The sequence below is a fragment of the Pteronotus mesoamericanus genome, unplaced genomic scaffold (genome assembly GCF_021234165.1).
Source record: "Pteronotus mesoamericanus isolate MK-2021 breed Mesoamerican mustached bat unplaced genomic scaffold, CSHL_Meso_final contig_22, whole genome shotgun sequence".
Classification (NCBI taxonomy): Eukaryota; Metazoa; Chordata; class Mammalia; order Chiroptera; family Mormoopidae; genus Pteronotus; species Pteronotus mesoamericanus.
Window position 1 is genome coordinate 1,678,627 of NW_026555090.1, and position 68,428 is coordinate 1,747,054.

The window sequence follows — 68,428 nt, forward strand, 5'->3', positions numbered from 1 at the left end:
CCTTGTCTGCTCCCCCCCCCCCACACGGAGGGTCTGAGGCTCCCCTCCAAGGCAAGCTGGTGGGCTTTCGACATCCCACTCCGGCTTGGGAGCTGGAGCTCCACTCTCGCCTGGCGCAGAGGTGCTGGGCAGCTCGGGGCAGGTGGCTTCCCCTCCCTGGAGCTCCATGGCTTCCCCTGGGAAGTGGCAGTGACACGAGCACTCACTTCAGCGGCTGGGCCAGCTGGGGCACAGGGTGCTCTTTCCAGTGGGCCGGCTCGGTGGTCCCCGGCACGGCTCTAGGGCCAGGATGGCCTCCCCCGCGCAGGCCTCGCCGGGCTTCCCCTTCTCCCGGGTAAGCGACACCTCCGCACTCTCCACCACAGCTTGAGGGTGAAACCCAAGGCGGCCTCTTGAGCAGATGAATTATGGATCCGCCCTCTTGGAAACCTGGTCCTGACCAGAAGCAGCTCAGCTGTCCCTCCCCAGGCCACCCGGGCCAGTCCCAGCTGCTCAGAACCGGAGGCCACTTGTGCAGCCACAGGCAAGAGACCCAGCAGGATCCCTTGTCTCCAGGTCCCTGAGCTTGTGACACCAGCCCCAGCCCAGTGGGGAGCAGGCAGCCACCATGGCAAAGGAGGACGAAGATGAGAAGAAAACGAAGAAGAAGAAGAAGAAGGGGCAGGAGCCGGAGAAGCCCAAGCGGAGCCTGAAGGGGACGTCGCGGCTGTTCATGGGCTTCCGTGACCGCACCCCCAAGATCTCCAAGAAGGGCCAGTTCCGCAGCGCGTCAGCCTTCTTCTGGGGCCTCCACACCGGCCCACAGAAGACCAAACGCAAGAAGAAGGCACGCACCGTGCTCAAGTCGACGTCGAAGCTCATGACACAGATGCGCATGGGCAAGAAGAAGCGCGCCATGAAGGGCAAAAAGCCGTCCTTCATGGTCATCCGCTTCCCCGGCCGACGGGGCTACGGCCGCCTGCGGCCGCGCGCCCAGTCACTCAGCAAGGCGTCCACGGCCATCAACTGGCTCACCAAGAAGTTCCTCATCAAGAAGGCCGAGGAGTCAGGCAGCGAGCGGGCCACAGTGGACGCCTGGCTCAACCGCTCGGGCTCTCACATAGGCTCCCGCAAGCTGCCCTTCCCGTCGGGTGCCGAGATCCTGCGGCCGGGGGGCCGCCTGCGGAGGTTCCCGCGAAGTCACAGCATCTATGAGTCCGGAGAGCCCGTGGGCTTCCTGCCCTTTGAGGACGAGGCCCCGTTCCGGCACGCGGGTTCCCGCAGGTCGCTGTACGGGCTCGAGGGCTTCCAAGACCTGGGCGAGTACTATGACTACCACCGCGAGGGTGACAGCTACTATGACCAGCAGTCCCTCTACCAGTACGAGGAGCAGGAGCCCCACCTGGCCGCCTATGGCGCCTATGGCGCCTACGGCCCCTACGGCCCGTACGGCCCCTACAACCCAGCCTGGCCGCCCTACGGAGACAACCCCCACGGGTACCCGCTGGAGGACCCCTACGACTACTACCACCTGGACTACTACGGGGGCTCTTACTACCCCACATCTACCTACGGCTACAGCTACGGCTACGATGATTATGAGCCCCCCTACGCTCCGCCAAGGGGGTACGTGTCTCCCTACAACTACTATGATGCTTACGAGAGCGAGCCATACGCCCCCGGCTACTACCTGGACCCCTTCGCACCTTACGAGGGGTCGTTCCTGCCCTACGACCTCCCGTACGACATGCCTGCCTTTGATCCGTACAGCGTGCCCTACGGCGCTCTCTACAGCGACCCCTACACCGAAGGCGTCTATGGCGGCGGGGCACAGGCCATTTACCCTCCCGAGGTGCCCTACCTTTACCCGGAGGAGTCGGCCTTCGCGTACCCATGGGTGCCCCCGCCCATCCTGTCGCCCCACAACCCGTACGCCCACCCCATGGATGACATTGCGGAGCTGGAGGAGCTGGAGGAGCCGGAGGAGGCGGCGGCGGAGCGGCAGGGCACCTCCTTCCGCCTGCCCAGCGCCTCCTTCTTCGAGCAGCAGGGCATGGACAAGCCCGCCCGGTCCAAGCTCTCCCTCATCCGCAGGTTCCGCCTCTTCCCGCGGCCGCAGGTGAAGCTGTTCGGGAAGGAGAAGCTGGAGGTGCCCCTGCCGCCCTCCCTGGACATCCCTCTGCCCCTGGCAGATGAGGAGGAGGAGGAGGAAGAGGAAGAGGTGCCCCCAGTGCCCACAGGACCCTACGCCTACCCCTTCTGGGGCTTCCTCACGCCGCGCCAGCGCAACCTCCAGCGGGCCCTGTCGGCCTTCCGCGCGCACCGCACCCACCGCGGCCTGGGCTTCGGCCCTGAGTTCGGGCACCTGTCGCCCCGCCCCACCACCTCGCTGGCACGCTTTCTCAAAAAGACGCTGTCGGAAAAGAAGCCCGCCTCGCGGCTCAGGGGCAGCCAGAAGGCCCGGCGGGGAGCCCCGGCCGTCAGGGAGGCGGCCTACAAGCGCTTCGGCTACAAGCTGGCGGGCATGGACCCCGACCGGCCCAGCACGCCCATCGTGCTGAGGAGGGCCCAGGCGCACGCGCGCAACAACAACAACTCGCATGGCCTGCGCTCGCCCGCGCCCGCGCCCCCGCCCGCGCCCCCGCCCGCGCCCGCGCCCGTGCCCGTGCCCGCGCCGCCGACGCACTGGAGCGCGCTGCTCTCCCCCGCCCGCGCCCCGGCGGCCTCCCAGCCCCGGTCCCCCGCCCCCCAGCTCCTTCTCCCCAGTCCTCTCGGGCCTGCCCCGGCCGGCCTCGCCCTACGGCTCGCTGCGCCACCACCCGCCGCCCTGGGCCGCCCCGGCCCACGTGCCGCCACATGGCTCGCTCCGCCGCCACCCGCCGCCCTGGGCCGCCCCGGCCCACGTGCCGCTCACACCGCAGGCCAGCTGGTGGGCCTTCCTGGAGCCCCCTCCCGTGAGCCCCGAGGTGCCTCTCGACCTGCTGGCCTTCTCTGGACCCCGGCCCTCCTACCGGGGCTCCCGCCGGCGAGGCGCGTCCTTCAGCTTCCCCAGGACCTCCCCACCGGCATCGCGGAGGCAGGCCTGGCCGCCCCTGCCTTCTCCCCAGCCCTCTCTGAGGAGTCTGCCGGGTCTGGGCTACCGATCCCCCTTGGGCCCTGGGTCCCCTCAGCCTTCCTTGAGGGCTGGCCCCTTCCAGCCGACCTTCTCGCCCCTGCCTCGCCGCCCGCGATCCCTGCGGGAGCCCCTGTCCCCACACCGCGTCTCTGGGAGGCTGGGCAGCCCACAGTCGCCCTTGCCTTCTCCTCTACTGGGCCCCAGCCGGCGGCACTACTCGCTCAACCTGCCCTCGCGCCTCCCACACACGTGGCGCCGCCGCAGCGAGCCGCCCACCAGGGCCGTGAAGCCCAGGGTGCGCCAGTCCTTCCAGGGGCCCCTCAGTCCTGGGCCTTGGCCTGCGGCAGTGGCTGCGGCTGCGGCTGCGGCTGCCCCCGAGCTGCAGGAGAGCCAGCAGGAATCACAGGACTCAGAAGTACCCTGGACAGTGCCCCCGCTGGTCCCCAGCTGGGACGTGGACGTGCCCCCCACCCAGCGTCCATCCTCGCCCTGGCCAGGACGCGCAGGCAGCCGCCAGGGCTTTTCCAGGCCACCCCCTATACCCGAAAACCCCTTTCTCCAGCATGTTGGTCCTGTGCCATCCCCTGACCTCCAGCTGGAGGACTCAGCCTCTGACTTCACCACCGTCCACCAGGGTAGACACCACGACCTGGGGCCAGGAGAGCTGGCCAAATCAGCCAGCCCCAGCCCTGAGAAGCCCAAAGAAGAGGCCTCCTCCAGGGACTCCCAGCCACCTGCAGAGCCCAAGCCTCCGACTCCAAAGCCCCTCAAGGGTTCCCCGCTCCAGAAGAAGATGTTAAGGCTCAGCCTCTCCTACCCTCTGGCCAAATGTGACCGGATGAGGGCCACGTGGCCACCGTGGCGCCGCTGGGGAACGCTGCCCAGTGCCCCAGCCCCCTTGGAGCCCACTCGGGCCCTGGGGCCCCTGCCCAAGGCAGGCGAGCTGCACCGTGCAGATCCGGGACGTTGCGCCGTAGTCCTGCCTCAAGTGCAAAAGCCGAGCTCTTTCCAGCGAGCTGGTCCTGCCACCTTGCAGCCCTCCACCCAGCTGGCCAAGGACCCAGGACTGAGCCCCAAGCCAAGAGCCTGGAGTCTGCTCTGGTCCTGCCTCTGGCTGCCAGCGAAGACCCGCCAACCCTGGCCACAGGTCCATGCCCATCCCCCGTCCTGCTGCCTGGGCCCTGACACTGCCTACCCGCCCCATGGGGGCCCCTGGGAAGAGGTGGGCCCCCAAAGCTGGTGGAACAAGGTACGGGGACACAGGTCAGAGGGAGGGCTTGGGGATCTGTCCTGGGAAGCAGGGCAGGAGACGGCCTCAGGACCCTGGTGGGCTGCTGCCCCCTCTGGCCCGGGCTTCAGCTCGGCGTGCAGACGGGCTCCTTCCTGTCTGTGACTCGGGGGGAACCGCCCCAGGCCCAGGGCAGAGGCACTGGCAACTCCTCCCAGGTCACTCTGGGGAAGGGGTCTTGTCCTAGTCTGGGCGTTGAGCAGCCCTGTCCCCGTACAGTCTGTACGGCGCATCTACCCCCAGCTGCCCCTTAGAGATTCTGGCTGAGTGCAAAACTGCAGGACGTGCCTGCCCGCCCTGCCCACCCTGCCCCGCCCCCGCAGGCCTGTTCACACTGTTCTCTTGCTTCCTCCCGGCCCTCCCTCCCGCTGGAGTCTTCTTTCTCCCTGGGGCTCCTGCTTGAGGGCCGTTCCCTGGGCTGCAGGTTCTGGGCTGCCTGAGGTGAGGGGCTCCAGAACCGAACTGCCAGCCTTTTCATCGCACAGTGGAAAAGGTCGAAGCCCAGGAGGTCACACAGTAGATCAGAGCTGAGCCAGATCCCTCCCCGGCCTCGCCACCTGTGGGGTGAGGGGCAGGCAGCTTTCTGAGGGGTGCCAAGCCATGCCTGGCTGTCGTGCTCTGTGGTGGAACGTGAGCCCCATACTGAGTGGCCTTCAGTGAAGGGGGAGTGGTCACCAGAGCCTCCCCGGGGACGCCTGGGGTGGGCGGGGCATGCAGGGGCAGCAGGCGGTGCTCAACCTATGCAGACCGTGCCCGGCGCAACGGGCAGCCAGCTCGCCCGGCAATGGCGACAGGGGCGGCCTGGCTGCTGGGGGGGCCCTGGCCCCGGCGGCGGGTGCCCCGAGCTGTGTGGGCCACAGCGTTGCGCGAGCGGGCTTCAGGGCGCCCTGGGGTGAGGGGCAAGGATGCCTGGGCCCTCCTCACCCTGGAATACGTGAGTGGCTGAATTATTCAGGGTGTGCGGCCACTGGCACACATGGGCAGCAGGCTGGTGGGCGGGAGGCCAGGGCCTCAGGGCGAAGCTCCCCGTGGCCTACTTAGCAGGCAGGGCTCCCCCCGGTGTCCCCTTTCCTCACCTGCTCAGGGAGGGGTGTGGGCTGGATCTGAGAGGCTGGACAGTCATGTGGGTCCATGCATGCCTGCGTGGCTGGGTCGTGTGCTGGGGCGCACTGCAGCCAACAAGGGCACCTGTGTGTGCGCGCAGCAAGCTCTGGGCAGCTGTGGCATTCACGGGATCATGTGTGTGCACACAGTCAGGCACAGAGGAGATCCTGCAGCCCAGAGGTGGCATCAGGACGTCAGTCTCGCGACCCCCAGGTGTGGAGGCAGCCCGAGGTGTCCATGCACATGAAATTGTGTCAAGTGGATGCTGAGAGTATGTGCCCCCAGCCAGGCACTACAGGCCTTCACGCACGCCCATGGGCATCTTGCAGGACCGTGGGCGTGCCCAGGAGCCACCTGAGCTGCAGGTGCCGCTGTATGTAGGTCCGTGTGTGGGGGCCTGCGTGTGTGCCTGGCCCAGGCACCCGGGCGCACATGAGACGGAGTGGGACAGCCTTGGTCTTGGTCTTCCCGGAGGCCCCATGCACCAAGATACATGCGTTCACGTTGTCACACAAGCAAAGGCTTGGGGACCTCCCTAGAAAAGGATGTCAGCAGTTGGAGAGCTCGGAAGGCTGGGGGGCTTCCGGCCAGGCTGCGTGCAGCGCTCACCCCCGGGCCAGGCTGCAGGGGTGCATGGGAACGTGCAGCCATGTGCCCCCGAGTAAGGCGCCGCGGCCCCTGGCCTGCCGAGGCAAGGAGGCCCGCAGGACCTGCCTGGCTGTACTTCAGGCTCCCTCCTTCAAATCAGGTGCAGGTCCCAGCCGTGTCCGCGCGGGGGGCCACACGTGGGCCCCTCAGGCTGGTGACCAGAGACTCTCTCTCACAGATGCATTCCATCCGAAACCTGCCATCCACGCGGTTCCTCGAGCAGCAGCGGGAGGACGGTGTGGAGGACATGACGCAGCTGGAGTGAGTGCGCGGGTGGCAGGGTCAGTGAGGGGTCACCGGGAGGGCACCTCTCCTGCCAAGGGCGCCTTTCACCTCCTGGAACATTTTCAGAGCCTCAGTTCCCTCATCTGCAAAGTGAGACCTTGCAGTGTGACAGAAGCCAAATGCGTGCACGGCTCTACTCTGTGAGTCAGGGGGGCCTGTGTTCAAATCCCAGCCCCACCACTTGCCAGCTGGAGGGTCTCGGGCAAGTCACCTTACAGCCAGGTGCCTCAGTTCCTCATCTCTAAGAGCTGGTGGGATGGCAGCTGTTAGGAGGGCGCTGGCATGTCGGAGGTGCCCACAACGTGAGGGCTGTGCTGGTTGATATCATTATCCAGTTACGGTGACTCAGCCCTCACGTCTGCCAGCTCAGAGCATCCTCACCCCAGTGAGCGAGATAAGGACAGTGATTATCATACCAACCGAACAGATGAAGAAACTGAGGCACAGAGAGGCTAAGTAACTTCCCGAGGCCTTACAGTTAGTGAGCGTGAGAGACGGGCCTGAACTCAGGCCCCCTGGCCGCGAAGGTGGGCCTGGGCTGACTGCCTTTCTTCCTGCCCTCCCAGAGACCTCCAGGAGACTTCTGTGCTGTCCAACCTCAAGACCAGATTTGAACGGAACCTCATTTACGTGAGTCCTGGGGTGGCTCGGCCTTGGGCCCGGGGCCAGCGGGCAGCTGCCTCCCGTCTCCCGGGACCCCGGTGGGAAGCATCAGTTTCTCCTGCTGGGCCCGAGGCCTGCGGCCTCTGGTTTCAACTCCGAGGTTTCTACTTCTTGAGCATAGCCTGCTAGAACCTGGAGCTCTGGAACCCAAGGTCCCACACATAGCATGTTAGAGTGGTGGGTGCCAGAGACCTGGAGACAGAGCCCAACAGAGCAAGCTTCCAGAGTCCTAGAACCCGCAGCCCTGGGCCCCAGGAGGGGGACGGCCAAGGGAGGAAGGGAGCCATTGGCCGCAGAGTGGCAGATCAAGGTCCAGGACCACAGGGCAGGTGGCGGGGTGACCCGGAAGGGCTCTAGTCACCTCCAAATCCACTGCCCTCCAGACCCCTCCCCGCTCCAGGAAACGGAGGGTTGCCCTCAGGTTGAGGCAGGGGTGCCTGGAGCCTGGCCCTGACCGTGAGAGAAGGAAGCAGGCAGCAGCCAGCACTGCCACCCTCGCGGAGTCATGGCTGTGGGGCTTTCCTTATTCCAAAATCCACCCAGCCTCGGCCTGGCACAGCACCGAGAATCCTCCTGCCAGAGCAGGTGACCCACCAAGCTGTTAAGAGGCCCAAGGGTCAAACACTGAGGCCGGGTAGCCAGGCACCTGTCCCCGTGGGAACAGGCCCAGGCTCCCAGGGGCGGGGGAGGGACAGGCAGGGCTGTGAGGAGCGCAGGCCCTGAGGCCACTGTCTGCACAGCAGACGTACATTGGCAGCATCCTGGTGTCGGTGAACCCGTACCGCATGTTCGGGATCTACGGGCTGGAGCAGGCGCAGCAGTACAGCGGGCGGGCCCTGGGAGAGAACCCCCCGTGAGTACCTCCCAAGCAGCCCTGGGCCCTCCTGGGTCTCTGTCTGAGCTTGCTGAGTCCCTGGCTGCCCCTCAGCCGTAGGTCAGTGCTGGGGGCAGTGGGCAGCCCACCTGCTCAGCCCAACCGTGTTTCCCCAAACCTGGCCACAGCTCCTACCGAGGCAGAGGCCACTGTGGCCTGGAGCAGGGAATGTTTCCCCAAGGGTGGGGGTGCAGTGGGATCGGCTGCTTGGCCAGACAAGGGGCCCCACGCCCACACCTGCCCTCTGTGAGGACTGGAAGCACAGAAGGCCAGGGTCTGCCACAGTGTCCCCTGTGGCCTCTCTCTCCAGGCATCTCTTTGCAATCGCAAACCTCGCCTTCGCCAAAATGCTTGATGCCAAACAGAACCAGTGCATAATTATCAGGTGAGCAACATAATTATCAGGGGAGCAGCAGGTCAGGCTGAGGACCTTTGTGCATGCGGCGAGGGGACATATGGGGGGACCTCAGGCAACAGGTCTGCATGAGACAGACCTGGGGGAACCATGCAGCTCCTTGGGGCGCCGGCCGGCCTCGCCCCGTGGCGGGGCCGAGGGAGCCACGGGAGGTGGTGGCCTGGCTGAGGCACACTCTGTCCCTTTGCCTGGACAGTGGAGAGAGCGGCTCTGGAAAAACTGAGGCCACAAAGCTGATTCTGCGCTACCTGGCCACCATAAACCAAAAACGGGGCATCATGCAGCAGGTGAGTCTGTCTGCCTTCCCAGGGCTCTCAGCGGAGCGGCCCCTGTGCTGCCCCCGGAGCCAGGACTTGTCGGGCCCACTTGGAGGTCGGGGAGTCCGAGGCCAGGTTTGCACTGGGAGTGCTCTTGGGACTTGGGGCTCTCTCTCCCCTCCCAGGGACCCCTCCTGCCTGCATCCCGCAGCTCTGGGCTCCCTCCCTCCTGGGCCTGGCTAGAGTAGAGGGCACAGGGGCAAGGGGAGTCCCCCAGCCCCCATGCCGGGCCTCACCGTGTGGAAGAGGCAGGAGAGACCTGAGTGTGGAGGCGGCCGGGGGCGCAGTGAGTAGGTGCTGACGCTGAGGGGGCCAGGCCGGAGGGTGCAGGGTTGGAGGTCTGCTCAGAGTGCAGGTCCTCCGAGCCTGAGGATGGTAGAGGCTCCCCAAGGACCCACTGTCTGCTGGGCCTGCGCTAGGCTCTGGGGCGGCAGGCAGCACAGACTCACTGTCCTGGCGCAGGAGACAGAAAGAAAAGCAATACACAGGTGAATTACGTCTGCGTGAAAGTATGGCGAGCTCTGGAGGAAAGGCGTGGGGAGGAGGTGGGGAGCGCTGGGCATCGTGGTTTGAAGGGTGGGGGCCGGGGGAGCCCTGCTGAGGGTGGCGGTGGGCCCTGAGGATAGCCGGGGCGCGGGGTGGGGGGAAGCCCATAGCCCTGGGGACGGCAAGGGTGCAGGCCCTGGGGTGTAAACAGGTCTGGCGTGCTCAGGGGACAGTAGAGCGGCAGCTTGGAGTCCCGGTGAGGGAGGGCGATGGCTCAGGCCAAGGAAGTAGACCCCAGTGCAGTTCAGGGCCAGCCAGCGACCTCCCGAGGGACCAGGCAAGGCTGTAATGCAGGGGACAGTCCCAGGGCACCCCCAGCCGCGGGCAGCACAGGGTGCTGCCAGCTGGTGGGCAGGGCTGCCGCAGGAAGGCAGCAGCGCCCTCGGGGTGTCTGCCGGGTGTCCCCAAAGGGGAGGTGGGTGGCCGTGGCCGCGCCACGAGCCTGGAGCTCAAGGAAGGTGGGGCCGGGGCCAAGGTCCACCTGCTCAAAGCCGGACTCTAAGACGCTTCCCCCCCACCCCCCGACCCCGGCCCACAAAGGTTTGTGAGTGGCCACAGGGACCCAGCTGATGGTAATCTCAGCAGGTGATCTCGGGGGCATTGAGCAGGGATGCCCTCAGGGGAGCCCTCAGAGGAGCAGGTCCCGGCTCTTGGGTCAGGAGGGTTCCTTTCTGGTGGGCCCTTCTGATGCCGCTCCCGGCCGGCCAGCCCGTCCCATCAGCCTGAGCCTCCTGGCAGCCAGCCAGGCCATGCCTCGGCTCCAGGCAGGGTTGTCTGCGGGTGGACTCCTGGCAGGGTCAGCGGGGCAGACCCCCAGCTCGCGCATGGAGCCCGCCCGCCCGTGTGCAGGGCCCTCAGCCGCGGCCCTCCAGAGCCCCGCTCGTGGGTGGGGCTCTGAGGCCTGGGAGCGAGTGACTTGCCCAGTGTCCCAAAGAGAGGGGCTAGAGGAACTGGGACGATGGGAAGCTCAGGGCCGAGCGCGCCCCTGGCAGGGTCGGGGGACGGCTGGGGCTGTGGGGCATGGCAGGTCTGCGAGTTCCTGTGCGAGGCGCGTAGTCACCGTGAGGACATGCCTGCCAGCAGGGACAGCCGTGGCTTGCGTCCTAGCCACGGCTCCCTGGGCTCGCAGAACCAGGCAGGCTGAGTCTAGGGTCAGTCTTAGGCATGGCTGGATCCGAGGTCTTAAACGATGTCCCCGTCCCTTGTGTATGGGCATCGCCCTCCTCCAGTCTCCCACTGGTCAGCAAGATGGCGCCACAGAACCAGAACCCACGCCTCCCAGCGTGCCAGAAGAAGTCTCAGGGCTCTCTCACATCGGGCTGGTTTTGGCCACGTGTCCTCACTGGGCCAGGTCACACTCTGACCAAGGTTCCCCAGGGTGGGGGGGTGGCTGGAGGCTCTGCACCCAACCCACAGGCACCCCCCGCCCAGGGGCTGGGTTGATGGCCCCGCAGGACCAGGCGTGCGCCCACCAGCCCTGCAGTGGGCACTGGGGACAGCGAAGCAGCTGACCCGCCCCCAGATATGCGCAAGTGACTCCCAGACCGAGGGACAGCACTGGCCACCGCCCAGGCAGACCGGCCGCCCCGGGCAGCCCTGGGCCGGTCCCTGCCCCTCTCCGGGCCTCCGCGCACTCCTCTGTCCAGTGGGCACAGTCGCTCCTGACTGGTCGCGGCTGCAGGAGTGACCAGGTGGAGGGCACTGGCACTCCCCCGGGGTAACGGCCACTATTTCTGCAGAGACTGGGGTTCCCCTGGGTCTCCCTTAAGCGTTTATCCTGAGGAGTTGAGTCTGCGTGCGAACGCTGTGTACACAGCTATGTCCCCAGTCGTCACGGCTGTGAGCTCTCCCTTACAGACACGTCACTTTACCTCTCCAAGTCTCAGGCTCCCAATCTGTACAGCCAGGGTGATATTAGGGCCTACTTTACAGTATTGTCGATTATTAATTAGGGCTAAGGATGCAGCACATAGTAGGTGCTTCATAAATGGGAGATGTGATTAGCTCTGCTCTCATAAAATACATCTCATCTGTTTGGCAGGCATCTGCTGAGGGCTTCCCATGCGCCAAGTCCGGTGTAGATGCTGGGGCCCCAGAGCTGTGCACAAGGGCGGACTCCTGCCCGCGGGGGCTGACACCTCAGAGAGGGCAGGCGAGATACACAAAGGCAGAGCGGTTGCCAGTGGTGCTGAGGGCTGCAGGGGGAGGGACTTCTGGTGCTCAGAGGCAGGGCTGTGCCAGGGTGTCAAGGGCACCGCCAGGAGGCCGTGGTGCTGGGCGGAGAGAGGCCGCCGGGGCCGGGCTGTGTGGGCCCTTGGAGGTCCACGGGAGGACTTGGCTTTGCGCTGAGCAAGGCGGCAGGAGGACATGCCGTGTGGGTTTTCTTTCTTTCTTTTTTTTTTTTTGAAAGATTTTATTTATTTATTTTTAGAGAGAGGGGAAGGGAGAGAGAAAGAGAGGGAGAGAAATGCCAATGTGTGGTTGTCCCTTGCACACCCCCTACTGGGGACTTGGCCCACAGCCCAGGCACGTTCCCTGACTGGGAATCGGACCAGCGACCTTTTGGTCCTCAGGCCGGCGCTCAATCCGCTGAGCCATCCCAGCCAGGGCGCTGTGCGGGTTTTCCAAGGGCCTCTGGAGGGAGCCCAGGCAGGACCAGGGGCAGCGCCTCCAGCGTCCTGGTTGCCCGTGGCTAGGAGGGTAGGGAGGAGAGGACATCCCCAGGCCCTCCGGGGAGGTAGACCCAGCTGACACTCGCATCTGGGGCCACACTGCAGTCCGCCAGCCTGGACACCTGGGCATCTCTGTGGTTCCTGGCTTCACTCTTACCTGGTGGCTCTCCTGCCCCCGACAGGGGCCCAGAGGGGTCGGCCAGGCCCTCCGTGGTCGTGGTTGGAGGGCCCTGGTGCTTTGGGGGGAGAAGTGGTCAGTCCCACAGGTGACCTTCTGTCCTTTCTCTTCTCCCCGCTCCTCCCTCCTGACTGCTCCTGAAGATAAAGGTACTTGGAGTGTGTGCGTGCAAGCCCGTGGCCCTGTGAGACGCACGTGGGTGTGTGTGTGTGTGCACGCTCTGTGTGAAGGCGGACTGGCAGGAGGCAGCGTCTAGTGCCTGTCCTGGCCGGGCGCCCCCTTGTGAGAGGCTGGGGCTGGAAGCGGGCCTCCGGGGTCTGCCTGTCGGGGTTGGGCTCCGTGAGCCGGCGGGGGGGCCCATTGCTGGTCGCCCTCACAGAGTGGGTCCTTGGGAAGTCAGTGTCGGGAGAACCTGGGGTGGCCCTAGCTAGGCTCCCAGCCCTGGGCCCCCAGAATAATCGCCACATCTGCTCCTGGGGCCAGATCCTGGAGGCCACGCCCCTCTTGGAGTCCTTCGGCAATGCCAAAACCGTCAGGAACGACAACTCCAGCCGCTTCGGGAAGTTTGTGGAGATCTTTCTGGAGGGGTGAGTGGGATGGGAAGGAGCCCCAGGGGCCTTGCAGTGCACTCTGCGTCCTGGCCCCGCCCCGCAGCACCGACACCAGCCCCCAGCGCCCTGCCCACTGACTACCCAGGCTTGAGCTGACCCTGCTCCCCGACCCCTACCCCCACCCCAGGGGCGTGATCGCCGGTGCCATAACGTCCCAGTACCTGCTCGAGAAATCCAGGATTGTGTTCCAGGTGGGCCAGGCCCTCCGCGGCCTTGTGTGTTGGGACGTGGGACGGGGTCGGAAGGGTGTGTGTGCAGCTACTTGGAGCCTGGCGCCTGGCCTGGCTGGGTAAATGTTGAATTAACAAATACATGTGTATGTATGAGCTGTGACAACATTTCCTCCCCTCCCCCACACCCTATAGCCACATGGGCTCTCCCCTGTTCCGGGGCACACCAGGCACCGTCTGCCTCAGGGCCTTTGCACTCACCGCTTGCCCTGCCTGGGGCACTCTCCCCCAGACACCTGGTCGGCCAAACCCCTCACCTCCTCCAGGTCCTCCCTGAACTGTCACCCGCTCGGGGAAGCCATCCCAGTGAAAAATGATCTGCCCCCCTTCACTGCTTTATTTCTCCCCAGAGCCCTTCTCAACACCTGGCATATCTTATGTTTTAACCAGTGGTTTGCTGAGCGTCCGCCTCCGCAGCCGGCAGGCGAGGCCAGGGCTTCTGTCGGCCTTGCTCCCTCCCCACTGTGTCGCAAGGGCCCTGGGAGGGCCAGGCCCACAGTGGGGGCCCTGCCACCCTGGGCCAAACAAGCTGTTGGGGCGCCAGTGTCTGCTCTGCGACACACATGTACACAGGCATGGGGAGCTGGTACACAAGGAGAAGAGCCACCTTTTCTGAATTCTCCAAAAACAATTAAATCCTGCCCTGAGCACCCTCCCCACCGCCTTACCAGGGCCTCTCCTCCATCCGCCCCCACCCACAGGCAGGACTGGGCTGGGAGCTCACTCCGCACAGAACTGCCGGGTCCCACCTGCAGGCCTGCGTGTGTACCTACATTTATGGGCACAGCTGGGCCCGTATGTGGGCCTGGGGGTCACCTAGGTGGGCAGCTCCCCTCTCTGCACCCACCCACCCTCTCTGCAGGCCAAAAATGAGAGGAACTATCACATCTTCTACGAGCTGTTGGCTGGGCTCCCTGCCCAGCTCCGGCAGGCCTTCAGCCTGCAGGAGGCTGAGACCTACTACTACCTGAACCAGGTGAGTGCCAGCAGGCATCTGAGGGTCCCTAGGCCTGGTCCCTGCCACCCCTTCACCCCAGCGGGCTGAGAGAGCCAAGCTGTGGTGTCCCAATGGCCAGCAAAGATGATGGAAGTTTGGGAGGGCAAGTCGGGACTTGAGGTGTCTCATCATGGCATGGACGGGGGTTCAGATCCAAGGTTGAGGAGGCCTACCTGATTCTTCATTTTTCCGGGCCCTAGAACAGAACCAAGCAGCCTAGAGCTACTACACGTCCCCTCTAGGGCCTCAGTCTCCTTATCTGTAAAGCATGGCACCGCTTCCGAGGGATGCGGCCAGGATTAAAGGGAGGAAATGCACGTAAAGCTCTTAGTGCAGGCTCTGTGCGGTGTCCCCCAGCCCGTGGGAGTGGGATGAGTCTGATGTCCGGCTGGGGCCGTGCCGCAGGTCGAGGCAGAGCAGGGACCTTGAGGGCTGCCCGCCCCCGCCCAGGACCCTGAGCCCTGAGCCCGGCCCTGCCCTGCCCTTGCCTAGGGTGGGAATTGCGAGATCTCAGGGAAGAGCGACGCAGACGACTTCCGCCGGCTCCTGGCTGCCATGGAGGTGCTGGGCTTCAGCGGGGAGGACCAGGACAGCATCTTCCGCATCCTGGCCTCCATCCTGCACCTGGGCAATGTCTACTTTGAGAAATACGAGGTAAGAGAATGCACAGCCTGCCCTGGGGCCCTGACGCCCTGGGGACACAGGCGTCTTTTCAGAAGCTTAGGAACCGTCTGTATTTGCCTTTCAGGTTACACCATGCACGTAGCATTAGTTCTTTTTTCCCCCACTTTGGGGCTGCTCATGTTTTTCTTTTTTCTTTTTAAATTTTTATTTTTAAATCATGTTTATTCTACTACAGTTGTCTCAGTTTTTCCCCCTTTGCTCCCTCCACCCATCCCACCCCCACCCCCCGCTCCCACAGTCAATTCCCACTCTGTCATCCATGTCCATGGGTCATTCGTACACGTTCCTTGTCTAGTCCCTTCCCCTTCTTTCCACCGTTGTCCTCCTTCCCCATCTACTTTGGTCACTTTCAGTCTGCTCCATGTTTCCGTGCCTGTGGTTTATTTTGTTTCTTAGTTTATTTTGTTGAATAGATTCCACTTATAGGTGAGATCATATGGTATTTGTCTTTCACCAACTGGCTTATTTCATTTAGCATAATATTCTCCATTTCCATCCATGTTGTTATGAAAGGTAGGAGTTTCTTCTTTCTTCTTTTTTTAAATGCAGAGTTTATTTACTTATTTATTTTTAATGTCAAAATCCATTATAAAATATTAAACAATTTAAATTCATCGTAAAGTCTCAGCAATGAAAACAATATGACATCAGCAGAGAAGTAATCAAGTAGATGAATGAAATAAAATGAGCATTCTAGAAACAAACGTATCATATCTGTCTAACAATGTAATATATGATTAAATTGATATTTCAAGTCAATGGGGAAAATAAGGCTTATTCAACAAATAAGGTGCATGGACTGCTATTACTTGAAATAAAACAAATATAAAGCCCTATTTCACACATTATACAAAAAATATTCAGGTGAGTTAAAAATCAATATGTAAAATCTAAGGAGTTTTAGGAGAAATACAAAATAATACTTTTCTTACCCTGAAGTAAAACATTCAAACCCAGAAGCTATAAAGGAAAATATTGACTATATTAAACATTTAAGACTATGCAGTAATATACATATAAAAAAAGTTAAAGGACAAGTAATAGAATATGAAAGTATTTACAACACATCTAAAAAGGGTAAATAATGTTTTTTTTTTAGGGAAATAATTCTACAAACATTTAATCAAAAAATGGATAAAGAATACTAAAAAGTCATTTAAAGCTTTTTAAAAATAATAGAAATAGGCAGGAAATATACAAAAACAGGTTTAGTTTCAACCAATAATAAAGTAACAGGTAAAATAATACATCATTGTCACAATCAGATTAATAAGCATTAAAAATATTGGTAATATCAAGTATTGGTGACTGTGAAAGGAACTGGGTATTCATAGACTCTTTTTATTCATCTTCTTAAAGCAGTCCCTTTAGCATATTTTGCAATGCTGGTTTGGTGGAGGTGTATTCTTTTAGCCATCTTTTATCTGGGAAACCCCTTATTTCACCTTCCATTTTAACTGAGAGCCTTACTGGGTAGAGCAGTTTTGGTTGCAGACCTTTGCTTTTCATTACTTGGAATATTTCTTGCCATTCCCTTCTGGCTTGTAGCGTTTCTGTTTAGAGGTCAGCTGCTAGCCGTACCGGGGTTCCCTCGTATGTTATTACCTTTTTTTCCCCCTTGTTTCTTTTAGGATTCTCTGTTTGTCTTTGATATTTGCTGTTTTAATGATGATGTGTCTTGGAGTGGGCCTCATTGGGTTCCTCCTGAGTGGGACCCTCTGTGCTTCCTGGACGTGCATGACTTTTTCTCTCCTCCAATTAGGGAAGTTTTCCATCATTACTTTTTCAAACAGGTCCTCAGCATCATCTAGCCTACTTTTGATTCCTTCTACTGTGTTCTTCAATTGAGAAATTGTATTCTTCATTTCCCTTTGTCTCTTATTGATAGTGTCTATGTCCTTTTCCATGCTGATATAGTTTGCAGTAAGTTCCTCTTAGTTTCCCTGTAGTTTTTGGTAATTCTCTCTGAGCTCACTGAGCTCATTGAGCTTCCGGAGAACTGTTGTTTTGAACTCAGTATCTGACAGTTTACCTGCCTCTATTTCATTTAGTTCTCTTTCTGGGGATTCCTCCTTTCTCTTCGACTAGGGGGTGTTTGTCTTCCAATTATTTGTGAGACTCTTCTTTTTTGCTTCTGCTTCTTAAATTGATCTGTCTTGATTTCCTGACTTTGTGGTGTAAACTTCTGCGGTAGGAGATGCTGTTTTTTCCTTCTGGATCTGCCTCTGATGATGTCAGATGTTGACCCTGTCTGACCTTAGGGAGTCTGTTCGAGACTTCCAGGAATCTACTGTCCGTGGCTTTCTCCTTCAGCTGTTAACCTAATCACTCTGCACTCTGCAGGCCAGCTTAGACACCACAGGGCGGGGCAGAGTCCCTCTTGGAGGTGGAGTTATTATGTCCTCTTATGCTGTTGCCACTCAGGGGAGTGGTCTGCCTGAGCCAAGTGGCTGCTGCCATGTGGGGGAGGAGTCAGCACTGGGATCCTGCCAGCTACTCTCTCTGTTCTCTTGCCAAAGCCTCCATCTCCAGTCTCTCCTCAAGTGTCTCTAGACCACTCTGCTTCCCCTTTAGCCAGGGATCTAGCCATTCTGTACTCAGCAGTCAGGTTTTAGCACTTCCAGGCCGGGACCGAGTCCCTCCCGGGGGTGGGGTTATTGGGTCCTCTCATCTGCTGCCACTAAGGGGAATGGTCTGCCTGAGCAAGATGGTTGCTGTCATATGGAGGGTGAGTCAGCACTGGGATCCCCCTGGCTACTCTCTAATTTGTCTCCCCAAAACCTCCTTCCCTAGTGTCTCCTCAGGTGTTTCTAGCCCACTCTGCTCCCGCCTTTGCTGGAGACCAGGGTAAGTGGCTGCAAATACAAATTTATGCATTGGCCCTTTAAACGGCTCTTTGTGTCTCCAGCTTCCTGTCTCAGGCAAAGAGCAACCCTGCTGCTTTTTTCCCACATGGCTGTTATCTGTGTACTTTTTGGGCTCTGGTGCTGTAGGCTGGAGATTCCCGCTTATGGTTTAGATCTCGCTCTTCTCAGGAGGATCCAACTGGTCGTTTCAATATCCATCTGGTGCTGCTGCCCCTGGGCACCCCACCTGCCTTCTTGAGTCTCTACCGCACTCCTTACCAGTCAGGTTGTGCTAACGCTGGTTCTTCTGTCTGTCTGAGGTTATAAGTCTCCTCTCTCGCTATTGTTCAGTTGTTTGTTCCAGGTGATTTCTCCACAATTTAGTTGTAATTCCAGATTGGTCCTGGGCGGAAGTCAGTGTGACTTCCACTCATTCCTCCACCATCTTGATTCTCTTCTAATCATCATTATTTTCCTTATTGATGTATGAGGTCTCTTTACCTGTGTTAAGGAAATTAGCCCTTTGTCTTTCATATGAATTGCAAATATGTTTTCTGGTGTATCATTTATATTTTTATTTTATTTACAGGTCTTTTGACGTTTGGTTTTTTTTTGTTTGTTTGTTGTTTTTTTTTGCTGTTGTCTGTTTTTGCCATGCATCTTTAAAAAATTATTTTCAGGCATTTCATTAATCAATATTTTCTTACATGAATTTTAGATTTACTATTTTTTTGAGAGACTTACCTCTCTAAAATTATAACAACTTTCTTCCATAATTTTTTAAAGAATCTAATTTCTTTTTTACCAGGCAGTCACCCAATTATATCAGTTCCCCTGCCTGACTTCTGATGGTTCTGAGTGATAGTTGTTCCATATTTTAGTTGTAATTTTGATGTGGTTGTGCGAAGAGGCGAGCCATGTGTGCCTACATTGCCATCTTGATGGGAAGTCTTATTTCCCCACTTGAGGAATATATATTTGTCATGTACTAAATTCCTATGACCATTTATGCCTAATTCCAGACTTTCTATTTTGCTTCATGAATCTGTTTATATGCTATGTGTCTATTATCTGTGTTAATTATTGTAACTTTGTAACATGTTTTACCATTTCCTAGGTCCCCCTGCATTCGTATTTCAGAATTTTCCAGGCTCTTCTAGCTTGTCTATATATTTTTTTCTTTGAGCTTTATACTCAGCTTATGAAGCTGAAAATGTAGCCCTGCCGGTATTTTACAGACAGACGCGCAGGAGGTGGCCTCGGTGGTGAGCGCCCGGGAGATCCAGGCTGTGGCCGAGCTGCTGCAGATCTCCCCTGAGGGCCTACAGAAGGCCATCACCTTCAAAGTGACCGTGAGTTCTGGGCACTGGAGATTCTCTCAAGGCCGCCTGCCAGTGCCCACACAGAGCCGCTTCATGGCCCTCCTGGGGGGGCTTTCTCTCCCCCTTCCCTTTCCTCCCTGTCCCATCCGTCTTCTGGGGTGGACCCATGAGGCGTAACCTCAGACCCCAAAGGCATTAGGTGCCCGATGCCCAGGCCCTTGCATAGGCTGTTCCCTCTGCTGGGAATGTCCTTTCCTTTCCACCCCACTCCTCCTCTAAGACCCAGCACAGGTATCTCCACCTCCAGGAAGCTGTCCCTGACGCCTGGCTGGGTCAGTGCCTCCTCTGGCCTTCCGCAGCCCCTGGCCCTCCCCTTCCCAAGGCTGACCTCACCGGGTCATGTCTACTCATGCCTCTGTCTCCCCCATTAGACCTGTAGCCCCCACCCCTAGCAGCCTAGCCAGGCAGAAGGTGGGACGAGGGTGGCCTGTTCCACCCCTGGCCAGCTGTGTCCCTAAGACCAGGCACACCGGCTCCCTTCCCCACACCCCTCATCCTCTGGGGACTTCCTGGAGCTGGTGGCCAGCCTGCTGTCACTCAGGAACCACGTCCCTCCGCAGGAGACAATACGTGAGAAGATCTTCACCCCCCTGACTGTGGAGAGTGCCGTGGATGCCAGGTGAGGCTGCACCCCTCCCAGCCTGAGCCTCCAGATGCCTCGCCCCCCGTGGTGCCCACCCACCCCAACACCCACTCTGCTCCAGGGATGCCATTGCCAAGGTCTTGTACGCACTGCTGTTTGGATGGCTCATCACGAGGGTCAATGCACTGGTGTCTCCACCGCAGGACGCGCTGTCCATCGCCATCTTGGACATCTATGGCTTCGAGGTGGGGCTTCATGGGTGGGTGAGGGGCGAGGAACATAAGGCTCTGTCTGTCTCCCCTCTCTCTGCCTGTAACACAGCATCATCTGTTCAGGCCCCCCCGCAAGTACCTCCCTTGTTGGCTGCCATTTGCTCCACTCACCCACAGGCCCTCCTGAGGCCTCTGGGTGCCAGGCCCTGTGCTGGGCAGCACGAGGAACCCTGGAAAGGACCAAACCTAGGCTCTGCCCTTGGGAAGGTTCCAGAAGGGACCAGGTGGGCATGGGGGAGAGATATTGACAAACACGGAGTCAGAGCCAAAACAGAGTCAGCCTGGCCCTGGGGGAGCCTAGAGAAAACCCTCAGCTGGGCAGAGATGAGGGAAGGCTTCCTAGAAGAAGAGGCGCCCCTGAGCTAACTCCTTAGGTGCCAGGAGTGGTGGGAGGAAGGGCGTGTGCGAATGCAGAGCGGCCCGGTGGGGCCTGGTGTCCGGGGAGCTGAGCGCCGGGTGCAGGAGTGGCGACGCGCAGCTGCTGTGCTGAGTGCATGGTAGGGGAAAGGGTGAGAGCAAGGTCACAGAAATAAAAGGGACGGGTAATACTCACACCCATTATGTTCCCGGTGCTCTTTGCTCTACGTACTTAATGTTCATTAATTCACTTAATCCTTACACCCACCTTGTGAAGTGGTAGGGTCATTATCCCTGTTTTACAGATGGGGAAACTGAGGTATGGAGGGCTTGTCTAAGGTCACATAGTTAGAAAGATTGGAACCCTGACAGAAGGTTCCAGAGCCTGGGCCCACTACCTAAGCTGCCTGCCATTGAGGCCTAGTCTGCCAGGCTCACGCCTGCATGTAGCGGGAGCCGCGGTGGCTTCTGAGCAGCGGGTCTGCGGCCAGGGCTCCAGCTCTCTGAGGCTGTGGCCGTGGAAGGCAGGGTGGGCACTGGGCCTGAGCTGGTGGATGGACAGGGCCCGGGGGGAAAGACGGGCTACTGCCAAAGAGGGACCAGGCCCAACCTCACACCTGCCTGGCAGGACCTGAGCTTCAACAGCTTCGAGCAGCTGTGCATCAACTATGCAAACGAGAACCTTCAGTACCTTTTCAACAAGATCGTCTTCCAGGAGGAGCAGGTGCGCGGCGGGGCCCTGTGCGCGCTCCCTCCCCGTCCTCGCAGGCAGTGGGCCTCCGCGGTGCAGACATGATGGTTCTTTAAGGGCGAGTCCATAGACTGAATGGAGGGAAAGGCATTATAAGCGGGAGCCACACGCGTGAAAGCCTGTGTCCTGGAGGGGAAGGTGCTGGGGTGATGACCCCAGAGAAGAGCCCTCCTGGGGGATCCTTTTCACCCTGTGCAAGGCTGTCCCAGGTGGCGGGAGCAGAGGGGCCCAGAGATGCTTCATGTTGCCTTGCTAAAAAGTGAGCTCACTGGGCTAGGTGGGCAAGCAGAGATGCCCCGCTTGCCCCTTCAGATGGACTCAGCCTAGGAGGCAGGCGGGTGGGCCCGGGCCGGACTCGGCAGCTGAGCCCTGCTGCCTTCCTGCAGGAGGAGTACCTCCGCGAACAGATCGACTGGCGGGAGATCACCTTCGCTGACAATCAGCCCTGCATCAACCTCATCTCCCTGAAGCCCTACGGCATCCTGCGCATCCTCGACGACCAGTGCTGCTTTCCCCAGGTGAGCCGAGGGCACTCTCTGACCTGCGGGTTGCCCAGCGGCTCTGAGCCTCACAGCCTCATCAGGCCCAAGTCCTCCATTTCTCTGGAATTTCCCTGGGGTCAGGGCTCAGGACAGCCAACCTGCCATTCACAACCTGGGGCGATTGAGGTTGGGTGGTGGCTGCGGGTATCCAGACAAGAGGCTACACCAGCCTGGGGAGTCACAGAAGGCTTCCTGCAGGAGGTGACCTTGGGGTTGGGCCTCAAATTCTGTTTGGAAAACACAACGGCTGGATGGGGGTTCTGGGCCACAGGACTAGAGAGTGCAGAGGAAGCAGGGCCAGAGGGGAGGCAGTGGGGGGTGGCGTGGGGAGGCTAATCAGACACACCTGTCTGCGGGGGTCCACTTGGGCCTCCCCACGCGGGGGAGTGGGCAGCCAGGGGAAGCCATGACTGGTTCTCCTGCCCCAGTGTTCACTGGGGGCCAGCCAGAGCTGGAGAGTCTGCCACTGGGCTAGGAGCAAGGGGCCCGGCTCCCTGCCCCACACTGAACCCCGCCCGCCCCCAGGCCACAGACCACACGTTCCTGCAGAAGTGCCATTACCACCACGGCGCCAACCCGCTCTACTCTAAACCCAAGATGCCGCTGCCTGAGTTCACCATCAAGCACTACGCAGGCAAAGTCACCTACCAGGTGTGACCCGAGACCGTCCTTCCGGCCTCAGCACCCCAGTTCCCTGCTGTCAGAGGCGAGGAAGCGCAGCACACGCTCCAGAGACGCCCGCCTGGCTCCAGTGCGGGCCCGGCCTATCCTCAGCTGTGTGACCTTGGGCAAATCACTTCACCTCCCTGAGCCCCAGTTTCCTCATCTGGAAAATGGGGATGATAATGCATAGAGTCCGTCTCCTGGGTGTGAGGAGCCTAGGACCAGGGTGGGTTTGATAAAGGGTAGCTGGTGTCACAGCGATATCACTGAGGCCGCTGTCATGGCTGGTGTTTCCTGCCCTGGAGTTGTCTCAGGCCAGGGTTTTAAGCATCTGTCCCCATTGGGCCTCATTTTCCTCATCTGCAGGAGGGCACGGGACAGTCCTCCACTGAGGACGAGCCAGTACTCACACTGGTCATGTGGCAGAGGCTAGTGCCCCCCTCCCCTGCGAGTGGGGGGATGGTGGGGACAGGATGGGGGCGCCATAGCAGGATGAGGGTTCCATTCGCTCCTAGGACAGATGGGGAGACAGGGGCCTGGAGGTGCAGGGCCCGGCCACCCAAGGCTGCAGGGAGGAAGGGAAGAAGACAGGCGTGGGCAGGCCGATGCACCCTGGGTGGGGCGGCCCTCTCTCCACCCGGCCCCCCAGGCTGCAGTGGGGGGAGGTGGTGTCCCAGGCCAGCTGCCCTGACGTTTCCCCTTTCCAGGTGCACAAGTTCCTGGACAAGAACCACGACCAGGTGCGCCAGGACGTGCTGGACCTGTTCATTAGGAGCCGAACGCGAGTGAGCAAGCCCCGCTTCTCCCTGCTCTGGCCCTGCCCCGAGCACCCAGCCCACAGTCAGGCCACTCTCCCAGTCCAAGAAATGGGGACCTACCCTGGCCTGGTCCTGCCTCTGGCCCACCCTAACCAGGCCCTGACCTCATCCCAGCCCTAACCCTGTACCGCCCAGCCTTGCCTCCCTCCTTAGTTTCTCTCATTCCTGGCCCCAGGGACATCTCTCTGCTGACCCGCCCTGGCCACGCCCACCCTGGCCTCGCCAGCCCGCCCTGCGCCCGCCCCAGCCCCATTCCTCCCTGCGGGGGTTCTCCCAATGGTGTTCTCTGCCACCTCCCCCTTCTCTGGGCCTCCATTCCCTCCTCTGCCAAATGGGCGCCCTCCTGCGGAGGTCATGGCCAGTGTTCACGGCCCCGTGTGTGTCAGGCCGCCCCGCCCACAGTGAGGGCCTGGGCGACCCCAGAATGATGAAGCCAGCCCCGCCATGGCACAGGTTCCCCGGAAGGCGTGAGCACCCTGACTGGAGGCGTGTGCAAGCCAGGGGGACAGTGGCCTTGCAGAGAGGGCGGGGGTCCCTCGGGTTAGTTTTCTGGTCGTTCTGGGTGTGGAGACTTGACTCCTTTTGCGCTCTCACTTCCCCCCTCCCTGCCCCTTTCTCTCTCCTCGGTTCTGTCTCCGGGCCCCTCCCCAACCCTCTCGGAACCCGGACCGTGGCGGGGCCTGCGCCCACGCCTGCCCAGGTGGTGGCACACCTCTTCTCCAGCCATGCCCCGCAAGCTGCCCCTCAACGCCAGGGCAAGAGCAGCTCCATCACTCGGCTCTACAAGGCTCACACTGTGGCAGCCAAGTTCCAGCAGTCGCTCCTAGATCTGGTGGAAAAGATGGAGAGGTGGGTGGGGCCGGTGGGCGGGGCCTTCCTCACCGACGGCCCTCAGGGGCGGGGACGGCTTTCCTTCTCTGGGGCCTCACACTGCCTCCCTCCCGCCCTCACCCAGGTGTAACCCCTTGTTTGTGCGCTGCCTGAAGCCCAATGACAAGAAGGTGCGTGATGGCCAAGGTCCCTAGGAGAGCCCAGTCCTCTTCCCCGTGCTGTGTGACCTTGGGCAAGGGGTTTTGCCTCTCTGGCCCTCCATCTGCCAGCCCACAATGGGGGACATCTGCCATTGACAGCGCCCTTTGCCCATGGGTGGGTGCGTGTGCAGACCTCTCTTTGGGCCCCCTCTGCAGGAGCCAGGCCTCTTTGAGTCCGATGTGGTAATGGCACAGTTACGCTATTCGGGGGTGCTAGAGACTGTGCGGATCCGCAAGGAGGGCTTTCCAGTGCGGCTGCCTTTCCAGGTGTTCATCGACAGGTACCTCATGACGGTTCCTTCCCTCGGCAGCCCCTCCCTCCCTGCGTGCCAAGGTCCCAGGAATACACAGCCTAGGCAGCAAGGGCTGGCTGTGCTCCGCTGCTCAGGTTGGGCGCGGCACAAGACCGCCACGCACTAGCTGCTATGTGGCATGTGGGTTTGTTCTTGGGCATTTTTCATAGTCTGATTATGCGTTGATTTCAAAGAGAAGCAATTTTAATCGTTATTATGACACTTCCAGCAGAGGGCAGTAAAGTGTCTCAATTCTACTGGAACCACTTTTACAATTTTCTGATACTGAGGTGCAGAGTTTTGAGGACAGAATGCCTTTTTCTGATTAGAAGACACTGAGTGAACCACTGCTGGGACCTGGGCCTCCTGGAGGCGGGGGCTGGGATGGCGACTTTGTGACCTCGGGGCAGCTGGGGCAGTAGGTCCCATGGCCCCCAGGCTGCATTCGGGCCCCTGCAGGTACCGCTGCCTGGTGTCCCTTGAGCACAAACTGCCAGCCAGTGGGGATATGTGTGTGTCGGTGCTGAGCCGCCTGTGCACAGTCATGCCAAATATGTACCGCGTTGGCATCAGCAAGGTGAGTCCCACCCCACCCTCGGCCCTGGAGGCCCCAAGTCCAGGGGCTCCAAAAATGGAGCTTGTGCAGTCAGAGGTGCCCAAGCTAGAGATGTGTGCCCCAGAGGCAGCCCTGTTGAGCTTGACAAACAGAATGGCGATCCCGCCGCCAGGCCTTGGCCCAGGCAGCTCCCACCGCCTGGCGCGCCCGCACCCTTGCTTCCATCTGCAAAGCCAGCCCGCCCTCCGCCCAGCTCCAGGAGGCTGCCTGTCGGTTCCCCCTCCACGGACTTGTCCTGAGCCCCGTCTCCTGGCCCTTCCCCGCCTCAGTGCTTGCCTCCTGCCCTCAGCTCTTCCTTAAAGAACACCTGCACCAGCTGCTGGAGAGCATGCGGGGGCATGTCCTGAATCTGGCAGCCCTCACCCTGCAGCGCTGCCTTCGTGGCTTCTTCATCAAGCGGCGGTTCTGCTCCTTGCGCCACAAGATCATCATGCTGCAAAGTCGAGCCCGAGGCTACCTGGCCAGGTACAGCCCAGAGAGGGCAGGACTCCCTGGGGCCCTGCAGCTAGGCTTGGGGGACGCTGTGCCTGGACTTGGGTAGTGAGGTCCCTGGTCCGGGAGGTATGTAAGCTGAGAGTGGGAGCCTCTGCCGGCAGGGTGACCGGATTCTCTGTGCCTCTGCTTTTTCCTGTCCTTCCATCCCTCCTCCTGGCCCTTGTAACGGGTAGGCGGGACCCATCCAGCCAAGAAGGGCCCCGCCCTGCACCTCCAGGACCCTGGGATTCCAACCTAGTGGGAGGTCCTGTGCCCAACGGTCTCATCCAGGCTCTGCCACTTAAATTGCTGTAGGACCTTGGCCCAGTCCTTGCCCTCTCACAGCTCCAGTGTTCCCTAGTGCCTAAGGGTCCCAGAATGACGTGTGGCAGCCAGGCCAGGCTGGCACAAGTGTCTCTGCCCGTTGTTCACCCGTGGCCTGAACGCCTAAGCTCCCCAGCCAAGACTCTCCTTTCTCCCCTACCCCCAGGCAACGGTATCAGCAGATGAGGAGGAGCCTGGTGAAGTTCCAGTCCCTCGTGAACACGTATATGAGCCACCGGCGCCTCCTCAAGGTGCAGGCCTCTCCCTCGCCCTCCTCCCTGGAGCCAGGCCTGTCCTGCCCGGGCCCAGGGGGAGGCACTTAGCTCCCGGGAGGAGCCTGTCTTGGGTTCGAATCCCCACTCTGCCGCTCACTAGCCGTGGGACCTCAGCCCCTCCAGCCTTGTTTCCCCGTAGGGTTGTGGGAAGGGTTGAGTGAGTAGTGCACATGAAGGATGTGGCCTGGTGCTGGGTTCACAGGGGAGCCTTCAGTAGCGGGTGCGATTAGAATTTAGCAACTGGACCAGTGCCGGGAATGGTTTTGTTCTCACCTTGACGTCAGTCGTGACCCATTGTCATGCAAACCAACACCAGGAAGACAAACTTAATCGCCAAAGCACTGAAGAACCGCGCGGCTTTTCCTGGAGGTTTTGTGCAGTGCCAGGGCGCCTCTCCCTCCTCCCAGCGCTCCTCCCGCTGCCTTTACCTCCGTGTCTCTCTTGCTCCGTTGCGGTCCCTTCCCTCCCGGTTTCTCTGGCCGCACCTCTGCCTCCCTCCGTCTGTGGGACGGGCCAGCGGGCCCCCTCATGCCCGCACTGGCCGCCTCGCGCAGCTGGCTTGGCCTGCGCCCGGTCGGCAGCCTGCCGCGGCCTCTGCCCGCCATTCCCCGCCTTGACCATCTGCTCTCCTGCAGCTGAGGGCAGAGCGGAGGCTCCGGGTGGAGGAGGTGCGGCTACGGGAGCAGGAGGTGGGTGCGGGGGTCTGGGCGGCAGCAGGGACAGGAAGGGAGGACAGCAGGTCGGGGTGGAGGCAGGCCTGTCCTCCTACCATGGGCTCTCCCTGCAGGAGCTGAGCAAGCGGGAGGTGGTAGCTGTGGGACACCTGGAGGTCCCGGCAGAACTGGCTGGGCTCTTGCAAGCAGTGGCAGGTACGTCCGTGCTGGACGGTGTGCGGGGAGTGGGCACAGGTGGGCCAGGGAGCCAGGCGCCTCACGCCCTCCACTGTCCCCAGGCCTCAGGCCAGCCCAGGTACCCCGGGTGGCCCCTGTGCGGACTCCGCGGCTCCAGGCTGAGCCCCGCGTCACACTGCCCCTGGACATCAACAACTACCCCATGGCCAAGTTTGTCCGGTGCCACTTCAAGGTGAGGGCCGGCATGGGCCTGAGCAGCCGTGGCCAGCGGGCACGGACCGCTGAGACTGATGCCGTCTTCAGCCTGGGGCAGGCTCCTGCCCATGCCCCACGGGGTCGGCTGGGGCCGTCCAGCTGCCGGGTCACAAGGAGCTGGGGTGCACCCAGGCCTGGGGAGCAGCGGGGGCCCTGTGGGGCTCAGGGCACAGATCTTCGCACGCCAGCGTGGAGATGCATCGGAAGTTTCCGGCCCGTGGAGCCACAGCGCAGTATCCCTGCTTTAGTGTCCGCCCTCAGAAAGAGCCCCGCGCGGGGCCCGGGCGGCCTCCACCACAGACACGCCGAGGGCCGGCGTCTGCCCCTGCCAAGCTTGGTTTCCATATCCACACACTGGGGACAGGAGCTCTGGCCTCCCAGGCTCTTGTATTCCTACCTGGCACAGAGCAGTGGGCCCCAGGTATGCCTGGCAGCCCTGGCTCTGTCCCCATGGTCTGCTCTGTGCCCTCAGGAGCCTGCCTTCGGGATGCTGACAGTGCCCCTGAGGACGCCCCTCACTGGGCTGCCAGTAGAACACCACGCAGAAGCTGCGAGCATCTTCAAGCTGGTATGGGCCTGTCTGGACCACGTTTGAATTTGTAGCCCCTGCGCCTGAGGCCAGGCGTGAGGCTCCTCGCCCTGCCCTCCTGGGCCATGCACTGGCCGAAGCCATCAGCCAGGCCCTTTCCTCGCCAGGGGGCTGGCTCCTCCCTGGCCTGGGATCTGGGGGTGGGGGTGTGCCTTCTCCCAGTCGTCTTCCTGGCAGGAAGGCTGTCTCTCTGGATGCTCCCAGGGACACCAAGCATAGATCCAGTTCTCTCCCCAAGGACTTTCTAGTCTGAAAGGGGAGGCAGAGCTCATCACTAGCGACCACCAGCATGGACAGAGGGAGGCCCCTCATCCAGCCCCGGGCAGGGCCAGGGAGCTTCCTGAGGGAGGGGTGTTTGAGCTGGAGTCAAAGGAGGAGTCAGGCTCTCCCAGCCAGGGCAGGGGGAGAAGGCGCCGAGGAAGAGGAAATTGGTGTCCTTAGAACAGAGAATCAGGGGTGGAAGGCGAGAGGGGTTAGGAGGCCTTGACTGACAAACCCGGGGCTCAGATTTCATCCTAAGGGCCTTATGGAGCCAAGGAAGGTGCTTCTGCGGGTGGGATGTGGTCTGGTACTGGCCCCTGTGGGGTCTGAATAGAACAGGAGGTGAGGGGCCTGCGGGAGGCCAGGGCTGCAGGGCGGGGCCGGGCCGTGTGGGAGCTATAGGAGGTCATGAGCAGGAGAGACCGTGAGCATGTATGTTGGATCTTGACTTTTCCCCATGGCTGGGGTGAACTGCCTGGCCATGTGGTGTAGAACATAACTATTATTTGTAATGTTTCATATGGGCAGAGAGGCACATAGGAAGGACAGGAGAGGGGAGGGAGTAGGGACCCGGCAGGAACCACTCTCTGCGGGGCCCAGGAGAGTCTGTCTGTGGCCCAGATCCTGCGTTTCATGGGCGACCCCCACCTGCGCGGTGCCCAGGAGAACGTCTTCGGGAACTACATTGTGCAGAAAGGGCTGGCAGCGTCCGAGCTGCGGGACGAGATCCTGGCACAACTGGCCAACCAGGTGTGGCGCAACCCCAACGTCCACAATGCCGAGCGGGGCTGGCTCTTGCTGGCCGCCTGCCTCAGTGGCTTTGCACCGTCCTCGCGCCTCAGCAAGTACCTGCTCAAGTGAGTGCAACCAGGCGGGGCTGGGATGAGGACAGCGGCACTGGCACGAGGCCAGGGGCGAGGTCTCTGTGCGTGGAAGCTCAGGCACGGGCCCTGTCAGGGGGAAGGAGTCGGGGTGGGGGCACTGTGTGAAGGACTTCTAGAACTCAGCGGGTGGCAAAGCCAGGCTCTGGGGAATTGAAATGGAGGCACTGACCTCTCACGTTGTGGGGATGTCATAGAGCGGTTAGAAGTATAGGCTCTGACAGTCTGTGTTCAAGTCCCAGCTCCACCACATCAGAGCTGTGTGACCTTGGGCAAGTTACCGCAGCTCTCTGAGCCTGTTTTCTCAGTCTAAGAGGGGGGTAATAAGAAGGCCTACTACATAGGCTGTGTGAGGATAGATGTGAGGGGCCTAAAACAGACCTGGGCATGTGGTAAGTGCCATGTGAGGACGCGCCGTCGGCATCCTGAGGAGGAAGGAGACGCCCTAGTGGGTGATCATCAGGGTGACTTGCCAGGAAGCGAGCTCGAGGGCTTCCTGAGTGTGAAGTCTGGCTGTGGCACTCCCTGCTGTGTGACCTGGGGCACAGCGCTGCTCTCTGAACCTCTTTCCTTACCTACAATTAGGGACGGTAACAGGACCCACCTTACAGGGTGGCTGTGAGCTGCAGAGTGTACAGAGATTCACCCAGGCCAGGCGCGGTAGGTAGGCAGCTCACTTGCCAGTCTTCTGAATCTGTGGCCATAAGATAGGGCCACCTGCCTGCCCAGGCTTCCTGTGGGCATAGCTCCAGGTTCCCTCTCGTAGCCACTGTGGTTCCGTGCCACAGCTGCTCCTGGCGAGGCACCCCAGCCGTTGGGAGGGGGACAGGGAGCCAAGCGTGAGGAACGCTGCCACCGGCAGGGGTCGGGCTCATTGGTCCTGGTCGGGCTGAACCCCACAGCCTTCTTTCGTGTAGGTGAGACCTGGGCGGCAGGCTCCGAGAGGGCAGGCCCCAGCCAGGGTTGCCCGGTGGAAGGAGGGAGGGCGGGGTCCTCCAGAGCCCCCTTGCCTGCCCACGAGGTGCTGCGGAGCCCACCCTGTCAGGAACGTTTTGCTCCAATGAGCTCAGATGCGCCGTCCTGGGACCTCTTTGGGCTTCCATGCTGGTTTGAAATACTTCCAGGGAGCCCAGTACCCTTCATTTTAGCGTAGCCTTGGAACCTTGGGCTGACCTGGGGCTTTTTCAGTCTCACCTTAAAGCTCTGGGCTAGCCTGGGCCTCCCTTAAACTAGCCTCAGGACCCGCCCCCACCCTGGGCTGGCCGCAGATCCTCCCTCATCCCAGCTCTAACTCCTGCCTGTTAGGTTTGTGTCCGATTATGGGCGGAACGGCTTCCAGGCGGTGTGCCAGCAGCGCCTCATGCAGGCCATGGGCCGGGCCCAACAGCAGGGCCCCGGGGCTGCCAGGACCTTCCCCCCCACCCAGCTCGAGTGGATCACAGCCCAGGAGAAGGCCAGCATGGCTTTGGATGTGGCCTGCTTCAATGGTGAGCGGCCTTGTGCTGTCCCCGACACCCTCGGAGGCGGCAGCGATGGGCAGCAGGCCCTGGGGTCACAAGAAGCTGCAGGCGGTTCTAGAGTTGGGGAGGGGCCTTCAAGTGGGTGTGGGGAGCCCTGAAATGAGGGAGAGGGGCTGGGGCAGGAAGACACAGACCCAGGCCACTAGGCAGACGGGAGAGGCCCAGCGGGGGAGGAGCAGTGCAGCTGCCTGCAGGGACCCAGGCTGAGCCCAGCCCCTGTTCTTGCCCCAGGTGACCAGTTCTCCTGCCCGGTACACTCCTGGAGCACGGGGGAGGAGGTGGCTGGAGACATTCTGAGGCACAGGTTGGCTCCTGGCCTGCCCTGCCCTGCGCGCCCTGTGGCCTGGGAAGGCGGGAAGGCGGGAAGGTGGGAAGGAGGCCAGATCCCCCAAGGGGCCCCACGAGGCCTGCTCTGGTCCTGCTTGGGGTCTGGGTGATATCCCAGAGTCTCCCCAGGTGGTACCTCTTGACTTTGTCCCTCATTGGTTTCCCTTCATATACTGTCACCAGGGGGCTGGTAGACGGCTGGCGGGGCTGGACGGTGGCCATGAAGAATGGGGTCCAGTGGGCGGAGCTGGCAGGCCACGACTACGTGCTGGACCTGGTGTCAGACCTAGAGCTGCTCAGGGACTTCCCACGACAGAAGTCCTACTTCATCGTGGGTGCAGAAGGGCCCGTGGCCAGCAGGGGAGGCCTAAGAGCGTAGGTGGCTCCCTGGGCCCCCCATACACAGGGCCGCTCCCAGCGCTAGGCTGCCCTCTGGGCTGCTGGGAGAGGCCGAGTTGTGAACTTAAGCATCAAGGCCCTCGAAGAGGCGGGGCTACCGAAGGGTCCTGCCTTTCGGGGAGTCATTCCATTCCAGAGTACAGAGGTTGGTGGGGAGGGGCGGTCTGGGAGGACCATGGGTCTCTCTGGGGGTCAGGTGTTCCATGTTCCCCTGTCCCTTCCCCGCAGGGTGTTTGGGAACAGCTGGGACTCGGACGAGGACGCGCCCGCTAGGCCCCAGCCGCGGAGGCACGTGCCCAGAGCGGCGGGCTCCCCTGGCTGCTGCAGCCACCGGGAGGACAGTATGAACGGGGAGACTGCGGCCCAGAGAGGGACAGCGACCCACCCAGGTCAGCCAGCAGTGGCCACTACCTGTAGTGGGGAGGGGACCTGGGGCTGTGAGAGGAGATCCCAGGAGGATAGAACTTGACTTTTGCGTGTCCCCCTTGCCAGACTTGGACAGCCTTGGAGCGCCCGCTGCGTCCCCCAAGGGCCTGGACGGCTACCTGGACAGCCTCTTCGGCCCCGTGCTGTCCTACGGGGACGCGGTAGGGACGGGCGGGGCCCTTGCAGACGGCAGGCACCGCACGCACGCGCCGAGTCACGCAGCCCCGCTGCGTGACAGCCTGGGCCGTGGGGGAGCGTGGCTCCTCTGGGTCTCTGCCGGGGGCCCAGCAAACGATGAGGAGGCTCCTTGGTCTTGGCGGCAGGGGCTCCTGGACAGAGGCCCAGGACCTCCTGTGGAAGCCAGTCCCCCAGGCACCCGCGCCCACTCTGAGAGCCCCCGGGGGCCCTCCATGGCATGATGTGTGCCTTGAGCAGGGCACAGCCCCTCTTGGAGCCTCGGTTTACTCATCTGTGAAAGGGGGGGGTGAGTTGGGAGCTCGCAAGGTGTGGGAGGAGAGACGAATGCGCGCGGGCTGAGGCCGGGCAGACCGTGGACGCTTGCCCGCTGGGAGGCCCCCGGGACGGCGGGGAGGCTGGTGTCAGGTGCCCGTTGCCTTGGAACCTTGGGAGGACAGCATTGAGGTGGTCACTCGAGCCACCTGCTGCCCCCAGGACCTGGAGAAGCCAACAGCCATTGCCTACCGCATGAAAGGGGGAGGCCAGCCTGGTGGAGGCAGCGGCAGCGGCACTGAAGACGCCCTCAAGAGGCCCCCAGAGCCAAAGCCAAGTCAGTGCCTGCCCCAGGGTTGGTTCTAGGGTCGGGCAAGGCTGGGGCCCCGCCGGTTCTCTGGGCAAGTCCCCGGGCTAAAACAGAGGCAGCCGCAGGCGTGGTGGGCGAGACTTCTGGGGCGCGGGTGTGGTAGGGAATTCCTGTCTCCCACATCTCCCGTGCCTGGGGAATCACGCCCTCTGACCCCGCTGCCCCAGTCCCAGGCCTGGACGCCTCCACGTTGGCCCTGCAGCAAGCCTTCATCCACAAACAGGCCGTGCTGCTGGTGAGTGCGCCCGGGCCCCGGCAGCGGTGTGGGCTGCCCCGAGCTCGGGCCTGCCCGGGCGTCACCACCGCCTCTCCCCAGGCCAGGGAGATGACCCTGCAGGCCATGGCTCTCCAGCAGCAGCCCCTGGGTCCCGGCCCCAGGCCCTTGCCCCCAGAGGTGAGTCTGGTCTGCCCACGTGAGTGCTATGCTGCCTCTCGGAGCAAGGACCCTTCAGCCCATCCTGGGCAGATGTGGGGTCCCTGAGAGCAAGTTGGTGTGTCCCAGGCACCTCACCTCACCCTGCTCTCTACAGAAACCTCTGGCACCAGAGGCACGGCCCAAGGCCCTTGGCACTGGACCCCCAGCCAAGCCCGTGCTCCTGCGCTCCACCCCGAAGCCCTTGACCCCAGCCCCTCTGGCCAAGTCCCCGAGACCCCCCACCAAGCCTGTGGCTGCCCCCATTCTAGCTCAGGACCGGGCTTCTCCAGAAACCAGTGAGTGTCCTGTCCCTGCTAGGGGGTGGCGGCGGCTTCCCAGGATGGCAGTGGGGGGTGTGGTCTCACTCTGTCCCCCGCCGTCACCCCTGCCCACAGCTTTGCCCGGCACGGAGCTGGTGCGGTACTCGACACTCAACTCGGAGCACTTCCCGCAGCCCACACAGCAGATCAGGAACATCGTCAGGCAGTACCAGCAGCCGCCCCCAGGAGGCCAGCCCAAGGCCCTCAGGTCAGCCCCGCGCCCGAGCCCGCGCCCACGCCCACGCCCACGCCCCGAGCCCGCAGCGCCCAGCCCGTCAGCCGTGCCACAAGGGCTCTCCTCACCAGGCCTGCTTGCCCAGCCACGTTTAGGGACTCAGTCTATTTATGCAGATGGTCCCATGGTCCCCTCTGGCAGAGGGAGGCCCAGACTGCTTTCTCTTTTGCGCTGTGTGATCTCAGGCCAGTCTCTGATATGAGAACCTCTCAGGGTTCTCCTTAATAGCAGTGGGGGTGGAGGAAGGGGGTCCTTGCTGTAGGAATCTGTGACTGGGAAGAGGCGCTCAGTGTCCAACCCACCAGGAAGGACGGCGGGCGGGTGTTCGTGAAGCGGCCGGACCCCCACGAGGAAGCCCTGACGATCCTGAAGGGGCAGATGGGCCAGAAGGCGGCAGCGCCTGGCACCCAGGTGAGGGCAGCGGCTGGCTGGGCCCTGGCAGAACGGAAGACCAAGTGGGGTCTCCAGAGCAGCCTCAGAAACCAGCTGCCCCTCAAAGGCCTGTCCCTGCTACTTCCCTTCCACGGGGCCACCCCTGCCCTGTGAACACTCTCTTTGGGGTGGGAACAGGTGCCCAGAGAGGCTGTGGCCCTGGTGAAGCCAGTGACCAGCACACCAAGGCCATCCGTGGGGCCCGCTGCAGGTGAGGAGCCAAGGGAGAGGGAGGGAGGGACGAGAGGGCGGGTGTCTGGGTGCATGCGTAAGTGTGTGAGCGCAGGTGGGTTGGCCTGCGTGTGAGCGGCATGTGTGTCCGTGTCCTGAGCCCGTGTGAACCTGCCGTGTGGACATTTGTGCCATCACATTCGCACTTAAATAACACTGGATTCAGGCCAGGCCCACTCTGCCTCACTAAGTCTCCACTGAAGCCCTTTGACACAGCACCATCTGCACCTACCGATGTTACAGATGGGGACAGAGGCACAGAGAGATGAAATGACTTGCCCAAGATTACACAGCTCCAAAGTGTCAGATCAGGGACCTAAATCGGGGCCGGCCTTCCCACGTCACAGTCGGGGCCCCATCCTCTCCATTTGCCTCAGGCAGCCGCCGTGGTCCTAAGAGAGCGAGATCAGCTCGCGTCAAGCCCCAGGCAGAAGTGTGGCTCCCTGGCCCCAGCCCCCCACATTCCCCGGGGCACGCCCTGCGCCTCAGCACCCCTGGAACACAGCAGCCCCACTGCTGCTCAAGCCTTCGACGTGCTGTGCTCTCTGCCTAGAATGCTCTTCCCGGAAAGATCTTTGCATGCCTGCCCCCTTCTAATCATTCAGGTCCCAGTGTCACCTCCTCAGAGAGGTCTGCCAGACCACCCGGGCTGAAGGACCCTCCCAGACCAGCCCTCAGACTCTTTCCCAAATCGCCCAGTTTTCTCCTCCCCCAACCCCCATAACTCCTAGCACTAAGAGCTTTGTCATTTTCAAATTGTCTGTTTCACCCACACCTGCCAGGAAACTCTAAACTCAAGGTAGGCGCCTTGTCTGTCCCGTTCATGGTGACGTTCCCAGCCCCAGCCCCAGCCTGCACACACTGGGCGCTCTTTGTGAGTGTTGTGCAAGGGCTGGGCTCTCTGAGTGATCAGGTGTGTCTGTGGCCAAGGATGTGGGATGCCGCTCTACCTCAGCCCCATCCCACACGCGAGTGCCTCGAGTCCCCACCGCAGCAGGCCCTGCCCCCCATGCCTCCAGCCTTGCTCTGCTCCCCAGTGCTGCCTTCGCGGTCGCTGGAGCCTGCTGAGGACCCCGTGCAGACGCAGCTACACCGCCTCCTCAACCCTAGCTTCTATGGCTACCAGGACGCCCCCTGGCAGATCTTCCTGCGCAAAGAGGTGCCTGGAGCCACAGGAGGGGCTGAATGGGGGCCGCCTGGATTAGAGAGCCAGGTGGGGTGGAGCTGAGCTGGGCACCTGCAGCTGGTGTAGAGTGGGGCTCTATCTAGGGGGCGGGGCAGGTGTGAGGCAAAGTGAGGGGACCTTGGGAAGGTCCTCACGAAGCCCCGGCCCCACAGGTGTTTTACCCGAAGGACAGCTACAACCACCCCGTGCAGCTGGATCTCCTGTTCCGGCAGGTGAGGTCCGATCTTCCCTTTCTGCCTAGCGTACTAAGCAGGGCAGTGGGCACGTGGACGAGCTCTCCGCAAAGTCTGCCTCTGCACCCTTGGAGTTGGGTTCTTGGCCATGGTGTGCATGGGAAGCTTTTCTCCTGCATCCCCCGCTCCTGTGATTAGGGTCCACAAGCTGACAGTCCCATCTGACCAGGCTCAGTTTGTCTGAGCTAATCAGGGCTCGGAGGCAAACCCAAGCCCCGTTGTGTGGGTCAGGGAATGAAGGCCCGGGATGCGTGGCATGGCTTGCAGAAGGAAGGAGAAAGGAGAGCACCCCGCTGTGGGATCTCATTTACCCAGATCGCCCCACAGCTGCGTGTGTGGGGGCCCCACTTGTGCCAGGGTAGTCCCACTCATCCTAGAACAGTCCAGCCTGGGCCCCCAGCTGGGGGGTCCCTGTGGCCACCTGCATCACGGCTCGTTCCCACAGATCCTGCATGACACGTTCTCCGAGGCCTGCCTGCGCATCTCTGAGGACGAGAGGCTCCAGATGAAGGCCCTGTTTGGTACCATGGGGGAGGGGAGGGAAGGATGGGCCTAGCCCCACTCACCTCCCAGACCCCTCCTTGCCCTGCTGCTAGTCTATCCCATGGCCAGGTGACAAGGTTGTTTTTGCTTTGTTTTTAAAGATTTTATTTATTTTCAGAGCGAGGGGAAGGAAGGGAGAAAGAGAGGGAGAGAAACATCAATGTGTGAGAGAAACATCAATTGATTTGCCTCTTGCACATCCCCAACCAGGGACCTGGCCTACAACCAAGGCCTGTGCCCTGACTGGGAACCGAACCCACAACCTTTTGGTTTGCAGGCTGGTGCTCAGTTCACTGAGCCACACCAGCCAGGGCCATGTGGCAAGTCTGATGTCAGCCCCACCTGACAGGCCGCGTGGCCCGGGCCACCCGTCTGTCTCCGGATGTCGGTCGCGCAGTCTGGACACTGAGGACACCCATACCTTCTTGCTGCATGGCTCCCTCCCTCCCTGCAACGTGGGCCAGCAGGGTGTGGGGGAAGGGTCCTGACCCCACCTGGTGTCCCTTAGCCCAGAACCAGCTGGACACGCAGAGGCCCCTGGTGACGGAGAGTGTGAAGCGGGCTGTGGTCAACACTGCGCGTGACAGCTGGGAGGTGTACTTCTCCCGCCTCTTCCCCGCCACGGTGCGAGCCACCTGCCGCCCTCCCCCCAGCCCCGCCCCGCCCAACCCCGCGGCTTTAAGAAGAGGGCCAGAAGACCATCCTGTGCCCTTGTCCCCCCCCCAGGGCAGCGTGGGCACTGGCGTGCAGCTCCTGGCGGTGTCCCACACAGGCATCAAACTCCTGCAGATGGTCAGGGGTAGCCGGGAGGCCAGCGGGCAGCTGCGGGTCCTGCGCACGTACAGGTGACTGGCAGTGGTGACACGGGCCAGCTGGTTACTGAGCACCTGCAATGTGCTGGGCAGGCTCTGTGCCCAGCCCTTTAATCTGGTCCATTTTAGAGATGGGGAAATGGGCTCAGGGAGAGGAGGGGCTTGTCTCAGGTCACAGAGCCAGGAAGTGGATGAGCTGGGAACCTGCCCTGTGTGCTGCCTCCAGAGCGCCCCCAGCCCTGCCCTCACAGAGCTCACGGCAGTGGGATGACTGCGTCGTCGACAACCAAGTTCCCACGCAGTCTGGAAGGGAAGGTGCTCAGCAGGGCCTCTGTCCTTTACAGAGCAGGACAGGAGTGGAGGCTGGTTCACTCTGAAAGATGGAGAGAGTCTGGTCAATGAGTAAAAGACATATTTGGCGTTTTCTTTTGTTTTTGTTTTGTCTTTTTTTTTTTTTTTTTTTTTTGGAGAGAGAGGAAGGAAGAGACAGAGAGAAAGAGAAACATTGATTTTTTGTTCTATTTATTGATGCATTTGTTGGCTGATTCTTGTCTGTGCCCTGAGTGGGGATGAAACCTGCAGTCTTGGCATGTTGGGATGATACTCGGACCAACTGCGCTGCCCAGCCAGGGCCTGAAAAGTAGATTTGTGTAGGCAGCACCCGGGAGGTTGGGTCACGAGGCAGATAAATAAAGACAGAGAACATAGCTGAGAGCGGGGAGGGCCTGGAACGTGGCTGGCACAGGGGGTCGAAGGCAGTGAGCTGGAGCCACAGCGGGGTCCAGAAGGGGAGGCTGGGGAAGCGCCTCGGTCCTGGGCTCCGGGGCGCCGGTGTAGTGGCTCTGAGGTGGGGCGGGGTTTCGGGAATGGGGCGGGGCAGGGGCAGAAGGGGCAGCACGGGTGGAGTCGAGGGTGTCCCTGCGGTCATAGATCCCTGCCCTCATGCCACCGTCTCAACCTCCAGCTTTGCGGATGTCCTGTTCGTGACCATCCCCTCCCAGAACATGCTGGAGTTCAACTTAGCCAGCGAGAAGGTCATCCTTTTCTCTGCCCGGGCTCATCAGGTCAAGACCCTGGTGGACGACTTCATCCTGGAGCTGAAGAAGGTCCGGGTCCTCCTGCAGATGCCCCCCGCACCGCAGACACACCCCGGCCACGCCTGCCTGGGGACTGTCGGGGGGTGTGCGTGTGTGGTAGTGTGTCGGCAGCCGTGCCCATAGACTTCGGGAGGCCTTCAGGCCTTTGCTCAGGCCGCGCCCTCCACCTGGGATGCCCTTTCACCTCTGCCGCTCCTTCAAAGCCCTTCGCCAGCGCCCTCAGACAGGGCGTCACGGCCCCTCCTCTGAGCTCCACTGCGGTTGTGCTCCTCGCCCTCTTGAGTGACCGTGCTGCCCCCACTGCTCCCTGCTCTGGCTGCCCATCCCCTCCCTCCCTGCAGCCCCGGCAGCCCCTGCGCCAAGAACAGGTCACCTCTGCCTCAGGCCCAGCAGCTGGTCCCAGTGGGGGAGCTCGGGAGGGGAGAGGGGTCAGGCGCATACAGGGGCCCTAACACGCATCAGACCCAGCCCTCTAGCCCCTGCAAGGCTGTCCCTTCCGCCCGGAGTGCCCGCCCTCTGTCACAGGCAAATGTCCTCCGCTGCATTGGGGCGGGATGCCTGCCTCTGGGAGGAGGGGAGGGACTGCAGCGCCTCCCCTGCCCCTGGCTACCCAGGACTCGGACTACGTGGTTGCTGTGAGGAACTTCCTGCCTGAGGACCCGTCGCTGCTGGCCTTCCACAAGGGTGACATCATCCACCTGCAGCCCCTGGAGCCACCTCGACTGGGTTGGTGCCTTGGGATGGGGTGGGTACGAGAGGAGGAAGCTGGACGCAGGTGTGTCCCTGGCGATCGCTGACCTAAGCCCGGGCCACAGGCTACAGTGCCGGCTGTGTCGTCCGCAAGAAGGTCGCGTACCTGGAGGAGCTGCGGCGCCGAGGCCCGGACTTCGGTGGGTGTCCCAGCCTCCCACGCTCCGAACCTGGAAGCCCTCCGCCGCGCTTACCTTGGCTTCACGTGCTCACGCTGCAGATGCAGGGTGGGGGTTTCTGAGGTCCCAAAGGGGTTGGCCTGGCCAGGTCTCCTAAGGTGACCCTCAGTGGCCATCCAGCCAGCCCTCTGCCTGTGTACGTGGCTGAAGGGTCTCTGTGGACATTAGTGTTTCCATGTTCATGCCAACGTGCCACTCCACTGCCTGCTGGGGGAATCGCCTGCTCTTCCCCAAGCCCCCAGCCTCCTCGTCCGTAAAGAGGTCCCACAGCGCCCCCCCATCACGACGCTTTAGGGAGCGGCCTGGCTACTTGAGGATCTCTACAGGGTCCCTTAGTCCCAAGAGGAGACCCTCTTGCCCAGACTCCCTCCCCACCCCCTAGGCTGGAGGTTCGGCACCATCCACGGGCGCGTGGGACGCTTCCCTTCCGATCTGGTGCAGCCCGTGGCTGCCCCCGACTTCCTGCAGCTGCCCACGGAGCCCAGCCGGGGTCGTGCCGCCGCCGTGGCCGCCGCCGTGGCCTCGACGGCTGCTGCTTGGGAGGTGGGCCGCAGGAGAGAGGTGAGACCCGTGGGCCAGGCCCCTTGGGCGGAGACAGCGAGGGGTCATCCTGACTAGAGGTGGGTGGGGACAAGGTCTACAGTGTTGGCCAGTCCTGGGATGGGGTGCGTCGCACAGGGCTGGCCAGACATGTGGCCTGTGGGATGTGACCGGAGGTGGCTGGAGGTGTGGCCAAGTAGGCTAGAGAAGGGCGGAGCCAGCAGAAGGGTTGTGACTGACCAGGCCCGTGTGGCAGGATGGGGCCAGGTGAGTGGGACAGAGGTGGAGTGAGGTAAAGCCAAGTTGTAAGGGGCAAGGTCAGCCCGACCAGGTAGCTGGGGCGGCCAACCCTGCGCAGGGCTGGGCTGGGCTGAGTGGTGGGGTGCCGAGCGGGCCCGGGCCCGGGGCCAGGCTTCCGGGGCCTGGTGGGTGTGGAGGAGAGAGCCGGGCGAAGAGAACGGGGTGGATCCTAGGGGTACGGGGAGGAGCAACCCCAGAAGTCAGTGGCGCAACTTCAGCTGGGGCCGCGTTGAGTCCGCTTTTGACGGGGGTGGCGGGGTGGTCCGGGGGACGACAGGCCCTCCCAGCGCCTGCCCCCCGCAGGGCTCCCCCCTCAGGGCCGGCTCCGCGGACCGGGGGAAGGACGGCCTGACTCTCCCACCGCACACGATGCTGGAGTTTGCCCAGAAGTATTTCCGGGACCCTCAGAGGAGACCCCAGTGAGTGGCCACCCCACCCTGAGGAGGTCCTTGTGGGGCTGCTTGCAGCCGTCCACGTGGGGAGGCCCCACTTCTGGCGGGGGAGACAAGTGTTCTGCTTGTCTGTTTCCTGCTGTAGGGATGGCCTCAGGCTGAAACCCAGGGAGGGCCGGGAGTCCGAAGCCTTGGAGGACATGCTCTGCTTCACCAAGGTGCCCAGCCCCCGGCCTCCAGTTCCCTGTCTGCAACATGGTGATGCAGGCCCCGGGGGCGAACGGCCTTGCCCCCCGAGGGACCCCGCTCTCAGCCCCCTGAGTGCCTGAGAGCAGCATCTGTCCCCAGTGTCAGCTCCCTTTTCCTGACCTGGACCCGCCGGTCCTGAGGCAGGACCCCTGTGGCCCTCCCCCACCGTGACACACTCCTCCCCTTACAGACCCCGCTCCAGGAATCCCTCATCGAGCTCAGCGACAGCAGCCTCAACAAGATGGCCACCGACATGTTCCTAGGTGCGCGGGTGGGGCTGCGGCCGGGGCCCCGGGCCGGTGGCGTCCGCGCTATCTGACCCCTGCTCATCACCCCCCCTCTGTGCCTCACGTCCTCCCTTCCCCCAACTCAGACGTGGGGCTCCTTTGAGAGAAGAGCGGCCCCCAGCTGCCCCGGCCACAGCCTCTCTGAGAGGGGCCTAACCCTGGGGTCCCCTGAGGGGTGGGCAGCGAGGGGCCTGGTGGCCTGAGGGGGACAGGTGTTTCCTGCAGCTGTCATGCGCTTCATGGGCGACGCCCCGCTGAAGGGCCAGAGCGAACTGGACGTTCTCTGCACCCTCCTGAAGGTCAGTCCCGCCGACTTTGCCAGATGCTTCCTCTCCTGTTCTGTGGCTCAGGTTCCCCACGTGCCGCCCGGAGTCGCAGGACCCTGGGGTGGGCAGCTTCCCGTGTGGCCCAAAGCGGCGTGCGCCCCGCTGGTGGGGAGGGGCCTGAAGAAGGGGCGCCAGGCGGACCTCCAAGTGCCCACAGTGTCCTATGTGCCTGGCATGTGGTACGTGAACTGGCCTGTCCTCCTACAGCTGTGCAGGGACCACGAGGTCATGCAGGACGAATGTTACTGCCAAGTGGTGAAGCAGATCACAAACAACACCAGCGCCAAGCAGTGAGTGAGCGGGGCTTCGCCTCTGTCCTGCCCTCCTCTGCCACGGCCACGTCTAGGAGGGGCCGTCCAGCCTCCACCTCCAGGCTGTCCCTTCCCGCTCGTCCCTTCCTGGACTCCCTCCCCAGTCCTCCTCCTCACTCGGTAGGCGAAGCACGTGCATTTGGGATTGCGTGGTCCCAGGGAAGCCACTCCTGCTCTGGGAGCTTCAGTTCTCTCTCTCTGCAAAGTGGCAGTGATCATGTGTGAATCCAGGTGCTTGGATTCACACACGATCCACTCAACCTGGTCTAAGCAAAAGAGGGTCCAGTAACCAGAAAGTCCAGTGTATGACTTTAGGCAAAGCTAGATCCAGGTGTTACCAGGAAGCAGGCTTCTTCTCTATCCTAGCCCTGTTTTCCTCTGTGTGGACATCATTCCAAGCAACATCTCCCATAGGTGGGCAAGATATTTCCCAGCTCAGCAATCCCGGGGAGAGCAAGATTGACCCAATATTTGCAGCAAAAATTCCCAAATCCTGTCTTATTGGCCTGACTTGGTCACACACATTTCCATCCCTAAATCAACCACAATGGTTGTGATTGGATGGATCTAGGTCACATTTCTGCCCCCAAACCAATAGCCAAAGGGAAGCTAAACTCTAATTTGACCAGATCTACCCTGACCGGCTTGGCTTAGGTGGTTGGGCGTCGTCCCACAAAGCAAAAGGTCACCAGTTTGATTCTCATTTGGGGCACAGGCCTGGGTTGCAGGTTAGGGTCCTGGTCGGGGCGCTTGTGAGAGGCAACTGATCGATGTTTCTCTGGCACGTGGATGTTTCTCTCCCTTTCATTCTCCCTCCCTTCCCCTCTCTCTAAAAATAAATAAGTTAACTACCATATTTTGCTGTGTATAATGTACACTTTTTTGCCCAAATTTTTGAGGGAAAAATAAGGATGCACATTATACAAAGGTTGTACTAATTCCATACCTATAGAAATGTTTTTAATTGTCTTATTTGTTTATGTTTTTAAAGATTTTATTTATTTATTTTTTTAAAGAGAGGAGGAGGGAAACATCAATGTGTTGATCGGTTGCCTCTCACACGCCCCCTATTGGGCACCTGGCCTACAGCCCCAGCACGTGCCTGGACTGGGAATTGAACCAGCGACCTTTCGGGTCACAGACCGGCACTCAATCCACTGAGCCAGGGCCAATTCTTTTATTTATGCTCATGTGTTGAAAGTGTAACTCTAGAAAGCAATAACAACATCTGTACGCAAAATGATACCAGAGAATACGATAATCGGTTTTGTTTCTAAACGTAAATAAATAATTGAATTAAAAAATTAAAACAAAAGATTTTTTCCCCTGAAAGTTTGGGCCCAAACCGTGGGTGTGCGTTACACACGCCAAAACACGGTAATTAATAGTCATTTGGCTGGACCTGGCTCTCACGCCATCTCCGCGCCCCATGGGGACTCACAGGAGTGGGGGGCTTCGCTGAGGGAGCCCGAGTGCTGTCCCCAGACACAAGGGGCCCCCCACGTGCGGCCCTCACCCCCCGCGCTGGGTGAAGGTGAACTGGGCTCACACAGGAGCAGCATGTAGCAAGGGCCCAAGGTGTGTGCTGCTCTTGTTGCCGCTGGTCCCACTGCCCTGCCCCCATCTCCGCTGCTGCTGCCTCCACTTGCTCTCCACCACCTGGGAATTTCAGAGCCACGCAGCCACGCTCCTGCCCCCACCCCAGCCCCAGGCCTCACCTGCCGTTACCTCTGCCCAGCCCCAGCAGGTGCCCCTTGCCCTCCTTCAAGGATGCTCACCCAGAGGCCTCTGCGGGGAGACTGACCCAGGGAAAGTGTCTCTTCGTGCATGTCGGGGCCCCATCCCCGTCCTCCCCCGCCTCCCAACCTGCCTTCCCAAGCAGAATGTACCTTCTGCCTGGCTTTGGGGCACCAGGCAGCGAAGAACATCCTCAGAACGCAGGCGCCGCCTGAAAACCAGAGGCCTCCAGCCCCATCCAGGGGGCGCCTGGCATGGCGCCGCAGGGCTGGAGCCGCCTGTGAGGTGGTCCTACATGTGTGTTCTCATAGGGACAGCTGCCAGCGAGGCTGGAGGCTGCTGTACATCGTGGCTGCCTACCACGGCTGCTCTGAGGTCCTCCTGCCACACCTCGTTCACTTCCTCCAAGATGTGAGCCAGACCCCGGGCCTGCCGTTCCAGGGTGAGGGGCCAACCTCGCGGGGATCCGCCTACATGGCTGCTGGCGGGACAGCCGGCAGGAGGTGCCTCGGCGGTGCTCACTGAGCATCTGTGGAGGCCCCCAGAGGCGACGCGGTGTACTGTCTGAGCAGATGGGGAGGGTGGCCTGTCAGAGGCAGTGCTGGCTTCCCAGGACAGCCATTGCTCTGGGCAGATCCCTGGGTGGGTGAGTGGCAGGAGCAAAGACCTGGAGGCGGGCAACTATGGCACGTGGAGGAGAGGAGAGGAGGAGGAGCCGGCCAGGCCTGGGGTACAAGCTGGAGGCCCTGCTTCTCTGGTCTTTGAAATCCATAAGGGTCTTGAGTGGGTCCGGCCCGGGGTGGGCCCAAAGCCAGCGGCAGGGCCTCGGCCTTTACCCCGGAGTATGAAGGAAAGGGGCTGCTCCTCAACCTTGGTGCTAGCCTTGTTTCCATAGCAACTCCCTGGTTCCCCCTCAGAAAGGCCAGGGCCCCTGTGGTCGCCACAGCATCCGACCGTGAAAGAGATGGGGGCCTCTCTCTGCCCGTGAATCCTCCTCTTTGATTCGATTGACAGACACTCCCAGGTTCAGCAGTGAACAGGCCAGGCTGCGAGGAAGCGCTCCCGGGCCGTGCAGGCCGCTGCCTGTGCTGTGCGCGCCTGGGCCTGGCCCTCCCCAGAGCAGAGGGTGCTGCCCACTTGCTCGGGGGCTGGAGCGCAGGCAAAGGGGCCTCTGCACTGGGGCCCTGGGGGCGGGAGGGCGGTTGGTGGGGGTCCCAGCCGGGAGGGGCACAGATGCATCTCCCCAGTAGCACAGTCTGCTGGAGGGCAGCCTCCCGGTCAACAGCTCAAGGGGACAGCTATTTCCAGGGCTCATAGGGAGCCAAGGGAGCTGTTGCCTAAACGAAAGGCGTGAACCGTATAGGATGTGGGTTCAAATCCAGCACTTAGACTGCAGCCCTTGACCTTGGGCATGTCTCTGCCCCTCTCGGAACTGTTTCCTCAACTATCAAATTGGACAGTAAAAGCTCGTGCCACTCGTTGCGTAGAGAACCCAGTGGGCTTGTGGCCGGTGGCCAAAGGGGTCCCTTTCTCTTACTGCCCACCCTGGCCAAGGCCTTGACTGCGTCTTTGTAGGTATCGCCAAGGCCTGTGAGCGGAACCTGCAGAAAACCTTGCGCTTTGGGGGCCGTCTGGAGCTCCCCAGCAGCATGGAGCTCCGGGCCCTCCTGGTGAGTGCGCAGTGGGGTGGGGCTTGGGTGAGTGTGAGGGACCCTGTGGCGTGTTCAGGTGCGTGCAGATGGGCCCTGTCTGGCGCAGGTGCACAGGTGCTCCTGCCCGTGCCCGCCCTGAGCCTCTTGGCTTAGGGATGTGCGTGGCGGGGGCAACGCTAGCCCAGGCCCCAGGACCCGGCCTGTTTCGTCTCTTTGCAGGCGGGCCGCAGCTCCAAGAGGCAGCTCTTTTTCCTCCCTGGAGGCCTCGAACGCCACCTCAAAATCAGAACGTGCACTGTAAGTGAGGGAACGTCTCCAGCGGGCGGCCTGTGGAAGGGCAGGGACACCCCAGGCTCCAGGGTGTGCTCCCGAGGCCGCTGAGCCCCTCGCAGGCTCTCGCACAGCCCCACAGGGCAGGACCTCTTCCTCCGGGGAGCTGACAGAGCCTGGGGGAGGTGGGGCTCCAGGCTCAGGGTCAGCCTGCAAACAAGGGACAAACCTGCGCCTCTCCGACCCCAAAGGCTGTATTCCCTCCCTGTGCAAGGCCGATCCTCGGGGACCTTAGTGGGTCCTCGCCCACGTGCAGGGGGCCTGAGGAACTCTGCATGCAGTCTTCTGCCAGGGTGGCGGGGGGACAGAGGCCAGCTCGGGTGGCACAGCCTCACTCCTCCCCCCCCAGGTGGCCCTGGATGTGGTCAAGGAGATTTGTGCTGAGATGGCTCTCACACGTCCTGAGGCCTTCGATGAGTATGTCATCTTTCTCGTCACCAACCGCGGTGAGTGGCCAGGAGGACCAGCACGCTGGGCTCCCGCCTACCGCATGGCCCGCGGGGTCCGGGCCAGATGCCACGTCCTCCCGGAAGCCCCCCCAACAAGGAAGGACGTTTCTGTGCACTGAGCACCCCCTAGACCCCTGTCCTACCCTCTCTGCTCTGACGTGTGTGAGCTTGTCTGGCCCCCCTGATGGGGAGCTCGTGGAGGACAGGGCGCTCCCTGATTCCCCCTCTGCCCTCGGGGCCTGCTCAGCGGGCCCTGCCCTCGAGGAGTCCCTTCCGGGAGAAGTTTCCCTTCCTGGGGCCCAACTCCTGGAACCCACAGATGCAAGCATTTTTCCTGCCACTTGCGCCTTAATATTGGCCGTAAGAGCCCCTCCCTTGGTTTCAGTAGGTCCTTCTCCTGTGGCCCAAAGCCCCTCCCACCTGCTGTGCACCCGGTCTAGACCCAGGTCTGGGCGGCTCCACGCACCCTGACCAGTTCCCCCACTGCGGCCCCCTCCCTGAACCACGTGTCTGTCCCCAGTCGCGCTTGCCCCAGGGCATGGCAGGAGGGGAGGGCTGTGACAAAGCAATCCTAGCAACGGACAGTGATGGGGCAGATGCTATGCCCCAAGCACAGTTCATAGTTCAGTCGCCCCCTTTAAGCCCCACAACAGCCCTGGCGGCCGAGGCGGGTAGAGCGGCCTCTGCGGGCGGGGCGGGGCGGAGCGGTGGTCCCCGTGGGGAGCCGCCGCCCTGCATCGCCACAGCCCTGGGCCGGACACCACTGTCACTCCTTATCTCGCAGCTCTGGAGGCCAGAAGCCCCGAAGTCCAGTCACGGGGGCTGGTCCCTCCGGGGGGCTCCCGGGGAGAAATCGTCCTCTTGCCTTGCGCAGCTTGTATAGGCCGCCCGCGTTCCTTGGCCCAATGCCTTTCCTCCATCTTCATCGTCTGTCTCCCTCCTCCCCTCTCTCTCCTTGTCACAAGGTCCCTTGAGATTACATTGGGTCCCCTTGGATAGCCTAGGATAACCCAAGACCATTAACTTAGTCACTTTTGCAAAGTCCCTTTTGCCATGAGGGTAACGTATTCACAGGTTTCAGGGGTTGGCACATGGACGTCTTCAGGGAAGGGCTGTTAATCAGCCTGCCGTGGAGGTTAAGGGACTGACCTGAGGTCACACGGTTGGGATTTGAACCCAGCAGCTTGGCTCAAGGGTCCCACCTCGCTTTGGTAAAACGTTACTGAAGGCACAGAACGGGAAGCAGGAACGTTGGTGCAGAAAATAAAAACCTCAAGCCGCACTTAAACCTGTGCTGCAGGCTCAGACCCACTCAGTGCCAGACCACAGTGCCCCCCGACCCCGCCTGCCTGCCCGCCCGCCCACTCTGAAGTCCAGCGGTGGTCTCTCCTGAAGGGCATCTGCCAAAAGGCGCCCCCTGGTCTCATGACCTCAGGCCTGCCGTGCTTCTCCTTGCCCCTAACGGCCTCTGAAAACGAGCTATGCTTTCGCTGAGCATAACTCAAAACACTCTTCTAGATCTGGGGCTGGCGCTTTGAATGGGAGGTATTCCCATCTGTGGTCAGCAGCACATTCCATAACATGTTCTCCTGGGCTGAGGATGCCATGTCCCAGGGCGGGGAGGGCGGGGGCGGGGGGTGGGGTGCTACCCCGAGGTGATGCTCGCAGGGGTGGCAGGTCAGGGTGTGTGCGCGCGCCCTGCACAGGCACACGTGGGCACACGCACACCCCTCCCAGCTGCCCCCGGCTCTCTGCAGGCCAGCACGTGTGCCCACTCAGCCGCTGCACCTACATCCTGGACGTGGCCTCAGAGATGGAGCAGGTGGATGGCGGCTACATGCTCTGGTTCCGGCGCGTGCTCTGGGATCAGCCACTCAAGTTTGAGAACGAGCTCTACGTGACCATGCACTATAACCAGGTCAGCCGGTGGGGGCCACTCTGATACTCCAGCACCTTCCAGCACCCCGCTCCCCACCCCGCCCCATGACTGTGAGGTCAAACTTCACGGCCCTGGCGTTGGAGACCTTCGTGATGCAGGTGGTCCCGCCGACATTTCTAGTGCTGGTGCCTCTGTTCCCCGTAGGATCTCCCTGCAGCAAACGATGTTCCTACTCCCATGGCTCAGTTCTCAGACCGCAGCAGGCACTCTCGCTCTGCCTGGCCTGCCTGGCCCGCGTCTCTGCTTGTTGAAGTCCTCCCAGCAAGGCTGCCTCAAACAGCACCTCCTCCATGAGGCTCTCTGACTTCCTCTTTCTAATGATTTTTCCCTGCTCGGACCACATGGCCTGGCCCTCTCTCAAAGGCCTGGGCAGGCCTTGGCTGACACTGTTACTTTTGTCTCTGTGCTATTCCCTTTTGATACCTGGCCCTCTAAGTCAGGATCCCGGGCTTTACAGAGCCCATTTCCCCGCCCTACACTAACATTTGGGAAGTGCTTGGCCGGAGACTGTGTGTGTTTGCAGAACTGGTGCCAAAGCTTCGGCAATTCCAAGTACAAAATACGGTCATTTGGTCTTTGGGGCCACATGGTGTCGCTGTTGCCAAGTACCCCCACGCAGTCCACTGCAGTGTTGGTCTAGGGTGGCCTATCGGCCAGCAGCATCCCTTGGAAAACTGTAAAATGCAAATCCTCAAGTCTTGCCCCAGATCTGGTGACCCAGAGCCTGGGGTGCAGCCCATTCTGTTTTAGTGACTCAAGCACGTTCAGCTTCCAGCAGCCCTAGCTCAGCAGACGCCGCCACGCCGCCATGTGGGCGCCCGCTTTCCCTAGGCTGCTGGGGGGGCGCCCCTGGCCCCCTGCGGCCGACGCCCCGGTGCATGCCTGTGCGCAGCCCCTCACGGAGTGTGCCCCCACAGGTGCTGCCCGACTACCTGAAGGGCCTCTTCAGCAGCGTGCCGGCCAGCCGGCCCAGCGAGCAGCAGCTGCAGCAGGTGTCCAAGCTGGCTTCGCTGCAGCACCGGGCCAAGGACCACGTCTACCTGCCCAGCATGTGAGCGCTTGCCGCCTGTCAGCCCCCCGCCCCGCGCGCCTTGGAGCTGCCGCCGCCGGAGGCCTGTGCTGGCCCTGGCAGGCTGTCTGGGGAGGGGCTGACCTGGCCCTGGGGCCGAAGTCCTGCCACTCGCCCTTTGAGCTCGGACCCCTCCGCCCCCCACAACAGGTTGCTCCCAGCTGGTGTTAATGGCTCAGAACAAATTTAATGATAAAAAGGCTTTCAGGACATGCCACACAGAAATATTTAGCCACAGAAACATTCACCACGGTGCTGCGTCCAAAACCAGGGCATCCCTTAAGGTGCTAGGCAGCCTTTCAACTGATGTCTTCAAAGAGGTGACAAATCAATCCTTCTTAGAGTTGGTCTCAGGACTTTTTTACTCTCTAAAAATAGAACCCCAAAGAACTTTGGTTTATGTGGGTTGTATCTATTGATATATTTACTATATTCAAAATGAAAACTGAGAAACCATTTAAAATATTGATTAATCAATTTAAAAGGATAATATATTACATGTTTATATAAATAACTAATAATTATAAAAGGAATAATTATGATACAGATACAGGTTGACATTACGTGTTAATATAAATAACTTATGAACGAAAGCTATCTTCCAAAAAACTTCAGTGAGAAGAGCGGCACTGTCTTACACTAGGTAAATGGCTCTGTCCCCTGGCGCCGGACGGCTGTCAACTCACGTCTGCTCCTGCAGTCAGCCTGTTGTGGTCTTACGCCCTGCGGCCCCCGGCCAGCTCCACTGTGCACTTGTGAGAGAGCAGGAGGGGGAAAGCAAGTAACGCCGTAGTGCTATTATGGTAGTGTCTGCCCTCCCAGACCCTTGGCCACACTTTGAAAGTCCCTGGTGTGAACAATAGTAAGATAACTCAGGTACAGTGTGTGTCCTAGAGCTCATAATGCTGTAAGGGCTCAATACGAAAGCCTCTTTTATGTTACACTTTTAAGTGAAAAGCACAGGAAGCACATAAAAGTATAATCCCAATCCTGGGTAAAAATAATCGTGGAGCTCTTACTTTTTGCAAGGCACTCTCTGTATGCATTATCTCAGCTAATCTTCCCAACTGCACTTTATTTTCCCCTTATGCAGATAAGGCAACGGAGGCCTAGAGAGGTTACGTGGCTTACTGAAGCTTCCCCAGCTACTAGGTGCTGGGAGGAGCAGGGGGCAAGCGTGGGGAGGCTGGGTCCAGATGCCAGGCCCCGACCCAGCAGTGCAAAGAAGGAAAGATGTGCTGAGGCGGCGGAGGTGTCTCTTGGGAGAGGGGGTGCCCCTGATTTTCTCCCAGCCCTTCCCCAGTGTGTAGCCCGGGGTAGCTAGGACTGGCTGGGACTGCCCCTGGTATTTTCCAGATGTCCCAAGGCAAAGGAGCTGCCCCAAGGAAGCCCGCATGTCAGAAGGGACTGGAGTACAGACGGGGTGCTGATGGCCCGGCAGGGGGGCCGGGGGCGCCCAGCATTCTTCTGCCCATGCTCTGGCCGGCGCTGGCGCTGGCTCTGCCCACGCTGGTGTTTCCACCCCGCCACTGCCCTGCACTTCTCGCTCCTCTCGCCTGGGCTTCTCTCCCTGCAGGCAGGCACTGCAAAGGAAGAACCCGCCTGGGATTCAAGTCTCAGCCCCTTGACTCAGACTCACTTGGTTACTGTGTGACCTCCGAGTAGTCAATGAACTTCTCATAGCCTCAGTTCCCTCCTCTTCAAACAGGAAGCCTAGTGGTTCTGGCCAGCAGTTACTGAGCACCAGCTGTGTGCCAGGGGACCGTGTGAGCACTCTGTGCCCCCCTTCCACCCCTCTGCACCCCTCAGCGGTTAGCCTTCCAGGGAGGTGCAGGGATCGCACTGTTTTGCGCGCTGCCTGCAGTGGGGACTGAACGAGGCTGTGTGCGCTGCTCACGTGGCAGCAGGTGCTCAGGGCCGCTTTGTCTTCCACATCCAGACGGGAGGTCCAGGAGTACATCCCCGCCCAGCTCTACCACACCATGGCCGGCTCAGCCTGGCTCAACCTGGTCAGCCAGCACCGGCAGCAGACGCAAGCGCTCAGCCCCCACCAGGCCCGTGCCCAGTTTCTGGGTGAGTTCAGGGTTGGGGGAGATGCCCATGGGGGGCTTTGCAGAGGAGGGGGCCATGAAAGGTGGAGAGGGAGGAGCCTTTTCCTTTGTGTGAATGCATTTCTGGTGTTAGTCAAGCTGAGCTGCCTGGAGCGAACACCTTTCTCACCAAGGTGCTGCCTGGACTCTGGGTGGGCCTTGGCAGGGAGAGCTGGCGGCCAGGGAGAAGAGCTGCAATGTGGGGGGCGAGCGGGGTGGGGGGTGGCGCGAGGCAGGAGGCGGAGAGGCTTGAGGAGACGAGGCTCGAGGGAGAGAGGTCTCCAGCTGGTCGCAGCAGGAGAGAGGAGGGCGGCAGGACGGCCTGCCTCTGGAGGGCCCTGGCCGTCACCGTCACCGTCACCGGTGGGCCTCTCACACAGCTGTGCCTCTCCCACCCCAGGCCTCCTCAGTGCCGCGCCCATGTTTGGCTCCTCCTTCTTCTTCATCCAGAGCTGCAGCAACCTCGCTGTGCCGGCCCCCAGCATCCTTGCCGTCAACCAGAACGGCCTCAACTTCCTCAGCATCGAGACCCATGTGAGTGGCCCCAGCCTGCTCTGCTGCTCACCCCCCCTCCTCTGAGCCCCGCCCCTCAGAGGGGCCGAGATCTCCAGCGGTGGAAGCCCACCCAGCGCCACCACTTACTCCTGGTGACCTTGGGCACGTCTCCACACCTCTCTGAGCCTCATTTCCTCATCTGGCACATGGGGACTATAGAACCCACCCCAGGGGGCTGTTGTGAAGGTAAAACGCGTGCTAAATACTCAAATAGCGTCTTAGTTACCTTGGGCTGCCATAACAAAGTACCACAGACTGGGAGCTTCAGCAACAGAAGTTAATTGTAATTGTCTCGCAGCTCTGGAGGCTGGAAGTCCAAGATCCAGGTGCCGGCAGGGCTGGTTTCTTCAGAGGCCCCTCTCCTGTCTTCTCCGTGTCCTCCCGTGATCCGTTCTGTGCACGCACTTTGCTGGTGTCTTTGTTCTGTCCACACGTGCCCTTCTCATAAGGATACAAGCCAGATTGAATTAGGGCGCACTCTAACGACCTCATTTTAACTTACTCACGTATTTAAAGGTCCTGTTTCCAAACACAGTCACGTTCTTGAGGTGTGGTTGGTTTAGGACTTCCACATATGGATCTGGGGTGACACAAATCCATAACCAATAGGACCTGTTCACGCCCCCTCCCTTTTAAGTTCTCCTTCCAGCAGTGGACCTTGACATGAGGCTGGGGCAAGTGGTTTATTTCGAGGTGATTCCTGGAAGCACTGGAGTGAGGGAGATCGGGAGGGAGCCTAGCACACCTCGAGCAGGGCATGCTAGCAAGCAAGGTGCTGCTGTGGCACGCAGCACTGGTCCAGCTGGCGCCCTGGGAGATGGCATCAAACTCACCCCGCGGAGGATGCCCTCCGGCCTGGTGTCTGTCCCCACCTGCCACTGATCCAGGCGTTAACTCTCAAAGCTCTGGCTTTCCCTGCCTGTGCTCTGAGTTTGCTCCTGGAGCTCGACGGCAAGCGCCAAGGAGGTACAGGTGTTAAGCGGCAGCTTCGATGTGGAGGTCAGGGCACCAGGGACTCTGACCGCGCCCCTGCATCCCCGGCATTTAGAGGAGCGCCTGGCATGTTGTAGATGTGTGCATGAGTGTGTGTTGAATCAGTCTCACAGGTGAGATCCGGAGAGGTAAAGCGATGACTTGCTCCAAGCCACTGGGGAACTGGTACTCGCAGGGAGGCGTCCTGCTTCCTGTTGGTCTGCTCTGCAGGGGAGGGGTTGTGTGGGTGAGACTGTCCCCCACATAAGCCTGTCCACCCCTCCCCCCAGGAGCTGATGGTGAAGTTCCCCCTGAAGGAGATCCAGTCCACGTGGACCCAGCGGCCCACGGCCAGCTCCAGCTACCCCTACGTGGAGATCGCACTGGGGGACGTGGCCGCTCAGCGCACCATGCAGCTGCAGCTGGAGCAGGTGAGCCCCGCCCCGGTGCCCAGGCCTTGTCCCCCAGCCCTTCTCTCTCTTATTTCGCTCTCTAGGCTCTTCTCTGGGCTCTTCTCTAGGCTCTTCATGGAGTTAAGGGCCCGGCTCCAAGATGGGTTGCTCCTGGCCCAGCCGCAGGGGACATCCCACCCAGTGCAGGGGCCAGGACTAACCCAACACCGCGCGGGCTGCAGGCTATTAGCGCGCCCTCCCAGCAAAGTCGGGGCGGTGGCCTCATGGGAGGGGCCCAGGTTGTTTGCAGAATAGCGAGTAGTTCGCTAGCAAGCAAGGTGCTGCTGTGGCACGCAGCACTGGTCCAGCTGGCGCCCTGGGAGACGGCATCAAGCTCACCCCGAGGAGGATGCCCTCTGGGGAGATGCTGCTAGGGCAGGAGACATCTCGAAGGTCCTCGAATGCCAAGCTAAGAACTTGGGGCTGCCTGTCTCCTGAGGGCACCAGGAGCTTGGTGAATGGGCAGTGACACAGAGTTTGAGGATATTCGCCTGGGCTAAGGCTTGGAGATGGATTATGGGGCCTGGGATTGAGGGTGGGGAGAGTGGGGTCCCCATGTGATGTACAGGGAAACAGGCCCACCTGCCCTGCCCCTTCTCGAAGCTGCAGCAACTGGGGCCGCTCCTTAAAAGGCACGAGGGACTGCTGGGCTCCTGTCCAAGTGTCACAGCTCCCTGCGGGGGCGAGGCGGCAGGGCCAGAGTTCTCACTGGATCCACTGAAGGAGGATTTAGGCTCGCACGCGGGGCAGAGTTGGGGCTGGTTGCCCAGGACAACCCCCTCCCGCCAAGGCCTGCCTGGAAGGAGCTGATGTCCCACGGCCGAAGAGAGGGGCTCGCACTGCCGCAGCCCTGACCCTGAGGGACAGGCCACAGCGGAGCCCCCCGGCTCTCTGTGCCCCTTGCAGACCCTGCAGCTCAGGACCGGGCTCCCTGGTCTGCTTCCTCCTGTATTCCAGCTCCACCCACACCGAGGTCACAGTTCTGGCCTTACCCTCTGGCCCAGTCGGCTTCCTGGAACCCTCCTCTCTGAGCCCCCACCACAGTGAACCTGCTTCCTCAGACCTGCCGACATCTGCTTCTTCTTGGGTTCCTTTCCTGGGGCTTCCTCCCGGGGCTGCCTCTAAATGTTGCCGAGCCTGGGCCTCTCCCCCAGCACCCCCCAGCACTGGGGTGTCTAAAACCATTGGCTGTGACAGCCCCCACATTCCTGTCTCCTGCCCTGACCCCCCCAGCATCTCCTTGGGAGACCAGCAGGCCTCTCCACCTTACCTCCCAACCCCCCAGGCACTTGGCACCCCCCCAGGAGCGCTCCCCATCCCTGGTCCCCCCTCTCATGATCTCCGTGACCCTCTGCTCTCACCCCTCACCCCGGCCACCCTGGCCTCCTCCAGCCCCTGATGACACGGTTGCCCTCCCCTTCCTGCCCTTTGTACTCACTGTCCCCTCCACCTGGAATGCTTGCCCCACCCCCGCCCATTACATTAATCACAGGCTCCCTCCCTCCCTTTGCTTGTTTCCTCACAAACGGTCACCTCCTTCTTAGAAGGCTTCCCTGACACTTCTCCCTGGTAATCCTCTCTTCCTGCCTTGGTAGCCCTCACTGTGGCTTGCAAATCACTTAGCTGTTTCTATGTTGTCCCTCTGCCCCACCGGAACGTCCGCCCCACAAGGGCAGGACTGTGTCCCTCTTGTTATCCGTAACACTGTGCCCGGCACAGAAGGTGCTCAGTAAGTGGACCGATGGACCAACGGAGGCTTTCTTGGCCTCTCTACTTCCTTGCAGCCCCCTTCACTTCATGTAGCCACCTCTGCCTCACACGTGTTTGTGCGCGTGTGGGGGACACATTCATTCATTCGAGCTTCATTCATAGGTACTGAGCATCTCTGGGTAGCGGGCTCTGCCCTGGCTGCAGGGATATTGAAGTGACTGAAACCCCCCAGGACTGGCCTTCACTGAGCCCGAAGTCTCACGGGGGGGGGGGGGGCGGGAACAGATATGAAAGAATTTCTCCAACAAGCCAGGAAGACCAGTGCCGAGAGGGTGCACTTGAGCTACCCGGGAGGTCATCGAGAAGGCTCCCAGGAGGTAGTGAGGTCTGGGCGCAGCGCGGACGCAGCGTGCAGGCCCGAGTCCCTGTGCCGCCGACCTCCGGCAGGCCGTGCGAGGGGCTCTCGAGTGACCCTGCGACCCCGTGTCACCCCGAGCCTCAGCGCCCGGCCCTGTCGAGTGGGGCAGTGACCCTTGAGGTCTGGAGCACTGCGGCTCGTGGGCAGGGGGGGCGGGGAGGGGGCCTCCACCCTGTTCTCTCCGGCCTCATTGGCTGAGGTGGCCCCAGGGTCAGACAGGCACAGCTGACTTCAGCAGCCAGCGGTTTAGAGTGAGGCTTTGCCCGCCCCGGGGTTCAAGTGCCCACCACCTGCCTGCTGTGAGGTCTGGGGTGAGTGGCTTCCTGGCTCTGGCCTCAGTTTCCTCACCAGCAGAATGGGACCTAAGGGTGTCTGCCCCATAGGGACACTGTGGGGACTAGCAGGGGTGGTACTCAGGACAATACCTGGCACACAGTTGCCCCTCACTAAGTACTGCCCTCCTCATTTCTGCCTCTCTGAGCAGCTCCCGCTGGCCCAGGGCTTCCCCAGGGGGATCCCAGTTGGCTGCGGTCTGAGAACCATACTCACAGATGGGTTTTCCACCGCTCCCTGCTGCTCCCACTCCCCACTTGGGAGCCCTGAGGTTGGGTCACCCCTTATTCTGGATATGGCTGCCAGGTGGTAACTGTGGCAACATATAGTTAGAAACATAGAATCACACAAAATAAAACCCCATGGAATCCTCACTGCAGTTCTATGACGCAGGCCCTGGTAAACTGAGATCCTACAGATGCAGCCTGAGGCTGGGGGCGGGGGGCCCAGGTCCCACAGGTCTCCGTCAGCAAAGCTGGGAGGGGCTCCTGCTCTCCTGCTTGCTCTCCCCTTCCGGCGACAACCCAGCAGTCCTGGTCCCAGCTTCCCACGCCTGTCCCAGGGCCTGGGGGGCTGGCCTCAGCCACACCTTTCCCTGGGGTGAGAGCCAGGAAGGTTGGAGGGGCTGGGGAAGCGCAACTCTCAGTGTCTCTGCTGCAGGGCCTGGAGCTGTGCCGAGTGGTGGCTGTGCACGTGGAGAACCTGCTCAGTGCCCGGGAGAAGCAGCTCACGTTGCCCCCCAGTGAGATCACGCTGCTCTGACCGGGCCCCTGGCCCTGCAGCTGCCCTCTGCTGAAGGCTTGCTCTGTGGCCCCAGGGGAGTCACCAGGTCTCTCTGGGCCAGCGACCCCTGTAAGGGCCAGACCCTTGTGGGAGACAAAGGTTGCAGGACGAACAACCCAAGTCACCAGGAACCCAAGACCCATTCAGAGTTGGGATGGAGTCAAAATATGCAATCTTGGGTCAGATAGCAGGAGGAACTTCCAAGGCTGCCCAATGGGGCCTCCTGCCATGCACACACTGCAGGCCCTGCCCAACTCCTGCCTGTGGCAGGGAAGCCCCAAACCGGTGACCTGGATGAACGGGACTTTGCCTTTGGTTTGATGGGTCTGATGTTCAAATTTGCTCCACCTCTCAGCCCCTCACCTGTCCTCCTTGGGTGCCCCCTGCATTGCCACTCAGCTTGGATTCATGCCCCTTGGTCATTACAGATAAAAGGTGCACCTAGCACCCATTCCTCCAGGGAGTTGCTGAGTCGCTGGTAAACAAGCCTGAGGGAGGAGGCAGGAGCTGGAGCCCGTTGTGCCCAGCTCACTGCTCATAAACAGAACTTCAGCAGAGACATCTGTCCTGACCTCTCCCTGCAGACCCCCTTGGGTAGCCCCAATTCCAGACTCCCATCCCTGGATGGGCCACACAAGGTTTAGCAGTGGTATAGTGGACAGGGACATTTCATGGCAGGGGCTGGGGAGGGAGAAGCCTGGGAAACAGCTTCCCAGAGAGTAGGACTTTGCTGTTGGGTTTTGAAGGATGAGTACAAGTTTGCTAGGAGTAGATGGAGTAGAGGGGAATGAACATTCCAGGGAAAATTGTTTGCTCCCTACTATAGCCCCTAGAGCTTAGGACAATGCCTAACACAAAGTAGCACTTAAAAATACTTGTCACATGAATAAAAGAATGAATGAATGTTGATGAAAAGTCCTGGTGTTTTGGGGAAACTGAGTGGAGGGAGCACCTGACTTGGGAGAGGACGTCTGGATAGGCATGTAGGGGCATAATTGGCTGGAGCCATAGCATCAGAGGATTTACTTACTTATTCATTACCTATTAAGCAGCTCCTGTGTAGGCACTGGGAGTTGCTCACAAACTGTAAACCAGGACAAAATCTCTATGTGGGAATTAGCTAGATGATGAGAGGAGGAAACAGCATGTGCAGGAACTAGGGGTGGATGTTACTACTTACTAGTGGCAGAACTTGAGACCAGAGGCTGGCAGAGGTGGACTGGGTAAGGCTTTGCAGACTCCGTAGGATTTCCTCCCAAAAGCCACGAAGAGCCTTGAAAGGTTTTCATTCAGGGTAGGGCAATCTGCTCAGATTGTATTTTGAAAAGGTCATTCTGACCACAGAGCAAAGTTCCTGTAGAAGGCAGGGAGGCCAGAGGGGAGGCTGATGCAGTGTCAGCTGAGAAACTGGGGTGGATCCTCTTGGTAGTAACAGGGCTGGGGAGACGTTAACTTGGGAGAAATTTAGGAAGCCCAATGGGCAGGACTGAGGATCAGTCAGACCAGCCCGAGGCAGGGTCAAGGAAGAGATACCACAGGAGCGTCCCACTTCTACCACTGCCTCAGGTTGGCTTCCCCCAGAGGCAGCCCCAAGGTGAAGAGTCCAGGGCACCCAGCTGATTCGGGAGGTGAGGGAAGAGGGGAAAGGGCCATCGCGAGCTACCCCTGCTGCAGTAGGTCTGCCCCGGTGAGAGTGAGGAAGACTTTGGGCTTCAGAATACAAACAGGACAAATGAGTGAAGCCACCTGAAAGTGGGCCGTCCAGGTCGAGCCATCCCAGCTGATGCACGTGGAACTGAAAGCAACCGCCCGGCGGAACCCTGGCCCTCCTAAGATTTGTGAGGCATGACTGGATACGTGACTGAGGTCTCAGTTTCGGGGTGCTTTGTTACAGAGCATTGGGTCAGCAAAATACCAGAGCCTTTGGATTTCATTTCAGGACGGACTCTGGCACCAGAGAGTTGAACCCTCTTAAGAGGGAACAATCTCCATGCAACAGACTGGAAAGAGTCAGGGGTGGCAGGAGAGTCAGACCCTGCTGTGTCCCCCAGACTGTTCCTGCTGGGCCTCCCTGCCTGCTCTCTCTCTAGAGAGAGAACTCCAGGTTGATGTGGGGAGATCCAAAACAGAGGGGACCAAGCTCCAGGGTTTACAGGCTACCATGGGGTGAGGACAGTACAGGACAGATGTCTGGGTGGCATGGGGGCCTGAGACAACTGGTGAAGGCTTGGGATCCCAGACTGGAATAGCAAGATGCACCATATCTGCGTGCTGAAAAGTAATGGGAAGGACCTTATTGTTGGCCCTGTGTGGGACAAGGGGTAGGACTTGGCTGGGTTCCAGTGTCCAGGCACACACCACCCCGGCCTTCCCCTGCACAGAGGTGCCTCCTCCAGCCCAGGACCCTCACAACTCTTCAGATCTTGGGTTGGTAGTTAAAAGCCCAGGCTGTGTACCCAGAAAGACCTGTGTTCAAATTCCACATATGTATGCTGATGTGCTGTGTGGCCTTTTGCAAGAGACCAGGCAGGGGGCTTGGGGACAGTGCCCCAGGTTCCAGGTGTCTAGAATTTCCTATTCCAGACCCCGATGTTCTGGCCTCATCAAATGATTACATAACAACTTCCACCTCCCAACAGGGTCTGGTAGGTCCCTCAGTTTACAGATGCCGAAACCGAAGCCCAGACTCAAGGTCAGCAGTCCCTTCTGCTTAACATACATGACTTCACTTCAGCCTCTCAACTACCATGTGAGGTGGGCACTAATGGGTGCTTCCATTTTACAGACCAGAAGACTGAGGTTCAGAAAGGGAAGCCATTTGCCCAGGGTCATACAGCCTGTCAGGAGGTCAAAAGTCAAATCCGGAGTCTGTGCTCATGCTCTGGCACACTGGCTAGGCGCAGAACGGCCAGAGTTGAGGTTGAAAGCGGACACAGAGACGAGATCATTAAATCTAGGATGCATATCATTTCAGCGAGAATCTGGGAAGGCTGCTGAGAAGTGAACTGAGACTCAAAAAACAAAACAAAAAACACCAAAAATCAAACATGGGTGGAGAAAGGCCAGGAGGTGTGACAGGGTATGTCTGCAGACCTGGTAGTGTCTGGGCGAGACTGAACTTCATGTTCCCAGAAAGGGTCTTCAACAAAGGCCAAACGCAAAGCAGATGAACGAGGTTGAGCAAAAACCACTGTGGACCCGCCCCTGAGCACCCGAATCGCCCCGCCTTTGCTCACTCCGAGAACCTTGCTGGAACCGTACGCTCCAAAACTTTTGAATTGTCTCTAGTAATTATCTATAGTTTTGCCTTATCCGTGAGCCTACTCATCCTCTTGAGTTTTCTTCTGTCGTTCCCGGAAGAAATGGCCCCATCCCCATCTCCAGCTCTAAGGGAAAGCTAAGCCAAATCTGGCACGTCCCGCGACTGCGCACGCACCCACCACCACCCGGACGTGACTCGTGGAACGTCCGCTCCAGGCAGCGGCGGGGCGGAGGCGGGGCGGGCAGTGAGGTGCCCGGTCAATACGTCCAGGTTCTGCGAACATCGTCGTCTGGGTTCAGAACTGGGACTCAGGGGTCTCGGCCTCTCAGTTTCATAAGTCCTCTGAAGCGTCTGAGGTCTTTCTCCCACTAGGGTCTTCATTCAGGCACTTACTTAGCCACCCATTCACCCTTCAGGGGCCTTCCTTGCCCTCCCCGCCGCTAACTAAGTGACGGATGCAGTAGCCAAGGCGACCGTCTGATTGACAGACAAGATTACCAACCAACTTCCGGAAGCTCCCGTCTGGACCCGCCCGGCGCGTGGCCGGTGGCCCATGAAAGAAGTGAAAGCGCCAAAAGGGACGGTAACCGACAACCTAGGTTGTTGGGACCTGAGGCGTTTTCGGACAGTCGGACGATGCCGTGACGCAGCATAGAGACAGCGTTGGCAGTGTGAGCGCACCCTTGTGGAGGGAGCCCTTAAGTCGCAGAGGTGGCACGGCGTGGAGGCAGGTTGCTATTTGAGGGTGCTCCCTTCGAGTGCTAGAGTGGGGGAGGGGTGGCGGACGAGGAGCGGTTCCCGTCTGCGCTTGCGCCTGCACCTCTGCCGACCCTGCCCGCACGCACACGCATGCCCGCTGGTCGTGGAGCCGCGGTGGCTGGCGGCACTGCGCGTGCGCATTGACGAGCCTGCCGAGGAGCGGCGCTGGCGGACGTCGGGCGAGCGGCGCGTGACGTCGTGAGGAGCGCTTTAAAGTGCGGGCTGGGCCGGGCGACTGAGGGTCTGGCCGGGAGTCAAGCCGATCCTGCGCAGTGGCCCTCCGCGGCATGAGGTGCTGCTGGTGCCCCTGCTGCCCGGGACGTGGAGAAGGTGGAGGAGGAGGAAGCCCCTTAGCCGCCACCGCTGCATGACCCGCCGCCCCTGAGGTTCGACCCAGCGCCTGGTCTTTCGACTTCCCCCGGCGGGTCCTCGCATGGGGGCCTGACGCTGAGGACCCCCTTCCCTCCGGGGGCCCCGGGGCAAGTCCCCCGAGAGCCATGCCCGGCCGCCCTGCCCACCCCGAAGGACCCTAGAGCAGCGTCGCGGGGCTATGGCGGCCGCCAGCGGTTACACGGACCTGCGTGAAAAGCTCAAGTCCATGACGTCCCGGGACAACTATAAGGCGGGCAGCCGGGAGGCAGCGGCGGCAGCGGCCGCCGCTGTGGCAGCCGCCGCCGCGGCCGCGGCCGCCGCCGAGCCTTACCCGGTGTCCGGGGTCAAACGCAAGTACCAGGAAGACTCGGACCCCGAGCGCAGCGACTACGAGGAGCAGCAGCTGCAGAAGGAGGAGGAGGCGCGCAAGGTGAAGAGCGGCATCCGTCAGATGCGCCTCTTCAGCCAGGACGAATGCGCCAAGATCGAGGCCCGCATCGACGAGGTGGTGTCCCGCGCCGAGAAAGGCCTGTACAACGAGCACACGGTGGACCGGGCTCCGCTGCGCAACAAGTACTTCTTCGGCGAGGGCTACACGTATGGCGCCCAGCTGCAGAAGCGCGGGCCCGGCCAGGAACGCCTCTACCCGCCAGGCGACGTGGACGAGATCCCCGAGTGGGTGCACCAGCTGGTGATCCAGAAGCTGGTGGAGCACCGCGTCATCCCCGAGGGCTTCGTCAACAGTGCCGTCATCAACGACTACCAGCCCGGTGGCTGCATCGTGTCCCACGTGGACCCCATCCATATCTTCGAACGCCCCATCGTGTCTGTGTCCTTCTTTAGCGACTCCGCGCTCTGCTTTGGCTGCAAGTTCCAGTTCAAGCCTATTCGGGTGTCGGAACCTGTGCTTTCCCTACCCGTGCGCAGGGGGAGCGTGACTGTGCTCAGGTAACCCACCTGGGAGGAGGGGGCGGGCCTGCTGCTGTAACTGCCTGCCCTGAACTAGGTAGCAGGAGCCAATTGGAGCCCGCACTTTACAGTTCCAGTCCGTTCAGTGGTCTGCGTTTAAAACGTGCACGAAAGCCGGAAAGGGTCAGGGAATTATCTAGAATTCTGTGTCCTGAGGGTAGGTTTAACGTGATCACGGACCTGAGAATCTGTAGGCATTTTTCCAGAAGGCTAAGGTTTTAGGAAACTTCTTTTTGTGATTTTAGCAAGTCCCTTTTTTATTTTGGATGTCCGTTTTCAAAGGTATGTTTTTAAAAAATGAGTTGAATTTACCGTTTCAAAGTCTTTTCAGCTCTGCCATTTGTGGTTTCCTTAACAGAGAAAGTGTTCTTGGATTTCTTAACAGAAAAAACAGAGGAAGGTCCCTGGTCATATTTAATTGATACCCAGTCTCCACTCCCAAGAGGGGGAGTGGCATTCCTGGAATTGAACAGAGTCGTGGTTGGGCCGGGAATAGAGTGCTCCCCGCACTTAAAATTCAGTCCCTGTGTGTGCAGTGGAACCCATTGGTCCTTTGTAAGAATGTGTTACCTGTTACCAGGATTAAGTGAAAACAAAATAAAGCTGGCTTCTCTACCTGGAATTTGGTTTTGTAGTTGTGTCAGCAGCAGAACTTAGGTGCTTGATCTGTTTTGGGCCCGACATTCTGCTGAGAACTTGTCATTGCTCCTAGAGAAGATCGCATGCTGGAACTCTTTTGCTGTTTATATGAAGCAAAACATGTAACTGGAAGCTCCCTCCTTCCAGCCCCAGGTAAACCTAGCAGTGTACTTTAGTAATCCCCAGAACCTCTTGGGAGGTATAGACTTGAGCTGTTCAGAGCGGCTTGTTTGACCACCGGATTCTACTATGGGATCAGGACACGCTCAAGTTTTGTTGCGAGAAGTTTAACCTCTGACGTGCAGGCAGTGCTGTATAGCTCAGGGTCATGGGGGAAAACAGGGTCCCTGGAGCCCTCTTCCTATAGGAGCAGGTCATCTGATTTGAGTTCAACAGCTGAAGCTGCTTCCATATCTGAGATGGTAGCAGAGCCTTGTGATACCCAAGGCCTCTTTGTGGGAAATTGTGGGAAGTCAGTGGCGGCAGAAGCAGTACCTTGGCTTCCTAATGTGTCAGTTGCCTCGTTGTCATTTGGGCTTCTCAGCTTCTCCTCAGACCTATGCATGGTGCCCCAGATTGATATCTTAGCAGAGCCCTTTAGGGTGGGGTTTCCAGGGCACCCCCTCTCAGGTAACTGGCTGTGGAAGACAGTTCGGTGTCTGTCTTCATTGAAGGGTACTAGATGCTGAAAGGACCGTATACAAGGGCCATTTGGCCTCTTAACGGGTTGTTAATTTTCCACGTAGTCACATGCCCTTAGGCTTGTTGTCAGAAGGTCTAACAGTAGTCAGGTGTGTAATGAGATCACAAGGGACTATTTGTGACTTTGAGACTCCCTGCACCCCGGTATACATGAACACCCCTGTGTTGAAGAGCAGAAGTTTCATGTCCTTAAAATGCAGGTCTGGGAAATACTTTATAAAGTATGTGATTGTCTAAGCACTATACTGTATACATGAAATCAATGCAAAATAGTACTGAAAGTAAACTGTAATTGAAGAAAAAAATCTTTTAAACGCAGGTCTGTTATTGATCAGCACCGCAGTTGCATCATCAGGAAAATTTTCTCCACCTTTTCTTTAGAATAGTAAAGTCCTAAATCTTTTCTAGTCCTTTCCCGCCTCTCCATCCCCACTGCCATTCTGACTTGGCTGTAGAGTTAGTGTAGGAGGCTTGGCCATGTCCTGAAAAGTGCTGCCCAGGCTTTGAATCCAGCCTTCATTGGCTTTGGGAACTCATGGGCGGCCTCTGTCCTGGCTGTCCCATCTGTAAGGTGGGGGTGATCCCAACATCCAAAGCCTATTAGAATTGAATGTGGTGATTTGGTGTATGATGTAGGACCTGGTACAGGGTAGGCACTTCAATAGGTGCTTGCATTTGTGCACAGTCATTTAATGATTCCCTGCTCCTTCTCTTTGGAGAAGGAGCTAGGGATTCGGTGGAACCTAAAACATGATTCTTCCCTTCATGGAATTTGCAGCCCAGTGGAGACGGCAGACAGTTAAAGCCCAGGAAGGTAACTGTAGGAGTATGTTGAGGGAGGAGAAGGGACATCTTAGCCCATTCTGGGTTGTTGGAAATTTTGGGGAGTAGGCAAGCTGGAACTGGAAGAGTGAATAGGAAGTAGCCAAGCAAACAGGCTTTGGCCATAGTAGCAGGGAATAGCCATAGGTAAGGGGCATGGTTAGATGCTGACTTGAGGGAGGTGAAGTTATTAGTGCTCACATCTAGCCTGGACCGGAAGCAGGGAGTCTGGCGAGGCATGCCTTTGGTAACGCTCTAGGTCAGAGCTTCTCAACAGCAGTACTGTTGACATTTGGGGTGGCTAATTCTTTGTGGTGCTGGGACTGTCCTATGAGTTGTAGAATGTTTATTGGCATCCCTGGCCCTTATTCATTAGATGCCAGTAGCACCTATGACAGTCAAAAATGTCTCCAGAGATTGCCAAATTTCCTTTGGAGAGGGTGGTGCAAAATCATCCCCAGTTGCAAATCATTGCTCCAGTGTTCTGATACCCCCGTTACTTTAAATCCTACAGCACCTGCTCACTTAGCGCTCTCAGCTTACTTGGTGTGCAGGTGGGTTAGCACCTGCTTTTTAGTAATGGTTCTCTTCAAATCCTGTTTGGATTCTTTCCCAAACTGGTAAAAAGGTGTAGCTTCCTTTCATTTCCTAGGATGTATCCCTGCCCAGGGGTGAGGAGTTACAAGGCTGCCGTTGGAAGGGAAGGGCTGACGAAGAGTGGCTCTCTGCAGATGGGGAAGGTTCAGGTAATTCTGATCTGACTGAGACTTCGGTTGGTGGTGGCAGTCCTGTTTATACCTGTTCAAGGCAACATGGCTAGAATACTCCTATCAATGGTTGTCGCCGTAGATGTTAGTGTGTGCCACACATTGACTCAGCAGTGTCCCGACTTGGGCATTTAGAGCAAGGCTTTACAGACCCTTCTGGAAGCGCTGCAAACTTCTTCCCAAATCGACTTAGCAGTTGTTTTTGTTTGTTTGTTTGTTTAACCTTCCCCTGTTGGGTTGGGGTGGATCTTCTCTAAATGCTGTTCTCTAGGGAACTAAATATAGTTTACCTTCTCTTCATACTACACTCCTATTCCTTGTAGAGTGAATGAGCAGATTAAAACAAATTTCAATCAGATTAATTAGAATGATTATCTCAAGGCTAATTGCTTACTTGCTGCTACTTTTAATCATTGCATGGTCAGTGGTTGTGATGACCACGTGCCTGAGACCCAGGCCTTAGCCACTTGTCTGGAAATGACTACAGTATATCGCCCAGCCATGGGATATGAATAGGTGAGCTCAGCTGACAGTTGATACGGGGTGGAGTGGGCACTTCTGTCAGTTCTGGGCTAAGGGCTGATCCTGTTCAGCTGGTTGAAAGCAAAATTTAGCTTTCCGGCTGAAAATAGGTGGGAAAGTAGGGCACGTAGGTCTGGGCTACATCTCTTGTGTGGAACCTTTTGATTCCATGGGAGGGGAAGGAACTTCCCTATGAAGTCAGGGCTGTGCTCTCTCAGGAGGCGCTCTGGGCCAGACCTTGCTTCTGACAGGCCCGGCATGAAGGCAGAGAGCAGCGAAGGAAAGGAAGCTAGCAGGCGAGCTGTGGTCTTAATCATGAAGCCCAGAGCAAGCAGAAAATAAACAGGGCATAAAAATTTCAGGGCTGGATGGCCATTTTCGGCTGGGCAGTTGGTGTGCAGCTGTTGCTAAGGTCTTGCTGAGGCCAGTGAGGCCCCAAGGACAGATTGCATCTTGTCACCAGGAAACATAGATGGGTTTTTCTTCCTAGCCCTCATTACCTATTTCCCACTTAAAATCAAAAACCAAAAACGTAGCATAGACACTGAAATCAAGAGTTTGATTGTCATTCCAGTGTCACCATCTTAGCTGTTCGACCTTGAACAAGTTACTTAACCTCTCTGGGTCTTAGTTTTCCTCTGCCAAATGGGGCTTTTAATACCATAGAGTTATCGAAGATTGAATCTCTTTCACGCTACTGAACGCTTGAAGTTGACGAACACTGTCTCTGGAGATGCTTAGCTACTCTGTCTATACCTTGGTGTATACAGAATTGGGACTTGGCGAAGACCGACCTTCTTTATAAGGAGCCTCAGGACTTCCGATAAAATTAGGCCACGTGACTTCTTGGAGGTTTGGGTCTTGAGCTCACAATCCCACCCCTGTGCCAGGTGGCTGGCCTAGTGCCTGCAAAAAGCTTCAGCTTCTCAGCCATGCAGGCCTGTCACTGGAGGCTGCCCAGAATGGGTAGCACCAGCCAGAGGGAGGCTGTCACAATGCCAGTATCTTGGCCAGTCCCTCCATCTCTGGTTCTGTCCTGCACCAGGCAGGCACCATAGAAAGGGAATGGTGGCCATTGTGGAAATATGCCTTACCAACAGTCTCCGAGACAGTCCCCTAGAGGATTTACAGTCCATTATTGATACTCATATTTCTCATTTAACCTGCACCTTATCCTCTGAGAAACAAGTTGCCCTTTCACAAATGTAGAAACTGAGGCTTCAAAGCAGAACAGTTGAGCTCAGCACATTTCGTTGTGTCCCCTGTGGGTGGGCAGTGTAGGAGAGCCCCGTCCTGGGGAGTTGAGGAACGCTTCTCGGGACGAGACACTCGAGAGTCACTCTGAGGCACAGAACTAGCGGATGACAGAGCCACGTTCTGTGAGTCTTGAGGCTGGCAGCATACTAGTTCCTGCTGCATGAGGAGACTCAACCCAGGCAAGCTGAGCAGCATGCGGTACTGCCCCCTGCCATGCAAACAAAAGAGCAGGAGGCACTGGAACTTTTCTTTATGCCAAGTAAGGCTTTACCCAGGGCATATTGTTTCAGGTTGGCAGACCAGGACTTGCAAACAGATTCTCTTGCGGCAAGTAGGTTCCTTAGTAAATAACCCTCTGTGGTCTCTGCTCGACCCTTCCTGCTGATGGTTGGCCCGAAGAGCATCCCCTGCTCAAGGCTTTGAGCCTCCTGCTCCCAGAGGAGCCTGACACTTCGTGGAGGGGTCATTAGGCTGTGTCCCAGCTGCCAGAAAGTTCTAAAAGACCAGTGCTAATGAGTTTTTCAGGGGGGTCAGTGCCACCTCCTCACTAGTTCTGAGGCCCGGGCCCTGTGGCAGGAACCTGGCATGGCTTGTTCTACATTCTAAAGCCCTTTGGGGTGTAGAGACCATCAGGTTTTGATAAACATCTGGATTTTCTCCAGAACTATGTTAATGGCCGTGGTTTCTTGCTGGAGATGGGAAATCACGGCCGCTGACAGTGCCTGTCGTGAAGCCAGATCCTGGTGGTAAAGCTGGATCGATACCACTTGTTATCAGTGGGGAGGGTTGCCTGTAGCCAGTACTGCAGCTTCAGGCTGTAGAAATGTGCCTTGGAGCACCTTTGGGGGATTGGATTTAGCTCTTTGAGGAAGTCCTGTATTTATATGGGACTGCCCTGCACTCCCTCAGTGTGGAGTAACCAGAACATAGGAAGAGACCTAAAGCTTCTGGCCCTGGGAATGGGGCCCAGGGGCCTCTGCTGCTGGCAGATCTCTGCATGGGGAGCCTGGATCACGTCTTCTTGGCAGGTGCTGAGCCCAGGGCTCTGGATTGCCCCAGGGTGGTCCAGCGCCCTCTGGTTTATGTCGGATGTTTAGGAAATGGGAGTGGGGTCCCAGGCACCCTGCATCATGTGACTTACTGATCGCAAAAGCCCTGCAGGCGGGCCTTTCTCTGCTCCTTCTCAGGGATGCCAGCCATGCAGTGATACAACTCTGTAATTCTGCCTGCAAGGGAGGAGGCACTCTCCCCCTTTTAAAGTTTTATAACCAGTCCTGGCTGAGTAGCTCTGTTGGTTAGAGCGTCATCCTGATATGCCAAGGTTGTGGGTTCAATCCCTTGTCAGGGCATGTACCAGAATCAGCCAGCCAATGCATGAATGGATGGAACAACAAATTGATGTTTCTCTCCCTCTTCCTCTTCCTCTTCCTCTCTCTCCATGAAATCAGTAAGTGAATTTTTAAATATTAACATTTATAATCATTACTGGCCATAAAGGAATACCTAAGTTGTAAACCCTAACAAAATGAACATCTGGAACCTATTACAGAGGAAGAAACTTAGGTTTAGGTCCAGCAAGGGACTTAACTAAGGTCAGAAAGATAGCAGGTGGCAGAGCTCAGGTTTAAGTCCAAGTCTCCAGCTCCTCAACCCCTATGTGGCATTTCACACTGGGCCTGCAAAACGTTCACAGGTGATATTTGAGAGAAGGCTTTTTTGGTCAGTGCTCAGTTAAAGTCAGCAGATTGTTTTGCTATCATTTCAGATCCTTAAACTTAACATTTTCCAAATTGATTTGACGGTGGGCATTTGTCTTTAGTCTCTTGAGTGACTGATGATCACAGAGAAAACTGAAGAATTCTGGTTTAGGAGCAGCTCTGAGGGGAAATCCCTAAAATAGAGGATATTTTCATCACCCACAGTGTGACATCAAATCAGATTCCCAGTTCACAGGTGCTTCCCTCTCAGACGTTTTTATTCGCTCTGCACCTTGCCCACAGTGGGGCCGGCCGGCCTGCAGTGTCTGTGGCAGTTCAGCCTGAGTCTTCACAGTGGCCCTCGAAGGGAGCTGATGAGAACGTGCAGTGGAAGATGTCTAGCCCAGGGGGGGTCGAGGGCTTCCTGAGCAGGAGGAGAAGGCAGGGAGGGCACGCCCCTCCCTCCAGGCCTGCGGCCGAGTGTGTTTCTGGCTGAGTAGAGCTACCTCAGCTAAGTGGAGGAGCTCGGGGTGTGGTGCCTCTGGGGTGCCGTGCGCCCAGTGAGGGCATGTGAGGGGCTTGGGAAGCTGAGTTTGCTTCCAGATATCAGATCAGAGAGATGTTAGCTATGAAGAGGACAATCATCTCCATTCATTGGTCGGTGAGCAGTTTTAAAAGTGGTATATCTTGATGAAAATAGATATTTGAGTGTGATGGAAATTCCTAAAATATCTCAAATGCAGCTGTCTTCAAGATTTTGGAGTCCCCCCAAATGGGGGTTTTCTTGAAAACCTTTTTTCAAGTAGATTCTCTTTTTGAACATCACGTCTACCTTGGCTTCCTCAGCGGGCTGAAGGTTGGGAGGGGGAGGGAAAAGGGAGGAGGAGATGTTTTTCTTGTCACTAGGGTCTGGCCAGAGTCACTTCAGCTGCCTCCAAAGTGACTAAGGTGTACCCTCTTGAAGGCCCTTTATAAGAAGGGTTTCTAGCCTGCACCGGGAGATTCTTGCTTTGGCTTCTGCCTTAAGGTTTCTGTGCTTGGTTTCTGGACAGAAGTGTTCTGGAGCTTAACATGTTATTTGCCTGAGACCTCTCAAATAAGACCTGGACCAAATTTTTTTTCCTTGATGTCCCCTGCCCCGGGAACCCTGGTTGTCTGTCTACTCTCCATT

The 68,428-nt window shown here is 59.4% G+C and overlaps 2 protein-coding genes across 2 annotated transcripts in view; both read left to right on the forward strand.

Annotated features, from left to right (window-relative positions):
* The first annotated feature begins 607 nt into the window (after positions 1 to 607).
* MYO15A (myosin XVA) lies at positions 608 to 55,468 on the forward strand. Its single transcript, XM_054571059.1, is given in 66 exon segments — positions 608 to 2,683; positions 2,685 to 4,343; positions 6,313 to 6,395; positions 6,986 to 7,049; positions 7,826 to 7,935; positions 8,267 to 8,341; positions 8,568 to 8,658; positions 12,228 to 12,233; positions 12,568 to 12,671; positions 12,823 to 12,886; positions 13,788 to 13,901; positions 14,415 to 14,576; positions 18,691 to 18,804; positions 19,395 to 19,453; positions 19,539 to 19,662; positions 20,675 to 20,770; positions 21,184 to 21,315; positions 21,865 to 21,990; positions 22,710 to 22,787; positions 23,521 to 23,669; positions 23,776 to 23,821; positions 24,008 to 24,132; positions 24,604 to 24,721; positions 25,050 to 25,225; positions 25,725 to 25,809; positions 26,469 to 26,522; positions 26,621 to 26,702; positions 26,786 to 26,916; positions 27,412 to 27,507; positions 28,411 to 28,646; positions 29,976 to 30,157; positions 30,422 to 30,494; positions 30,701 to 30,892; positions 31,145 to 31,305; positions 31,409 to 31,503; positions 32,015 to 32,129; positions 32,330 to 32,397; positions 32,479 to 32,556; positions 32,693 to 32,873; positions 32,973 to 33,105; positions 33,438 to 33,543; positions 33,703 to 33,775; positions 34,833 to 34,954; positions 35,134 to 35,193; positions 35,660 to 35,735; positions 36,266 to 36,381; positions 36,484 to 36,602; positions 37,534 to 37,675; positions 38,281 to 38,392; positions 38,482 to 38,556; positions 38,978 to 39,156; positions 39,739 to 39,854; positions 39,973 to 40,045; positions 40,267 to 40,339; positions 40,589 to 40,662; positions 40,897 to 40,979; positions 43,049 to 43,179; positions 44,313 to 44,407; positions 44,609 to 44,686; positions 45,069 to 45,165; positions 46,926 to 47,086; positions 48,025 to 48,158; positions 50,116 to 50,249; positions 50,667 to 50,800; positions 52,084 to 52,224; positions 55,367 to 55,468. Coding segments are annotated over 66 exon segments (10,719 nt in total).
* A 3,841-nt stretch (positions 55,469 to 59,309) lies between these two features.
* Positions 59,310 to 68,428, forward strand: part of ALKBH5 (alkB homolog 5, RNA demethylase) — a 24,838-nt gene continuing 15,719 nt past the window's right edge. Inside the window, exon 1 of the mRNA XM_054571138.1 lies at positions 59,310 to 60,830. Coding sequence (XP_054427113.1) covers positions 60,061 to 60,830 — 770 coding nt within the window. The 5' untranslated portion in view covers positions 59,310 to 60,060. The remainder of the gene's footprint in view (positions 60,831 to 68,428) is intronic.